The sequence below is a fragment of the Bufo gargarizans genome, chromosome 10 (genome assembly GCF_014858855.1).
Source record: "Bufo gargarizans isolate SCDJY-AF-19 chromosome 10, ASM1485885v1, whole genome shotgun sequence".
Taxonomy (NCBI): Eukaryota; Metazoa; Chordata; class Amphibia; order Anura; family Bufonidae; genus Bufo; species Bufo gargarizans.
The window spans coordinates 51,770,600-51,842,688 of record NC_058089.1 but is presented as its reverse complement, the minus strand read 5'-3'; the positions used below and the strand labels follow the sequence as shown (position 1 = coordinate 51,842,688).

Genomic DNA, 72,089 nt, shown 5'->3' with positions numbered 1-72,089 from the left:
GTTAAGGGGCGGGGTGCTGTAGAGATCACTGTTATAGTGGATACTGTCGATATCTTTTAACGACATACACAAACATTAAATAAAATAGATTAAATATACCCGCGTGAAGCCGGGTCCTTCAGCTAGTGTACAGGGAGTGCAGAATTATTAGGCAAGTTGTATTTTTGAGGATTAATTTTATTATTGAACAACAACCATGTTCTCAATGAACCCAAAAAACTCATTAATATCAAAGCTGAATATTTTTGGAAGTAGTTTTTAGTTTGTTTTTAGTTTTAGCTATTTTAGGGGGATATCTGTGTGTGCAGGTGACTATTACTGTACATAATTATTAGGCAACTTAACAAAAAACAAATATATACCCATTTCAATTATTTATTTTTACCAGTGAAACCAATATAACATCTCAACATTCACAAATATACATTTCTGACATTCAAAAACAAAACAAAAACAAATCAGTGACCAATATAGCCACCTTTCTTTGCAAGGACACTCAAAAGCCTGCCATCCATGGATTCTGTCAGTGTTTTGATCTGTTCACCATCAACATTGCGTGCAGCAGCAACCACAGCCTCCCAGACACTGTTCAGAGAGGTGTACTGTTTTCCCTCCTTGTAAATCTCACATTTGATGATGGACCACAGGTTCTCAATGGCGTTCAGATCAGGTGAACAAGGAAGCCATGTCATTAGATTTTCTTCTTTTATACCCTTTCTTGCCAGCCACGCTGTGGAGTACTTGGACGCGTGTGATGGAGCATTGTCCTGCATGAAAATCATGTTTTTCTTACCTTGCAGACTTCTTCCTGTACCACTGCTTGAAGAAGGTGTCTTCCAGAAACTGGCAGTAGGACTGGGAGTTGAGCTTGACTCCATCCTGAACCCAAAAAAGCCCCACAAGCTCATCTTTGATGATACCAGCCCAAACCAGTACTCCACCTCCACCTTGCTGGCGTCTGAGTCGGACTGGAGCTCCCTGCCCTTTACCAATCCAGCCATCTGGCCCATTAAGACTCACTCTCATTTCATCAGTCCATAAAACCTTAGAAAAATCAGTCTTGAGATATTTCTTGGCCCAGTCTTGACGTTTCAGCTTGTGTGTCTTGTTCAGTGGTGGTCGTCTTTCAGCCTTTCTTACCTTGGCCATGTCTCTGAGTATTGCACACCTTGTGCTTTTGGGCACTCCAGTGATGTTGCAGCTCTGAAATATGGCCAAACTGGTGGCAAGTGGCATCTTGGCAGCTGCACGCTTGACTTTTCTCAGTTCATGGGCAGTTATTTTGCGCCTTGGTTTTCCCACACGCTTCTTGTGACCCTGTTGACTATTTTGAATGAAATGCTTGATTGTTCGATGATCACGCTTCAGAAGCTTTGCAATTTTAAGAGTGCTGCATCCCTCTGCAAGATATCTCACTATTTTAGACTTTTCTGAGCCTGTCAAGTCCTTCTTTTGACCCATTTTGCCAAAGGAAAGGAAGTTGCCTAATAATTATGCACACCTGATATAGGGTGTTGATGTCATTAGACCACACCCCTTCTCATTACAGAGCTGCACATCACTTAATATGCTTAATTGGTAGTAGGCTTTCGAGCCTATACAGCTTGGAGTAAGACAACATGCATAAAGAGGATGATGTGGTCAAAATACTCATTTGCCTAATAATTCTGCACGTAGTGTATATATATGTTCATCTATGAATTTAGAAATAGGGATGAATGAATGAAATGTCTGGGCCACATCACTTGCTTTTCTCTATGAGATCACTACACCAGCACTGAAATAAGGAAGGTAGCAGGGAAGCTACTAAGCATGTGGGTCCACCAGAGAAAGTGGACTACAGTGTAAACAGCAGGGGGCGCTACCAGAGAAGAAAATTTAATGTACGTGAAAAATGTAACAATATTTTTATTGCAGGTATATTGCATTAATACTTAATTTGAAATGCCCCGTTCATTGCATAGTGATCCTTTTCCTGGGAAAACCCCTTTAATAAATTTGTCACTTCTCCGCCTGCACTAAAAATGCAAATGCCAGCTATGAGCTGGCACAGATTATAATAACTTTGTTAGCCCACTAGAGGCCACATCCCCTCCTTCTAAGCCCTGCCATTTGTGTTTATTTAAAAATTAAAAAATTTGGGTTGAAAAAAAATACTTGCACCAAAATTTTTTACTTTCTGAGGCTAGTTTTGTGTGGCAAAAACACAATGATTCTTGAGAATAATAATAATTCTATTTATAATTAGGGATGAGTGAATCGACTTCAGATGAAACATCCGAAGTTGATGCGCATAAAACTTTGTTCTAATACTATTAGTAATAGTAACAGAATGTATTGGCTCTGATGAGCCAAAGTTATTGCTTCGCGACTTCATAAATTAATTTGTACTGTAAAAAAACATTTCCCGAACTCGGGTTCGGTTCCATCCGAAGTCGATTCGCTATCCCTAATTCTAATTTCTAGGTTATAGGAGATTGGTCGTTGATCCAGAAAATAATTTTTGTTATCATGTTTGGAGTCAAGAAGGAATTTATTACCCAAAATTAGGAAAATTGGTTTCTACCTCATGGGGGGAGGGTGCCTTTCTGTGGCTCAAGATTGCAGGAAAACAGGCTAAACTAGAAGGACTGATGTAATTTTTTAATTGTAGAGTGTGTCCACATATGTCACCTCCAGCACTGGGATCTGTCAGAGCCTGAATGGGGGCTAATCACTTAAAGGGGTTAATGGGTTTCTGTCGTGAGAAATAACGTTATGTAGCTGACTGACATTAGCGATGTCAGCAGTACATCACAGTGTGCTTTATAACTCCCTGCCTGCCGCCGTTCTCTTAAAATAAAGACTTTAAAAATATGCTAATGAGCCTCTAGGTGCTATTAGGGCGTTGCTTTAGCACCTAGAGGCTCGGTCTACGCACCCTTTGGCACGCCCAGGTCCAGTTGATTGACTTTCGAGTTCTCCTCTGTGTCCCTTAAATCCCGCACCTGCGCCGTCCAGTTTAGTATTCGGCGCAGGCGCAGTGAGTGAAGGACGCTCTCCTGCTGCCGGCTTCCTTCCTTCTACATTTTTCAAACCAGCACCTGGATCTGAATACTTTTGTAATTACATGTAATTAAAAATTTTGCATAGCCACTAAGCTATTAAATAAAATGTATCTGTATAGCGCCACCTGCTGTTTGTTATTTTCCTTATTTCTCTGTCCACCTCACTTAAATGGTCGTATCCACTGAGTTTAAATCTTCAATTGTCACCAGCCATATCTTCTGTTAGAAGCTGTGGCAGTTATAGGGCAAGAACTACAACAGAAGGAACACACCCCCTGAGCTGTTAGAAGAAGAGAGCTGCAGCAGAAAAGACTCAACCTCCGAGAAAGGACACACCTCCTGACCTACCAGCCTGAAGACAATCTGAAACAATGAATGTGGAGATCTCCTGATCCATGTGAGGTACAGGGCTGGTTCTAGCTCTCTTAGAAAGAGATTGTCTTGTTCTGTAGGATTTTAATTTTTTACATCAATAATGGCATAACCCTTTTAAGACAGCAGCCATGCAACTTATATTGCAGCTGTTCTTTTCAACTCTACCGTATTTATGCAAGCACGCCCAAGCTCTCATGTTTTTAATGGAGGTAGGAGATTAGGTCTCTGGCTGGACTTCTCTGACAGCAACTTACATCCCACAAAGGAGTGGACATATTGAAGTCCAACATAAACAATCTTTCCCCCAACATCTACCATCAGTTGAGAGTCAGGAGACCCCCATGCATGTTGAAACGTTGGAGAACCCTGCTGAAATTGGCAGGTTCCAATGACATTTTGTACATGGGCATCACCATTCTTTGTCTACAAGCACTTTTTCATGCGTTGCTTTAAAGATCATCGCTTTCATTGGCATCTCCTTGTAAAATTTTAAGAAAGACACTTACTTGCCATCATTTGCTCTTAGTTTAGCGTGCCTAATCGCTTTAACTGTCCATTTAATTGCACAATTATCTAATGCACTTTTCACTTTCCCCCATAAAAGTCACGTCAGGGATCCAATTAGTGAACGTACTGCAGAACTTCTTTAAAAAAATCAGTAAACCCCCAACCTTAGTCAACTCGAAGAGTCTAGACACCAACTCAATAGAAAAATAAACCACCGCAGTCATTTCTCATTTTTCAAATGTACTACACATAAACAGGTGATAAAATGAAAAGAAATCCCCGGAGACTAGATCAGTAGAGAAGAAACACTGATTTGAGGATTTATAGACAGGCTGAAACCCAACTAAATAAACCATAGCAAATCCTGATAACAATGGTGAACACACCAGTCCTCTAAATAAAGAGGCCACTTCAATGCTTCTGTATATTATGAAGACATGGCTTTGTCTAAACCAGCCTTGACCTTTGACTTGTGAAGAGTATATTAACCATCTCCAAATCTTTTGTGTTCCTCTCTCCAGTCGAGGAAAGTTGTCTTGAGTTGGTTGACTCTGATGGATGGGTTTTCGAGAAACTTGAGTTATCCTTGACTGGATGCAGATGGCCCACTAAAAAAAATGATTCCTTCAAGCACACCCAGTCTTTATCAGTTCTTAGAGTTCATCTGGGACCACACTTCCTCGTCACTAGTCTGAGACAGCCAGCCTTCTGTTTCACCGCCATATCTCATATTGTCCTAATGAATTCTTCTCGCACGCTGGAGGCCAGATAAATTTGCTGATATTAATGCTTTTTGGCAGTGCTGCTCTGGTGCAGTGTTACACGAAGCTTAGCCTTTTTGCTCGAGGAGTTTGCACAGAGTAGAATTATTTTGAGGATTAAGTTACAGCATCATGGCCGGATTTTGTGTTTTATTCATGAGGAGGATCCAGATCCCTTCAAAAAGGGCCATAGATCAAACTGGAAAAACAGTTGTCTGTCATCGCTTAATATATAGTTTTGTACCATGTTTGAAATATCAAATCAATCTTCGTGTTTCCTTACTTTTATCTTTTTATACTTAAAGGGGTTGTCTCACCTTAGACATTGGGGGCATATTGCTAGGATATGCCCCCAATGTCTGATAGGTGCAGGTCCCATAGCAATGAATGGAAGGCGGGTGGGACCTGCACCTATCAGACATTTGTGGCATATTCTAGCTTTATGGCACAAATCTTAAGAATGGAAAACCACTTTAATAACCGAGGGTCCCATTCTAGAACCTCATCTACTGGCGAGATCGGAGAGCAGCTACAATGATCATCTCTCATTCTGGCTGACCTGGCATATTCATAGGTTACATGGATAGATTACAGTATGCACCTTGTAATGCTTCACTTCACCTGTGGGGGCACTGCAGGTAAACTGAATACTCTCTGCTGTGTTTTCTAATGATTACAGCTGATTTCTGGGGGTCTCCGCCACAGAACATGATGCAATTAGTTTACAGTTTTACAACAAAAAGGTAATGTCCAAATAGGCGAACACTTTTAACTTCTTGTATGTTGTTTTATGATGTTTTACATTGTATTTTTTTAATGGACTAGAGTCACTAGACTTTTTCCAAGTGTTTAAATCATGCTCTTTTAATATAATTGAGTCTATCACCCAGTGGCAGGGGCGTAACTAGAAGTGACTGGGCCCCACAGCAAATATTTGTAAGGGCCCCCCTCAGCGCGCTTCGCACCTCCCTCCTCCTGTGTAAACCCCACTCCTTTGGCACAGTGTAGCGGTATACTGTATATTGTGTGGCACAGTGTAGAGGTATACTATATATTGTGTGGCACAGTGTAGCGGTATACTGTATATTGTGTGGCACAGTGTAGCGGTATACTGTATATTGTGTGGCACAGTGTAGCGGTATACTGTATATTGTGTGGCACAGTGTAGCGGTATACTGTATATTGTGTGGCACAGTATAGAGGTATACTGTATATTGTGTGGCACAGTGTAGCGGTATACTGTATATTGTGTGGCACAGTATAGAGGTATACTGTATATTGTGTGGCACAGTGTAGCGGTATACTGTATATTGTGTGGCACAGTGTAGAGGTATATTGTGAGGCACAGTGTAGCGGTATACTGTATATTGTGTGGCACAGTGTTGAGGTATATTGTGAGGCACAGTGTAGCGGTATACTGTATATTGTGTGGCACAGTGTAGCGGTATATTGTGAGGCACAGTGTAGAGGTATACTGTATATTGTGTGGCACAGTGTAGCGGTATACTGTATATTGTGGGGCACAGTGTAGCGGTATACTGTACATTGTGAGGCACAGTATAGAGGTATACTGTATATTGTGTGGCACAGTGTAGCGGTATACTGTATATTGTGTGGCACAGTGTAGGCTATATGTGTATAACATAAACATACTCCACATGAACACTTACAGTTACATGGCTTGGTCCTTGGGGATCTCGGACGCCACTTCCACACTTTGGCCGGGGGCTCGGCGGAGCTGATGTTGTGTTTTATCCTAATGAGAAAGATTTTATAATAAGGATTTGGAGAAGGGGCAGAGGGATAGCAGAGCAGGGAGAGGCTGGTGCCGCTACTAGGGGGTCATACCATGGGGCAGTAATAAAACCCACCATAATGCCCCCCCCCCCCCCCAGTAGTAATAATTCTCCTTATAATGTGACAGTGCAAAAAATACCCCCTTGTAATGCCCCCAGTTGAGCTAATGTCCCCATAGTGCCCCAAAAAATGTGCCAGTATAAAATACCCCTATATAGTGCCCCCAGTAACTTCCCCCATAGTGCTCCTCTCCCCCCTTCCTGCTAGTGCCCCCCCAAAATGTACCAGTATAAAATGCCCCATATATAGTGCCCCAGTAGATGCCGCTCAGTGTCCGGCCTCTGATAGGCTGCCGGCCTAGTGTCCCCCATAATGCCCCCCAATAATGTGCCAGTAAGTGCCCCTATCATGTGCCAGTATCAAGTGCCTCTCCCCCCCCACATGTCCCAGTATCATAGTGCCATCTCCCCCCATGTGCCAGTATCAAGTGCCTCTCTCCTTCCCACCCCCCATGTGCCAGTATCAAGTGCCTCTCTCCTCCCCATGTCCCAGTATCATAGTGCCATCTCCCCCCCCCCACTAAAAAGTGCCAATATCAAGTGCCTCTCTCCCTCCCCCCTCCCTATGTGCCAGTATCAGGTGCCCCCCCCCCCATGTGCCAGTATCAAGTGCCAACCCCCCCTCTCCCCTCCAGGTGCCAGTATCAGGTGCCTCCCCCCCCCCCCCTATGTCCCAGTATCATAGTGCCATCTCCCCCCCCCCCCACCACCACCACAAAAAAAGTGCCAGTATCAAGTGCCTCTCTCCCTCCCCCCCCCCCCAATGCCAGTATCAGGTGCCTCTCTCCCTCCCCCCCCATGCCAGTATCAGGTGCCAACCCCACTCCCATGTGCCAGTATCAGGTGCCAACCCCCCCCCCCCAGGTGCCAGTATCAGGTGCCAACCCCCCTCCCCCCATGTGCCAGTATCAGGTGCCTTCCGCTCCCCCATGGCAGTAACAGTCGGGTATTAAAAAAAAAATAATAAACACTTCTACTTACCTCCATGTCAGCGATGCGATGCAGCCTCTTCCTGTGTCCCGCCTTGTATTCTGTCCCGCCCTGTATGCCCTTATATGGAGTCAGTGCTTGTATTTCAGAAAAGAGTCTGCTGGGATTCGAACCCAGGACCTTCTGCTTCAGAGGCAGAGCAGCTATCCACTAGACCATAAGAGCTGCCTTGAGGCTGAGTGAAAAAATATGAGACTTCTACTGTTATAGCTGGCTAAGTGTACATCTATACACATGGCAGCTGTTCATATATAGAGATGTAGCAGAGCTGAATGTGCAGGGACAGCTGTCATATACAGATATAGCAGTGCTAGGTGTGTTTGGGCAGCTGTCATGTGTATAGATGTATTTTTTTTTTTTTACAGTCAGTTGTAATGCAGCCTTTATGGCTGTGAGGGTAAATGCTTTGCCACTGATTCACTTATAGATTGGAGGTTGTGGGTTCGAATCCCAGACCAGGAGACTTTTAGCAGACAGTAAAATTAGATCACTCTAGCGGCTGTGAAGGGGCCCTGAACACGATATTTATCTAACTTGAAAATAAACTGTCACACACGCTGCTTGGGGCGCCGGGCCCCCTTGGCAGCCCGGGCCCCGAAGCAGCTGCTTCCCCTGCTTCCCCGGTAGTTACGCCACTGCCCAGTGGCTTGGTAGTCCCCGTCTTGTGGCACTCACCCTCTAATTTTTTTGCAATTTTAAATTGCATGGTTATCCCAGTGCAAAAGTAAAGGAGCTAATTCACATGGGGATAATTATGATCTGTATGTATATATATTTTTTATAGAAATGGGGGGTGAATACTATCAGTGACATGACACAATCAATTATTTTTTTCGTTTCACCTTCTGTTGGGATTTAATTCTGATTCAGGTCAAGGTCAGGAAGCGGTGGAAAGGACTTTGAATATTGAGTTGGTAAAATGACTGTGGATGTTTGGATATAGAAGTCAGTAATCTAAAAATGTCTACTAGTCCGGCATCTGGCTACCCTGTAAAAGTTGCATTGATCATGCACATGGGAGAAAGGATTTCCATTCCCCAGTTTTTGGGAATCCTATTCTTAGGATCAATGGCGATCGCAAGAAAAGGATCGATACGGGTTGAGGGGGAACCAGTGAGCTTTTAGGAAACCTTTTTCCGGCCTGGATTCAATGGGGCATATTTATTAAAGACCGACGTGTCATAATCCAGTCTTGGTAAGAAGCCCCCAAGAAGTTTATGAATGATTTGCCAGGAGTCTGCAACAGAGGTATACCTGGGTGTCCCTGCATAGTCTGGCATTGTCCAATCAGTGTTGACAATGTAAGATTGTGCAGGGAGACACCCCTTAACTGGTAACACCCAGCTGGACCGTTATTGCAGACTGCCGGTAATTCATTCAGAAATAACAGAGGAATGGCATAAAATTGAAGATTTCAAATTGCTATTACGTGGAGATAGCCACAGACATGTCAGGTCCTCTTTGAAGTTGATGGGGAAAAGCTGTCATGGCAGACACAAGAGTGGCGCTGTTCCTGGAATAAAAACAGACCGCTTTTTCTACAACCCCTTTACAATAAATCAGTAAGGGACTTAGTTCTGTACTGCCTATGTTGTAGTGTATATTTTTCCCTACTGTTTTTAGCTGGAGCATGGACATTATTTATGCAAAGTATTCAAAAGTCTCCAGACCACCTCACAGCGCACATGAAACGTAATTCCTTCCAGCACAAAGAGCCATGAATTTCTTGTTTCTGCTGCATTTCTGTGTCCACATTTGATGGATCTAATGAGAGCGCAGACACATATTTTCTAAGAGAGCATGCACTTCCCGGCTGTCATCCTCCATTGTATTTACTCACCATGAGGCCATAAATCCTGTGTTATTCCTGACCTCCTCGCTGAACGAGCATCTCAAGAAAATGCACAGCTTGACATTCTGCAAATATTTTCGGTCTTGTGTACTCTGAGCTTCTCCAGAGACCCCTGCCTCTCAGTGCTGTCTTGTACCTAGGCCTAAGGGCTCATTCACACGACCTTGCCGTGTTTTGCGGTCCGCAAATTGCATATCCGCAAAACACGGATGCCGCCCGTGTGCCTTCCGCAATTTACGGAACGGACGGCCCTTTATAGAAATGCCTATTCTTGTCTGCGAAACGGACAAGACTAGGACATGATCTATCATTTTTGCGGGGCCACGGAACGGAGCAACGGATGCGAACAGCACATTGAAAAATGCGGCCGGGATGCGGAACCAAACCACGGTCATGTGAATGAGCCCTAACACAATCCATGAAGCCTGATGCTGTGTTCATTAGGCTACGGCCACACGGTCAGTTTTCTGGATGCAGTTTTGGAGGCCAAAATCAGGAGTGAATTCAAAAAAAGGAAGAGAAAATATAAAGGACGATACAAATTCTCCTTTTTTGAATTTGCTCCTAATTTTGGCCTCCAGAACTGCATGCAGGAAGGTCCAAAGGTCCTGAAAGAAGACGATGCCGGCTGCGCGATCAAGTGGATGAGGTGAGTTTTTTATATTTTTTTTTATATAACCATGTTATAAGGGAAAATAATACAGTGAATAGACTTTAATGGGGTCCGGGGTTGCTCATCCCTATCATCTCCTAGCAACCATGCGTGAAAATCGCACCGCATCCGCACTTGCTTGCGGATGCTTGCGATTTTCAAGCAGCCCCATTCATTTCTATGGGGCCAGCGTTGCGTGAAAAACGCAGAATATAGAACATGTTGCAATTTTCACGCAACGCACATGTGATGCATGAAAACCGCCGCTCATCTGCACAGACCCATTAAAGTGAATGGGTCCAGATTCAGTGCGGGTGCAATGCGTTCACCTCACACATTGCACCCGCGCAGAAATCTCACCCATGTGAAAGGGGCCTAATAGTTTAGATTTTCTTGTTGGGATCAAAATTATTTTGCTTTTGCTTTTCCTTTTTCAACAGAGTAAAGACTGTATAAGGCAGATCAGCAAGCGATTGTCTTCCCTCCCGGCAATCGGCTGGCCGCTAGCAGAGGAGACTACTGCTATTACGTGCAGCGATCTCCTCCGCAGTACAGGGAGGAGCGATCACTATGCCATGGTTCGTCCCCATACTGTCTAGTGGTTTGCCGGCGGCAGATCGCTATTAGACAGCATGATCTGCTGCCGGCAAGCACTGAGTTTTAAGCATGCTTAAAAATCAGAATTGCCCGATGAACAGACGTTTGCTCGTTCATCGGATAATTGGCGGCAGTATTACACTGCCAGATGATCGCTAATGAGCATTCATGTGAACACTTGTTAGCAATTATCGGCCAAAATATTGGCTGGTGTAAAACGTCCTCCAGGCATCTCTGGCGGCAGCTTGTCTCCCCCCACAACAAAAGGATCAGACAGCCCAAACCTTAAAGGGTTTGTCTCACTTCAGCAAATAGCATTTATCATGTAGAGAACGTTAATACAAGGCACTTACTAATGTATTGTGATTGTCCATATTGCTTCCTTTGCTGGCTGGATTCATTTTTCCATCACATTATACACTGCTTGTTTCCATGGTTACGACCACCCAGCAATCCAGCAGCAGTGGCCATGCTTGCACACTATAGGAAAAAGCACGAGCCTATGTGCGCTCCCTAGAGAGGCCGTTGCTTTTTCCTATAGTGTAAAAGCACAGCCACTGCTGCTGGATCGCAGGGTGGTCGTAACCATGGATATGAGCAGTGTATAATGTGATGGAAAAATGAATCCAACCAGCAAAGGAAGCAATATGGACAATCACAATACATTAGTAAGTGCCTTGTATTAACTTTCTCTACGTGATTAATGCCATTTGATGAAGTGAGACATCCCCTTTAAGGCCAAGTTCACACTTCAGTCAGTTATTTTGATCAGTTATTGTAAGCCAACATCAGGTGCAGGTCAAAAACACAGGAAACAGGTGCAGATAAAATTATTACACCTGATCTCTGTGTAGGCTTCACTACTGGTTTTGGGTCATAATAAGGCCTCATGAAGACGATATAGATCGATTTGCTTCAATGGGGCTGCAAAAGATGCGGACAGCACTCCTATTCTTAACTGTCCTATTCTTGTCCATTTTGCAGACAAAAATAGGCAGTTCTATATTCCATTTTGCAAATTGCGGAACACATACGGGTGGCATTCATGTTTTGCCGATCCACAATTTGCAGACCGCAAAACACGGCGCGGTCATGTGCATGTAGCCTAACTGATGGAAATAACTGATTAAATAACAGAAGCGTGAACTAAAGTGTTCCCCAAACATCCGCCGTCGGGGGAATGCCTGGAGACCTCTATACTCCTTAGATGTTCAGCTGGTCCTATCGAATAAGTGAGTTCTGCCGCCATTACACTGGTAAACCAGGCAGGTAGGGCTAGCTCAGCTGAATGTAGTCATGCCTTTCACATGGTGATCTGTCATTTCATTCTGGAGAGAAACTCATTTTAATCCACATGCAAATGAGCAGTTAAGTGCACTGAGGGCCACTCTGTGCACCCTTGCCCCTTCTGCTTCCTTTACTATCCCCTCCCTCTCCTTTTGTTTTAAAGGGACAGGCGAGATTACTAAGCAGCCTGATTATGACCTGGCCCTGCTAAATCAAGAAGGACATCAAATGGATGACGTAAGTATGTTGCTTTATTTTTTACCGCCATTTTTGAGAAAAAAATGTATTCATTACCATGAAGCGCCAAGCAATATGGATTTGTGGTGAATTTAATTTTGCCTCAAATTTGGATCGAATTCCATTTCGTTAATGTAGATGCTCTCAAGACTAAACAGATCAGCCAGTTTCATAGGTACAAATCTGATGGCAGATGCCCTCTAAACAGCAAAGACGTAATTTTTTCATCGGAACGTGTGTTCAACCAAAAGTCTTGTCCCATCAGCAGCATAGAAAAGTATTGCTGTTGTGTCAACCTCATTTACTTCTCTTTCTTCCCAAAATTTTTGCATCTTGTTCAGAGCCCTCCTTTCAAATGTCTAGTGGCAAGAACATCCCTTCCCCATAAAAATGCCTGATGAACCCTGCGTGGTAAAAACACAAGAAAAAAGGAGTAAACGGGGGGAAAAAGGGAATATGGAAAAGGAGCGCCAAGGAACTACCAAAGAGTGATGGAGTAGGAGTGTGTAGTAGAGGCTACAAAGTCATTACAAGGCAGCACCCAAAGTTATCAACAGTGCGCAGAAGTGGACTGCGAAAATGTACCAACAAAGGAAAAAAAGAAAATCGTAACCCCCCCCCCCCCCTTGCTCGTGAAACCGGGAGGACAGTGGGGGCGCCAATGAGACGACAACTGAGTAGACTGGATTAGTTTGTTAGGCAATGCTAAATCATTTAACGGTGAAGACTAGAAAGGCACAAGTGGAGGCAAGATGTAATGAATAAGTATAAAAAAAATTTTTTATTGATTAAAGTCGGCAACTTACTTCACCAAGGAGGGAGGTATAGGATAAGCTCAATACACCTATACCTTTTCCTCCCCCGCCGAGGTTGCTTATCAGATATTGACAAGGCTTCCGTGTCCCCATAAAATGTTGCCAGGGCTCCAGAAATAGGTAGAAGTATTTTATTCAAATTACAGAGTTTGCCTAACAAACTAATCCATTCTACTAAATTGTCGTCTCATTGTCCTCCCGGTTTCACGCTGAAGGGGGGTTACGATTTTATTTTTTTCCTCTGTTGGAACCCATAACCATAAACTACTTCCTTCCGTCATTAACAAAGGACAGCACAACGATTCCGTTACTTCTCATAACACTTTAATACCATTTAAGCAGCATATTTACAACGATCGGCCACAAAACCAGTGCAGCCTTTACACTGTTCACCACCGGCAAACCGCGTTCCAGGAATTGAACATGACATTTTTAGTTTTCCTCTGAAATACATGACAAATGGACATTTAATCAGATGACGGCTCATAGGATGGGTGTTTTGGGTGTTGCAGTCATGGCATTCACCTTTTGCCCATCAGACAGGTAAGTGACTTTTTCCAGAGTAGATTCTAGTGCTATGGGAAAAGGTAGAAAGCGTGTTTGGTCCCTAAGCATGTTGATCGGCAGACTGCCCACTTCTAGCTGTAAAATAAATTAAAGTCTACAAAAAAATAATTCTTCAATGCACCATTTCATAATACAAATATAAAGACTCAGTCACTCACACTTACACACCCTTACAACAGTAATGTTTTGGACTCCTATATTGGCCCTTCAGAATCAGATTCACTCGTACTGGTTGAGGGAACAAAGTGGAAGTCGAAGCTCTTTCCATCATGGAGGCTTCAAGTTGCAATCTACTCAATGAGCGACTTGACTGTAGAGGAGGATCTTCATCTAACTCTAACTTTTCATTACACTTGCCATGATGGAAAGGTAGGAGTTCCATCAAAAAAAGATTGGAGATGATAAGTCTTGACGATGAGATGGAATAAGATATGGTCCTTGGGCAACCAACAAATGTCCTGTCCAGGGTGACTTTAGACATTTCATTTCTCCAAAGATGACACCTGATTGATGGAGGTCTCAGCAGCGAGACACCCTGTGATCAATTTATCTTTGTCCAACTTTCTAACAGAGACTGTGCACAGCACAAAACCCTTGTGCAACCAACATGAGTTGCCATTAAAGGTTTGCTAGATAGTCCCTAGAAGATAGCAGTACCTCCTGCCCATGTCTGTTTTTAAATTTCTGCTAACTTAAAGGGGTTATCCCCTAAAAAGTATCAGCTATCCTCTGGATAGAAAATATATCAGACTGCTGGGTTCCAACCACTTGGACCCTCCATGATCTTGAGGATGAGAGTCCCAAGTCTGAATGGAGAAGTTGTCCATATCAGTCCACACCTTCAGTCCCATGGGTGGACCAACATGCACTCTACACTCCATTCAGAAATAGGACTTGGAAACCTGTATTTTTGGGATCAGAGTTTGGTGATCAAATACTTATTACCTATCCAGTGGCTAGGTGATAAATAATTTTCATGGGATAGCCCTTAAGGTTTGGGGTAGGTCAGTTGATCTATTCGTCAAATAGCCAAAAGCGCTGAATCAAACGGAACCTCCTGCATTGCTACCTGCACACCACACTTAAAAATACATTTAATGGATTTTTAGGATTTTAAGGTGCCGGTAATATTATTGCATGAAGTAGAAGATCTGCAGAATAAACCATGAACAGGCATCAATGCTTTGTCCCCCTGAAGGGAAAATCAGTAGCTTTGACACCTCACCACACAACTTACACTACATCAATGTCACCATTATAGATTTGTAGTTCATGCTGCAGTCTGAATTGCATCCCTGCAAGTTAAATAAGTACAGTAAGGTCTATATACAGAATAAGTATAGCCATTCCATTGACCAGTGTTGTCCAAGGTGCCCCATGTGAAGAGCCACATTCAGTTTATCGGGCCAGACATTACTTTTATATAAAAGTCTATGGAGCATTCCAAGGAAGTGAGGAACCCTAAAAGGGTGTCCAAAGATCTGTAGTCCTCCAGCTTGATGGCCCTTAAAAAAATGAACACACCCGTTCCTGTAGTCAGGTCAACCGTCTGGAAACCCACTTCTCCATTAGACCTCTGCTGGTTGGATGTGCTGGAAGCTTTGTATATAATACAGTAGATATATAAGTCTTTTCGACCTCTTCGCCTATAGAGCCAGCTGAAGTTTGGTCATATTTCTTTGATGCATGTTGTGATGTCGGACCAACTCATCCGACCTTGCAAACTTCTTCTGACAGCTAGGCCATCTACAACTGAAAGGCTTCTCACCTGTTAACATAGAAATGTCCAGTTATCATGGAGATATCATTTAATATTGTTGTGAGAACTGGGGAAATTCTCATCTGTCATCCATAGGATATGCCATAAATGTTTGATAGAAGTGCATCCCACCTCTGGGACCAGCATCTATCTCTAGAATGGGATTATCCAACCTCATGAAAGATCTTCCTAAATAGCAAGGAGGCCCAATCTTATGGAAATTACTTAGTTAAATAACTTTGCAAATGCATTGCATTGCTTATTTGCACTTATGCTGAGTTATAGTCCAGAGCTGCATTCATAGTTCTGCTTGCTACTAAAACCAGATGACTGTTTGTCAACAAGCACACTCCTGTTGCTCCGCATTTTGGGTAAGTTTAGTGTTTAATATAGGAAATACACATTCCAGAACGCAAATCATCAAAGAAAACTATAAGCAGACACTGAACAAGCAGGAGATACAAGTAGATCTTAGCTTCGTAATCAGCAGAATTGTGACTGCAGCTTTGGGTGGGAATGGAATACAATATAGGATGTTACCATGGACAAAGTTTGGTCTTATCTATCCATAACGTTATGTAGATTGTTAAGACAGTACATGAATAGATAAATGTGAATAAAGGTTTACGCACTTGTTTTACCTGTATGAGTCCTGGTGTGCGTCTTCAGGTGGTCAGACCGGGAGAACTTTCTCTCACATGTTTTACATTGGAAGGGTTTGACACCTGAGGGGGCGAGAATGAACTTTTATAGCCAAGTTTGCTTCCCAGGTCACATTACTGTACAGCCATTTGTATGTACATAAGGTATATATGGGTCCTATTGTCCACATGGGGCATTATTATAGTAGGTCTAGTATAGACATTCAACTTAGGCTTCATGTGCATGGCAAAGCAAGTAACCTGATGGTCAAACCAATTCGCAAAATTATGGCCTCATTTTGATTTTTGCTATGGGGTCGACTCTCTTCTAGGCACTCCATATGCCTCCATATGGTCATTCTGCAGGGCACCACATTCTCTACTAAAAGCAATACTGAACAGGTAGCTATACCTCCTGAATGTGAACATGCCACAATTGAGAGCCATATGGAGGTACAATATGGGCCTATAGATTTCTATAGGTGCCATCTAACAGATTACGCACATATTTATAGCATAGCCGTGTGCATGGGGCATGTTTGTCAGGCTAAATGGGATGAAAAGCAACAGCTATTTTACTGATCCAAAATTGTACTCAAAGTAATTGTCACAGGAGGAATCAGGTCCTCATCCTAGTGTTTAGTGTCCGTCCCAAGGGTGAAGACCCCAAAAATCATGATGATAGTGGCGGAATTTCGGATATAAAAAGGTATACTAAACTTAATAAAAGTGTAGTACATTAGTCAAACCCTCAGCGAAGAACAGGAACCCTTTGTTTTCGGGGTTCTGTGGTTTTTGTATATGCTGCTGTATTAATATATATTTTACAATTCAAATTTGCTTCAAACAAGGTTGAACATATTGGACTAATTTCACACTTGCGGCAGAGCTATCCTGCAGAGAACAGCCTGACGATGTTCTCCAGATCTGGCATAGCCGGATAGTCCCATGTCCCCACTTAAACCCATTGACTATAATGGGATCCAGCTGCTTTATGGCATGAAAGCCAGGATTCGGGCAGACAAAAATCTCTGCAAGCAATGGTTTTTGTCTGGTCAAATCCCGGCATTTATGCCGAGAAGCATCTGGATCCCATTATAGTCATTGATGTACTATCCGGTTATGCCGGATCTGGAGAACACCAGCAGGTTGTTCTCTGTAAGAACAGCCTACCGGATAGCTTTTCCGCAAGTGTGAAGTTTGCCTAAGGTTCCAATATGGACCACAATTTGGGTGTCCCTCTTCTATTGAGTACGACATCTCGAGCCTGTCCTACAAGTCATCAGAATCATACATGTGCTGTTTACTGACCCGTGTGTCGTCTTTGGTGCCTTTTCAGTTGATCAGAACGAGAAAATCTCCTTTCGCAGTCTTTGAAGTCACATTGGTAGGGTTTCTCACCTTCAGAGAAAAGATAAGAGCACCTTGTATTGAATGACCCAGATAAAAAGCCAACCTCATGAGATGCGCATCACATTTTCAGAATGGTTCCTACTTTTGTCCCATGTCCTAGACATAGAGGAGCCTGTAGATTATATAGCCTATAGATTGTATTACCTGTGTGCTTTCTACTGTGCATCTGCAGGTGGGACAACTTGAAGTATCTCTTGTTGCACCCCGGATATGCGCACATGAAGGGTCGCTTTTCATTGGTTTCTGATGTCGACCTCACTATGGCTGGGGTCACTCCTGGAACACGTCTGACGTCCTATAACATCAAGATTCACCCGTTAGTTTGCTGTTGTTATGATTATCCTGACCCCAATACACCCCATCATCTAGACCATGGATGCCCAACCTGTGGCTCTCCAGCTGTTGCAAAACTACAACTCTCAACATGCACATATATGGGCCCAACACAACTTTGATAAAAAAAAAAATGCGCAAAGAGCTTCTAATTTTAATGCAGTAATTATAGCAGTGATGCAATTTTCATATAATTTTTCCAGTGTTTATTAATCTGAGATTGATGGGGGTCCGACTCCCCAAAAAAGGTGTGTTTTAGGTGCATACATGGTTTTCCTATCCTAAAAATAAGGTTGTCAATGTGTGATTTGTGGGTGTCTGATCGCACTCTGACACTTTACTGATCCATTGGGCTTGAGCGAATCGACCTTCGGATCATAGATCTGAAGTCGATACATTCAAATACTTTGATTTTAATGCTGTTTCCGTACAGCAGTAAAATATATTGGCTTTGTTGAGCAAAGTTCATTTCACCGGAAGTCGTGCGACACTTCGGGGAAATCCTACTGTACGCATACCTGCGTATTAAAAATAATTTTAAATAGCAATTCGAACTGGGCTTTGGTACCAAGGTACCAGCCAGTACCAAAGCACACTTCGGATTGCTATTTTACATTTTATATGCATAAGTAGGAATTAACAGAAGTCTCTTGCGACTTTGGGTGAAGCGAACTTTGGTTTCACGGAGCCAATACATTTTAATGCTGTACAGATACAGCATTAAAACTAAAGTATTTGAATGAATCGACTTCAGATCTATGATTCAGAGGTCGATTCGCTCAAGCCCAGTGATCACATATTAACATGAGATCTACAGCATGCTCCTTTTATTATTATTATTATTATTATTATTATTATTGTTATTATTTTTCATTAAAGTTTTTTTCTCTTTTACTCAAATTTTAATGATCAAATAAAGCATATCTTCTGTATGGAAAGAAAACCATACCATGTGAATTTCTATAGCAAGAAGGCCTGGAGTGAGTTTGGACATTTGTTATTTATATCACACGGTCGCGTGGCGTTACAATGTAACATCAGCTGTGACATTCCTGGCCCTGTTTGTTTGTGGGATTTCTTCTCAGCTGACCCATGACTGATACAATATTGCAGGTGATCATGTTTTGCACAGAGCAGATTGATGACAGCAGTGATTTTCCTGTAAACATCTCAGCCCTTTGTTCCTCTGATGAATGTAGCTTTGTGATCGGAGATAGATCACTTAGATATGTAACTGCGGAACCGAACCTGGGTCCCTGAATATTTATTTATTTATTTTATGCACTTATATAGCACTACTATATTCCACAGCGCTTTACAGACATTAGCATCCAACTGTCCCCAATGGGGCTCACAATCTAGGGTCCCTATCAGGATGTCTTTGGAGTGTGGGAGGAAACCGGAGAACCCGGAGACAAAGGGAGAACATACAAACTCCGTGCAGATGTTGTCCTTGGTCGGAGTCAAACCTAGGACCCCAGCGCTGCAAGGCACCAGTGCTAACCACTGAGCCGCCGTGCAATATTTTCCTGATCCACCAATACAAAGAAAAAGTCTTTAGTAATCTGGAAACTCATTCACTAAATATTCCCAAAACAGTGTTTAGTCTGAAATCGCCCCATACACTGGCACTTTGACAAGGCAAAAGCATTATGGAAGACAGAGATGGTTGCTGATAAGTGTGTGGCCGAAAGGACTGTCAAATCTCCCCGGACCACTGAAACTTGACCTGCTTTTGAATACCAAATACATAATAATTTTTGCTGTTGCCTGAAAATGTATCAAACTGGATGGAATCTGAATTTAACCCCTTCTCCCTGTATGCATTATGAGCCTTAGTTTCCAAGCATTTTTAAAAAATAAATTCAGTCGCATTCCAAGAGCTAAAACTTTGTTATTTTTACGTATCAGAGTTTGTTTTTTCTGGACAAGTTGTAGTTTTTTTTAAGGCACTATTTTGGGGTACACATAACTTACTGGTTAACTCTTTCTGGGGGATATGGGGAAAAAAAATCACAATTCCGCTGCTGAGTTTTTACATTGTAAACTTTGCAACGCTCACTTTGCGGCATAAATAACTATATATATTGCATTTTACTACTTTTACACAATAAAAACCCCTTTTTGCCAGTAATTCTGGCTTTTTATTTAAATAAATTACATAATAATTACATGATAATTGTGTAGCGTGGGTCATTACAGATATTTTGTGTGGTTATTGCTAGGCTGCAATTGTAAGGTATGCTGACTGTACCTGTCTTATGGATAGGTTGTTGGCTTGCACATACCCAGCTTTTGGCATACAGCTTTTGTGTGATTGTCTGTTACATGTAATGATTTATTTTAAAAATAGAATAATATAGGATCTATAAAAAAAACATTTCTAATAAAAATGTATTAATGATAGCTAAAATATTAACTATAAAAAAAGTATGGATGATAGTATAATACAGATAAAGAGAAGCTATATATAATAAGTAAAAGAAGATTATAGGTATATCTAGTGTTAAAAAAATCTTGAATATTTTAGATCTTTGTTAATTCTCGAAGTGCCGATATTTGCGATAAAAATTCGCGATTAGAATATTCGCGCTCAACACTACTCCTGAACAATATTAGCTGGTAACTTGTGACCTGAAAGTGGAGTCACAATTTACAAAGAACCTGTCACCTCTCCTGACATGTCTGTTTTAGTATGACTCTATGTTGTGCCATTCCTTTATAATTCCTGCTAACACTCAGCTGTACCTTTATTGTAGAGAGCTGGCAAAACATTCAGAAACTTCTAGCAGGAATAATAAAGGAACGGCACAACATAGAGTCATAGAAAAAGATGCTCCAGAATTGTTATTAAATGGGGGATACAAGTAGTTGCTAAAATAGACATGTCAGGAGAGGTGACAGGTCCTCTATCCAGTTTCTTTTATCTTTTCTGCCTCAATAAACATTTCTTACTTAATACATTCTTCATGTCTACACCTTTATTGATGGGATTATCAGCCATGTTTGTTTTCTTAGCAAATACTACTAAAGAGATATGGTTTTAACATTTGTCACCAGTCAGCAATTTTACATTTGTTTTCAACCACGTGTTGGACCATAGAAAATTCAAAGATATGGGATTATCACATTTTACAAAATAATAATAATTGATGAATTATGCTTATTTGCCATAGGATGTCAATATTCTGAGTATTTTTGTTTTTCAATTTAAAGAGGACCGGTCACCTCTCCTGACATGCCTGATTTAATAGATTCATGCATCCCCATGTAATAACAATTCTGGAGCCTCTATTCTTACGGCTCTATGTTGTGCCATTCCTTTATTATTTCTACTAGAAGTCATGAATGAATTGCTAGCAGTCTGCAGGGGGGGTAACCTGTTGGGGGGGGGGGGGTGTACCTGCAAAATTTGGTGGGTATTAAGCTGCTGTGAAACTACAACTCCCATCATGCACACTTACTCAACTGTTCTTGTAACTCCCATAGAAGTTAATGGAGGATTCTGGGAGCTGTAGTTTCAGAACAGCTAGAGTGCCGAAGGTTGCCAATGCCTGATCTAGGTAGATATTAGCTTACATGGATCATCCCAGATGCAAGAGGCTAAGGCTAGTTTCACATCTCCGATATTGTGATCTTGCAGCAATTTCCAGCAAAGAAAGCTGGGAATCGGCCAGTCACAAACTGCAGCGGTTTCTGTCCGGCCGATTTTTCAGTATATTTTTTTGCATTGAAGTTTAATGGGGCTGGCTGTGCATTCAAGTGGCATCAAGCATCCTGTTTTCTGCCAGAGGTGTGAAATTAGCCCAAGTTGGCCATACACATTAGATGTCAGTATGTCAGCTGAGCCTGTCTGGGATCAGTCAGTGTAAATAGGGACTTTGCAACACTTGGATGACAGAAGTCAGTGGAGAACATGGTCAGACATGTTGGATCAACATGCCTGATCCTTTTGTTCAGGATACAAGTTACTGCCAGTGGTGTCTTGCAGAAGAGTCCCCACTCCCTCATTCACAATGATGATCATCTTATGTCTATGGCAAAATTGTGAAAGATCTACATCTACTGTAAGTTCCTTCTTGACTTTGTAATGTGAAATGCTATGGGTTGTGCTCCGGGCACACTGTACCCCTTATTGTGGGATCTATGGCTGGTACTAGGGAATTGTGCCTAGTGGCTGGGGGCCCTATGGTTGAGTCTGTGAGATCTGGTTCATTTCCTGCAAGAACCTATCAAGAACCTGTTCCTCTTTTGTGTCCACCTCAGGTGACATCCCAGATGATCTATTTATGTCCTGGCAAGAACCAGGTTTGTACCTCCTGCTGTTGAGCGAGAGGTTCATGTGAGGGTTTGGCTGGAGGTCCACGAAGCAGACACTCCATCAAGAACATCCCGCAAATTATCTATAGGAGAACAAGAGGATCCAGAAGGATGATTTCAGTTTCCCATGCTTACTTGTAAGCCTCTGAACATTCCATGCGTGTGTATCCGGTACTGACCCCCACAGCTGTATAACATGGGGGTGCTGTGGCTGTCATTTTCATAAGTCGTCCCATGACTGAAAAAAGAAAAACAAGGGGAAAAAAAAGATTTATTTTTGTTTCAAAGCAGACAATAATATTAGTAACCAGTTCCATAAATTCTGTGCTCACATGGGTACAAAGTAACTTTCATTCAAGGATTGCTCAACCATTTTTAAAGAACAACATGCTGTTCTTGCATACTTTCTTGAGCAAAAAATAGAATAATATAAAGAATCTATTTTCTACAATGAGAGGATTCATCCCTTTAGGCCTCATGCACACGACTGTGCCGTTTTTTTCGGTCCGCAAACCGCGGATCTGCAAAATAAGGAAGCCGTCCGTGTGCCTTCCGCAATTTGCGGAACGGAACGGTCAGCCCATTGTAGACATGCCTATTCTTGTCCGCAAAACAGACAAGAATAGGACATGCTATATATTTTTTTTGCGGGGCCTCGGAACGGAGCAACGGATGCGGACAGCACACGGAGTGCTGTCCGCATCTTTTGCGGCCCCATTGAAGTGAATGGGTCTGCATCTGAGCCCCAAAAACTGCGGCTCGGATGCGGACCATAACTACGGTCGTGTGCATGAGGCCTTACTCTGGTTTTTCCACCACAGTAGGCTATTCATAATACAGTGGTTGTCGCTCAAGATTCAATGGCCTCAGGACACAATATTTCCAACACATAATGGTCTTTCCTGGACCATCATAAGTTGAAACCACTCTCAATATACAATGTCTTAAGGAGGATTTAGACGGGACAATTCTGCAGCTGGTTGTCGGGAAGGAAACGCTCCTTTGCGACACTCGGCTGCTTGTTCAGTAATCTCCTTCACTGTATGAGGACAAGGGATGACTATTGATATCCCTCATCCTCACACACAATCATTGTTTCTGGGCCGCTGGTCTCTATTTAGACCACACGATCTGCTTCCCAGAAACTATGATCGTTGGTCTCTACATGAACTACAGGATCACCCGATGAACGAATGCATTTACATTGGCAGATTGTCAGGAACGACTGTTCGTAGGAACGGTCGTTCCTGACAATCTGGACGATTATTGGCTCATGTAACTGCAGCTTTAGACTCAGATCCAACCAATCAATATGGCCATTACTCTGGTATTCTACCTACAATTATGGACTCGAGTTAGAATGGTTTCAACATAGAATGGTCTTTCCAGAACTAATTCATATTCTAACTTGAGGGACCGCTGTACTAGGATATACAGGAGCGTAGCTAGGGGGAACAACTGGCACATGTGCCTCAGATGCTGGTGGCTATGGGGAATGCACCAACAAGCCACTTTGCTTGGGCCAGCATGATGGCAGTGAACTGAACCTTTAGACCAGGTGAAGGAAAAACTAAATATGACTCTGGCCTCATGTATGAAAACTACAGCAACCAATGAAATATCAACTTTTATTCAAAGTGGGTCCTAAAATACAAGCTGCAATAAGCAACATGTCCTAGTGTTCCTACATAAGGTCAAATATGAACTGAAATAAAAACTGAGGATGAAAATGTCAAAGAATATATCCTGTCAGGACAAAACAAGGTAAAATCCACAGGACCCTCACAAATATCAAGCCTACATTCATAAAATAACCACACCACAAATTTCTGCATTTGGTCTAAAAACAATGTTTCTAGTACTTTACCTTTATCTCCAACACATTTGAACAGGATGGGATACTCCTTCTGCTACCTCTACGGCTGGAAACACACTTGCCCTTTTTGTGGCAGATTTAGAAGCAGTTTTTGAGCCAAAGCCAGAAGCTGATCTAACAGGAAGCGGTAGAAGTCCTTCCTTTATGTTTCCCATCCCCTTGGAATCCACCTTTGGCTTTGGCTCAAGAAAAAGTGCACCAAAAACTGCATGTGTGATTCCAACCTTGAGTGTAAATTCTGCTTCTATGGGATTAGCCTATATTGACAGGATCGGTACGGATAGGTTGGAGTAACAAACAGTTGTCTAAACTGGCAACCCTATATGCCAAAATGTACAAAATGACAATGCAATGTAGACGGAGAGCAGGTAAACAATGGGTAGAAGGCAACGCTCGTACCAGCACTACGGTTTCTTTAAACAGCTGATCGGTGAAGGATGTCGCTAATCTGATATTGATGACCTGTCCTGAGGATAGGCCATCAATATAGCAAAAGCAGACAACCCTTTAAGCTTTCCTGAGATGCTGTTTAATGTCCAAAATTTACCAACTGCTAAAGTAAGACTGAAGAACAAACAAAATAGCCATCATGAAAACACTTCCAGTATAAGAACTTGCAGCATTGTAGCGTCTTGTTCTCTTTACATCTTGAAAAGAAGAACGTAAACCCTTAAATGTTAGACATGAAAGGAGTGAGCCCAAGGAAGATGTTGTAAAGACTTCTGGTAAAGCTCCGATGCTGAACCATAAAAACAGAAGTCCCATCTCCATGGAGCCTGACCATGAGACATTCCCACCAGGAAACAAAAAGCTGCATTAGACCATAATTCTTTCTTGGTAACACAAGTTTTAGGGAATTCATTATCATCATGAGGACATCATTAGAAGTCATGATGTCTGATTCCCAGAGGCAGCTAAACATAAACAACCTGTCTCCAGAACACTTATCCATCCTGAGGAGCAGGTCCAGGATCTCCTAAATTCAGTTTTAGGACTTTGATAACCGCTGCTGTTCTAGCTCCCCACTATAGCATACTAAGAAGTCTAAACAAATCCACTATGATGAGAACAGAAAATACTAGATCACAACATGCTTCTGAAATGGTTAAATCTTGGTGGCACACAGCAAGACCAGTTTTCTGACATCATCTGTCCATGAGCAGATCAATAACATCTATGGTCAAAGTGGCATAAGACCCTCTGAAACATACCTTTCTCAACATAGATCAACAAAGAAACTCCTATGGCTGTGTTTGCTATAGTGTTTGCCTTTGAATTTTTGGCAGATGAGAGAGATCCTACAGCAATTTGCCAACATGACACAATGAGAAAATGGTGGGATAACAGGATTTCCAAAAAGAAAAGTCAATTAGCGACTCTGTGTCTTCTAAGAAACATATCCAGAGTCTTGGAATATCCAAGAGATCGTCCCTATCTACCAGACATGACAAAATCCAAGAAACTGATTATGACTTATAATTCTAGATATATTAGATAGCATTGTAGAACATACAGAAGAACTTTTATTGTAGAGCAAGGGATTGAACAGGTGAGCCAGGCTCATTTTTTTTTTTTTTTTACAACTTTCCTGACGATCATCAAATATCTGGAACACTTTCTGGAGTCCTACCAAGATCTCCCTTATAGTTACATAGATGGACATGCCTCCACTGGTCACGGGAGCTATCCATTGCCAGGTGGAATCCCCAAGGGTAAGAGTTGTGCCCTCAGCTACTTGGCTGCACTGTAAACCCAGGACCAAAAGTAACCACGTAACCCACCTCACGAGACCTTTATAAGAGAGGAGTCATTGAACATGCTGCGTGATCCATAATAAAAAAAAAAAGAAAAAAATATTCTAATTACATGTAGAGTAATCCAAAATATCATAAAGAAAGACTGTATAATGTAGTAAAAAAGAGGAAGGGGAATTTTGGAAAGTCTATATCACAGATGCATGAGGCTTATGTTTATGGCCTCTGATACCAGACGGTCTGAACGGTGCATTTTAACTCTCAGCCAAACAAAGACAGATAAAAATGTTGGCTCTATATCGTGAAGATGAGGCCATGTCTAGGGCTGATTTTCCACAGATTCTGTAGCTCTGGACTTAAAGAAAAGAACAAGAGCTTTCATCTTTTCCTGCAGGGCTGTACATCATCCATACAGATTCTTTTCCTTCAGCCCGAAAACATGCTCAGGTCAGATATTTTTGGTTGCTAATGGCCTGTGAACTTTCAGATGGGCTGTGTTTCATTAATTATAGAGCGGACGCTCTCTATTATTTCTATTGTGCTCTATGCATTAAGCCATTCCTTACAGATAGATTCCCATCTTCATCCTTTATGTCTAGAGTTCAGATATTGGTCAAGGTTGGTGCATTTCCTCCTTGAAGTCCTTAAGAAGAATTATTGAAAGTAAAACTGAATTTTTGCTGCTACCAAACATAGGAGTGGACACACTGCTGTATACCTGCCCATCACCGCTGCGGCCTTGTATACAAATAGTGGAGGAGGATCGGATCGGCAGTGCAGAGAACGGTGAACGGTTCTACAGCATTAATAGCATGGGCCAAATTTATAATTGGACAAACCCTTTAATGTCCCCATGTACCTCGCAGTAGGCACATTGTGGGTACTAATGGGAGATACATCATATTAATTACTATTATAGTGGGTTTATTCAATTTGTAAGCACATACAGTATACCTCACAATAATAGTATGTAACCATATGTGTCTCTCATTAGGATCCTTGTGGACCTCATTTTAACCCCATGTGCCTCATTAAAACCCTCATCTGTGTTTAGCTCGGACCTCCACCTAACGGTAGGCTAATAAAAGACATCTGTCCATCCAGTTCGGCCTGTCATCCTGCAAAGTTGATCTAGAAGAAGACAAAACCCCTCAAGAGGTAGAAGCCAATTTTCATCACTTTAGGGGGAAAAAATTCCTTCCCGACTCCAATCAGGCAATCAGAATAACTCCCTGGATCAACGACCCCTCTCTAGTAGCTATAGCCTGTAATATTATTACACTCCAGAAATACATCCAGGCCCCTCTTGGACTCTTTTAGTGAGTTCACCATCACCACCTCCTCAGGCAGAGAGTTCCATAGTCTCACTGCTCCTACCGTAAAGAACCCTCTTCTATGTTTGTGTACAAACCTGCTTTCCTCCAGACGCAGAGGATGTCCCCTCGTCACAGTCACAGTCCTGGGGATAAATAGCTGATGGGATAGATCTCTGTACTGACCCCTGATATATTTATACATAGTAATTAAATCTCCCCTCAGTCGTCTTTTTTCTAAAGTGAATAACCCTAATTTTGATAATCTTTCAGGGTACTGTAGTCCACACATTCCAGTTATTACTTTAGTTGCCCTCCTCTGTACCCTCTCCAGCTCTGCTATGTCTGCCTTGTTCACAGGAGCCCAGAACTGTACACAGTACTCCATGTGTGTTCTGACCAGTGATTTGTAAAGTGGTAGGACTATGTTCTCATCACGGGCATCTTTTGATGCACCCCATAATCTTATTGGCCTTGGCAGAAGCTGCCTGACACTGGTTTCTACAGCTTAGTTTGCTGTCCACTAAAATTCCTAGGTCCTTTTCCATGTCAGTGTTACCCAGTGTTTTACCATGTAGTATGTACGGGTGATGTGTATTTTCCTTTTCCTTACTGTTATCAATGTTAACCCTTATTTAAAGAGCTTAACTTTCTAAGCAAAGAAAACCTCTATTCTCAATATAGTAAGACTATAGTCTTTTCTTATGTGTTAAATGAAGGAGAGAAAATAAATATCTGAAGAAAAAAATTCTAGAATTCTGTCTCCTGGGATTTGAACCTGGGACATCTCCATGGTAAGGCTATAATAAGTACTGTATATGATAAGTAGATGTTTGGACACTGCTCCACCCTCAGCATGCTGATGGCTAGCCCTGGGGAAGTGCATAGAGCACAGAGGTGTTACAAAAGCAATGCTCCAAGTATTCAGCCCGGTCGCCTGGTGCTCCAATTGTTCATTTGCATATGAATAAAATAAATATATATCTCTGCAGCTGTATAACATACAGACAAAAGAAAGGCCTAGTTTTAATCAGCATGATCAACCCTACCAGGCAATATGCCTGGTTTAACAAAGTTGATCATGCTGACAAAGGCTCTTTAACACTTTTCTTTCTGGACCTTTACAAAATGTAGTTGAGTCCCCCTGCTCTAGATGCTACATGGGATTTGGCTCTGCTGGTTTCATAGTTCTGTACAGCTAGGCAAACTATTAGCTCTGTCTGGGTTTTCAGCCTCAGGATTTTTAGGTTTAATCTCATGACATGGCTGTATTTTTAGTTTTGTTAATTTAATTTGTTTTATTCATTTATATAGCACCAGCATACACCACAGCCCTGTACAAGAGACTGTCATCACACTAGTCCCTGTCCTCACCGGGTCTCTTATACTTTCATAGACAATGAGACCCCATTAAAAAAGAACATTGATGCCAAATGACTATCCTGACTATCCTGGGCACAGCACCACCCTTGTCCTTAGGCTGTGTTAGGTATTGCAGCTCAGTTGTTGGACAGGTTTCTACAATTTCTGCAAAGAGGGAAAAAACTATGAAGAGTCCTACCTCTTCAGTGATGTACCCAGGTTCATCTGATTCCATGTCATACATTCCAGCTGTGAGGTCATCTGGTATAGGTTATCACTGGAAAAACCCCAACACAAGAGACACTGGTTACTGTACAGACAAATAATATCCTGAGACATATTTGCTCCTTGTGTGTCCATCCACCCCCACTGGTGCCCACCAACTCCCTCTGTAACCCTGTCCATTCACTGAAAACTTGGACCTGTAAAGTGGGGAGCGTTAGGTAGGGTGATTGGATCCTTGGGTGCATGGTGGTATGTTGTTACTTGTGTGTTAGGTAGGGCAATTGGATCCTTGGGTGCATGGTGGCATGTTGTTACTTGTGTGTTAGGTAGAGCAAAGGATCCTTTGGTGCATGGTGGCATGTTGCTACTTGTGTATTAGGTAGAGCAAAGGATCCTTTGGTGCATGGTGGTATGTTGGTACTTGTGTATTAGGTAGGGCGAGGGATTCTTCGGTGCAGGGTGGTATGTTGTTACTTGTGTATTGGGTAGAGCTAAGGATCCTTTGGTGCATGGTGGCATGTTGGTACTTGTGTATTGGGTAGAGCTAAGGATCCTTTGGTGCATGGTGGCATGTTGGTACTTGTGTATTAGGTAGGGCGAGGGATTCTTCGGTGCAGGGTGGTATGTTGTTACTTGTGTATTGGGTAGAGCTAAGGATCCTTTGGTGCATGGTGGCATGTTGGTACTTGTGTATTAGGTAGGGCGAGGGATTCTTCGGTGCATGGTGGTATGTTGTTACTTGTGCCCCTAATTCCCACCAATCAAGAGAAAAAAGGGTCGGCTTTACTTACATCCATGTCGCTGTGTTTGGTACTGCAGCTCAGATCCATTCATTTGAATTGGGTTGAGCTAGCACTGAGCGGCAGTACCAAATATGGCCGCATGGACCGGATCTCTGTTGCATCAGGTATTCCATCAAACACTGCAGCCTCTTCTTCCTGTTGACTGGTGGGTGTACAGTGGCCCTGCCACAGATCACATACTGAGGGCCCATTCTAACAGCAGGTTATACAGCTACAAGCATTATTAAGATGCCATGTTACTATATTCCAAAAACTGCATAACAGGTAACTGATAATGTTAAATAGTCCTCCAATTTCAGAAGGAAGAAGCAACTCAATGTCTGGACCTTTAAAGGGGTTGTCCAGGTTCAGAGCTGAATCCGGACATACCCTTATTTTCACCCAGGCAGCCCCCCTGAGGTTAGCATCAGACCATCTCATGCTTCAATTCGCTCCTTTGCCCTGCGCTAGATCGCGCAGGGCACAGGCTCTTTTGTTTATCATAACACACTGCCGGGCAGAAGCTTCCGCCCAGCAGTGTGTTCGGTGATGTCACTGGCTCTGATGGGTGGGCTTTAGCGCTGCCCTAGCCGTTTTACTGGCTAGGGTAGCTCTAAATCCCGCCCATCAGTGTCGGTGATGTCACCGGGCTTCCTGGCAGCCCCATGGAGAGCCCGGTACATCACCGGATCTCCAAAAAATGCCTTTGCCCTGCGCAATTTAGCACAGGGCAAAGGAGAGCATCTGAGCATTACCTGCTCTGATGCTCAAGTCAGGGGGGCTGCCTGGGTGAAAATGGAGGAATGTCCGGGTTCAGCTCTGAACCCGGACAACCCCTTAAAAAAAAAAATAAAACTTGAATGAAGACTAAGATATTTGACCAAACCATCGTTAGTAGACAGCAGGGTGCTTTATGGCTGGGTAGGGCTCTTGGGTGGTACTGTTTCACCTTGAGGATGGTGCTGGATCTTTGTAAGGAAAATCAGTAACACCCTCCACCCTCCAAGAGCATCATTACCTTAAAGCAAGATATTCTGGAATCTCATAAAACCAGAAGCCGGAGCCAAAGCAGAGGCCCATTTGTGAGGCTCATCTTATACAAATTCAAAAAAAAATTGACTCTATGTTTGCGTGATTTGATTTGCTGATACTTGTTTGCTATATATTTTTTTTTATTATGGAAACACAAATATAATTTTTTATGTACTGGTCCACACAATGTATCATGTCTGTAAATATTTTACATTTTAGCCTTGATACATGTGTGATACTCTAAAAGTCAGTCTTTCATTATCATCAGTAGTTACATTGTTAATTTTTTTTTTATGTTTCATGCAGCTGGAAAATAAAAAGTATATAAATAAAATAATACATAGTAGTAAAGTAAAAGTAATAAATAAATATAAATAAATAAAAAGATGACCAGAAATGTTAACGTAGGTTTTTTTTTTCATCATCGGTATATTGAAGACATGAAATAATTCATTTAAAAAGCAGTAACAAGTTATGGACGTAACTTTGTGTTTATTTGAAAATTCTTGGAATTCCTTGTAGGATCTGTCTCCCCCTTTTCTCCAATTAATGACAAGAGAACTCACCGGTTATTTGGTTATTATTAAACAGACAGTGTAAATACATTACTTAAAATATTTTAACTCTGGAGGGAATCCATGGATCGTATACGTGTTTCAGACGGGAACTGAGTGTTTACACACTTGTGCATGGAATGGGTCACTGCAATGTGAATACCGGGCAACTACAAGAGTCATTATATAGGCTAGTAATGAGCCTGCTACCATGATATACCGTACTACTAACATTTGACTTGAAATATATCCTCGGCCTTCTGGTTTAGTAACATGCCTTGATATACCCATTATAGGCTATATATAGTGTGTTTGGCCAGCTTACACCACTCGGCCTGGCATTGAGCTCATACAATATCCTTCATATCAATTCTTAAATGAGCGGCTCTCCTGCAGTTTCCCCATCGTCTCGTGCTGGTCTGTACCATTACATTTAGCAATTCCACAAATTCTTCCTGTAGCAGAGTGTAATTAATATCTTCAAGACCAGTTTTTTTTATTAGAAATACCAGCTCAGGAGTTTCTTCTAAAACCCGCACCGGGCTGACATGTCATTATTAACTTGAAATGTTTCTTCTTTCTTCATGTTCTGCACTTTTCAACAAGTCATGTCATTTTTTTTCCAGTTTGTCATTAATCTATATGTGTCGCCTATCACTGTGTTATACTGGACGTGAACCACCAAAGTAGCACACACAGATTCTGCTTAATTGGTAATTGCCCTTTAAATAGGGGAAGGACCAGTAATGAGACATAAAGTTGGGCACGTAGCGGTTTTCACTGGTATTTCCATAGGGTACACTGGGACCACCAGAGGAGATTATACTGAGGGTCCTGTCATATAGAAGCTCTGCTGGTATCATTAAAAACACAGGTCCTATCACAATTTCTGATATAAGCCAAAAATGAATACACCCCAGTAACCCATTACAGCTGGGGCTCCCTATTGTGTTATAAATTGGGCCCCCATGAGGTGCGAGCCTGATCCCCCGAGAATGTCTGATTGCACCCACATATGCTAAGTGTAAATGGCACATCAGGGTGTCAGTGACAGGTGACAGGAGATCAGTGAGACTGGCAACACGTGGTTTGATCTGACATGTTTTCTGCTTGGATCAAATGACGTCGGTGTTGTTTCGGTGCTTGCCACATCTTCTATTCCCAACGTGTGGCTATTGCGGTCATTTAACCTTCTCTATTTATAGTTGTTTTTCCCCACTATGCTATGTGGTTTATAGCTTCAGTTTGAGTTGTGGATAGCTGGTGTGTGGATCTCGACTGAGTTCCTGATGCCGCCATAGCCACCTGAAGTTAAGTGTTTTCTTTCCCTTTTGTATTTTATTTGGGTTATTTTGTGTGCTGCATTTCCCTGTCATTTGTATTAAAGGGCTTCTGTAACCCCACTAAAGTCTTTTTTTTCTTTTGGCTACTTATAATCCCTATACTGCGATATATCAATCTATAATCCTATTACTCATTTTGGTTCAGTAGTTAATTCAAAAAACTGACTTTTATAATATGCAAATTACCTGTCTACCAGCATATAGGGCGGCTACTTGCTGGTAGCAGCCGCATCCTCCTTTCATAAAGACCCCCCTTCCTCATGTTGATTGACAGGGCCAGCGAACGCGCTCGTCCTCTGCTGGCTCTGTCTGCATTCAAAATCTGGCGCCTGCACCGTACCTGTCTTCAGTCGGCGCAGGCGCACTGAGAGGGGGACGCTCGCTCTATCCTCAATGCGCCTGCGCCGATGACGTCACATCTACACCCGGCGCAGGCGCACTGAGGAAGGAGCGGCCGAACAAGCGTCCTCCTCTCAGTGCGCCTGCGCCGACTGAAGACAGGTACGGTGCAGGCGCCAGATTTTGAATGCAGACAGAGCCAGCAGAGGACGAGCGCGTTCGCTGGCCCTGTCAATCAACATGAGGAGGGGGCGTCTTTATGAAAGGAGGATGCGGCTGCTACCAGCAAGTAGCCGCCCTACTTGCTGGTAGACAGGTAATTTGCATATTATAAAAGTCCGTTTTTTAAATTAACTACTGAACCAAAATGAGTAATAGCATTATAGATTGATATATCGCAGTATAGGGATTATAAGAAGCCAAAAAAAAAAAAAGACTTTAGTGGGGAATTCTGTCACCTGGTTTTAGGTTATAGAGCATGTCTGCAATATACTTGTCCTATACGGCTGTGTGCTTTTATTGTGCTTAAAAAATGATTTTATAGATATGTAAATGACCCTGGTAAGTAGCCCAAGGGCCTGCACTAACCTTCTTTGTGCCCAGCCACGCCCCCCTGTGAAGGAGCCCAGCGCCGCCTGCGTCCTCCGAATCTCCTCCAAGCTCACAGTTAGATCGCCGTAATCTCGCGCATGCGCAGTTCCTTCCCTGAGGCTGATGCCAGCACAGGGAAGGAACACAATACCGGCACTGCGCATGCGCGAGCTCTCGCATCAGGAGATTACGGCGATCTAACTGTGAGCTTGGAGGAGATTCGGAGGACGCAGTCGGCGCTGGGCTCCTTCACAGGGGGGCGGTGCTGGGCACCAAGAAGGTTAGTGCAGCCCCTTGGGCTCCTTACCAGGGTCATTTACATATATATAAAATCATTTTTTAAGCACAATAAAAGCACACAGCCCTATAGTACAGGTATATTGCGGACATGCTAGCGGCGATCTAGCCGTGCATGTCCGCATCTCTATAACCTAAAACGAGGTGACAGAATCCCTTTAAGGCGCGAGGAAGACTCCTGTTCATCCTTCCTTTTGGAGGAACAGGTTATCTCAATCCTGACATTAGTACCAGGGTCCTAGAGGGTGAGTTAGGACACTAGGTATTCCTGTGTATGAACTCACCTACCTCTAGAGTCTGTTCATACTGGTAGTTAGTCAGGACTTTGATTAGGGTTTTACTAGGAGGTGTCCATCTCCTTTCCCTAGTTTCCAGGCCGTATTCCCTGTTTCCCCCTTCCCTCCTATGTTCGGTGTGGTGTTTCCCTCCCACACCCGAACGTGACATAGGGTCAATGTAATTAACCATTTTGTGTCTGACCTGGATGCTTGGAGCTTTCATGACACAGGGGTTGAATACTTATGCAGCATTTTCACCGTTTTATTTAAGAAAATTTTCTGACAAATCATAAATTGTGAGTTTTATTTAAGAACATACTGGTTTGCATTAGAAGATAATGTCTAAAACCGTGATTGTAGGTGTCATTGGAAAGCCATACTAATGTGTTAAATTGGGGTTTGAATATTTTGCTAGTGATTGTAATGATAGAGTTAAAGGATGGATGGATAGATAGATAGATAGATAGATAGATAGATAGATAGATAGATAGATATTACAGGAGATAGGTAGATATAGATATATTTTAAAATATATTTTGAATGGCATGATACTATTTTATTCTGATACATAATAGAGATAGAATAGATGATAGATAGATAGATAGATAGATAGATAGATAGATAGATAGATAGATAGATAGATATAGAGAGATAGATAGATAGATAGATAGATAGATAGATAGATAGATTAGAACTGAAACAATAATTTTTTTATTTAGGGAAAATTATTGTTATTCTTCACATATGGTAGCTGGCTATACGATTGTGGAAATTAGGGAGCACATGGAGAGTTAATGTTTGGAATGTTCTGGGCTCCTGACAAGTGAAACCCTCCAGCAGTGTAAAGGTGACGACAGTTTTACTATACTGCCTGATATGAAATGGGAGATCTGGGCTACCCATTGTTAAACAGTACAATTATCTGGGATCATCTTGGAAAATAATAGACAGAAATAAATGAAGTGATTTGTGTTGTTCTGTAAATTTGGAACCAAATGATGACTCTGAATGGAACACGTATAAGTCAAAGCTGGAAGGGTGACTGCTATATAAACCTGCAGAAACCATTAGCATCTAAAGCTACACATTGCTGCCCATATTTCACTAATCTAGTGTCTTGTTAATAGTCTCATGGGTGGATGGATATGATAGACAAATAAATAAATTATTGATGATAGATAGATAGATAGATAGATAGATAGATTTTATACATGTATATGGCGTTGATGGTTCTCTGGAGCATCATGGTCATCCATTTTAATTAAAGCTTGATTCTAATAATTGGAACCATCTATGAGCGTTTGTGGAACAAAAAGTTAATTTCAAGAGATATAAACCTTTCTGGGTCAGATCTGCCCATGTAATTATGTAACTTATGTTCATGTACATGTTTTATTTTTTTATTTGGACTAATTTTCCCCATTTAAATCAATCCCTCTGGTTTGTTTCCATCATGTTTGTAGCACCTCCTGTTGCTGTATCCAACCAAACCCATGATGCACTTCTCCTTTCTCTGCCACAACTCCAGCACCGCCCCTAACCACGCCCAGCTAGATTTATAACTCCTCCCACCCAGCTAGTTACATAGACACTCCCCTATCACCACCCCTAACACCCAGCTAGTTCATAGCTCCTCCCACCCAGCTAGTTACATAGACACTCCCCTATCACTGCCCCTAACAACGTCCAACTAATCTATAACTCCTCCCACCCAGCTAGTTACATAGACACTCCCCTATCACCACCCCTAACACCCAGCTAGTTCATAGCTCCTCCCACCCAGCTAGTTACATAGACACTCCCCTATCACTGCCCCTAACAACACCCAGCTAATCTATAACTCCTCCCACTCAGCTAGTTACATAGACACTCCCCTATCACCACCCCTAACACCCAGCTAGCTCATAGCTCCTCCCACCCAGCTAGTTACATAGACACTCCCTTATCACTGCCCATAACAACGTCCAGATGGTTTATAGCTCCTTCCACCCAGCTATTTACATAGAATGACTGCCCCGGCCATGGACATGACATCACAGGCAATAATAAGGAGCTGCATGGACAGAACAGAAGATAGATGCAATAAAGGTAAATTAAATACTTTACAAAATTCCAGCTCCCTTTATGAAGTCAAAAACAATAGGGGGTGCTCCCTTGTGAAATACCAGAAGTGAGGTAATCGACTACAGGAGCTCCCTTTATGAATGATTAGTTTAAAGGATATTGATGCAAACAAAAAAAATCTTAAAAGTCCTACACACCCTCCGCCATTACCTTGTATAGTATCAATATTGTAGGATTTTCATACAATAGACATTTATTGTATATCCACAAAGCATGACATAAATATAAGACAGGTGTTCCACCTTGGGGACCCCACCTCTTGTGAGAATGGGTGTCCACTGTCCTCCTGTAGATATGCTGTGCATGTCTAGACATCTAAGGTGGTGGAGTACAAGTCCTGTTTGACCTCTATGATCTAGCCTTGAAGGCACCTTGTACCCATCCTCAATGGGATGTTTGAGGACAATCAGTAGGAACATGGTGAGGACTCATTGGAGAATCTGTACATAATTGAGGTGGTTAACAATAACCCAAATTCAGACACAGCCATGGGCTCATGGAGGGCTCCACCCCACGGTCGAACTGGCCTACCAGAGTACCAGAGGTTCCTCCACTGGGCCCAAGCTCTGACAGTAATGGACCCGTAACAAATCAGTGCCCTTAAGGTCCTGTATACACAGAGGGTGGGCCCTCAGAATCATTTCCTCTCGTGGGCCCAAGGGACCCAGCCAATGCTCCAGCCAATGACACTGGTAACCCAAGATCAACTATCAGTCTTCTTCCTTCCACATCTTACTACTTTATGTTATTGTATTAAAAAAAATAGTTTCCATTCAGCGCTGTCTAAAAATAATCTTATATCAGACCATTGGAAGTACATTTCTTCTCTACCGCTAAATGCGTCGAAAGATTGAATTGGATTGATGCACTTTGGAGACAAATAAAAGGAAACCAAGTCCAAGTGAAAAAGAGGAACTTTAAAGGAACTCAGTAGTAGATCATTCTGAGTTTGTCTTGGCCAGCAGGGTAAGGATGACGAGTTCTTGACCCCTGCAGTGGATGAAGCTTTAATCTACACTGCGACTCCCCCATTCTGCAAGCCCTGGAAGTGTGACTCATGTAGCTGGGATGGCTTGTTCGCTGCCAGAGGGGCCTGCGATGGGCTAGGTTCAACAGCTGCAAGCTAAGGGTATAGATAGCGCAACACTTGGCCAAAAAAAGTCCTACTACTAATCATAAGTAATTAATTCATGAATTAATAATCTAATGATATATAAAGTAATAACGACAGGACAAATAAACGTTAGTGACTAATATCTATAACACATTTGTCAAATTTTGCTACAATGTTCTACTCAATATTCTCCTTCCTATGAAAGTATTGTAAACACAGTTACTGAAATCAGCGGTTTAATGCCAGCCTTAAAGGGGGTTTCCACTTTTATGAAGGAAGTTGTAATTTTGTAATGTATTTATTTTACCTTTATTGCTCCTATCTTCTGCTCTGGGCTGTGGTCACATGTCCATGCAGCTCTTATTTCCTGTGATATTATGTCGATGGGCAGGGCAGTGACTGTCTATGTAACTAGCTGGGTGGGAGGAGCTATAAACTAGCTGGGTGTTGTTAGGGGCAGTGATAGGGGAGTGTCTATGTAACAAGCTGAGTGGGAGGAGCTATAAACTAGCTGGGTGTTGTTAGAGGCTGTGATAGGGGAGTGTCTATGTAACTAGCTGGGTGGGAGGAGCTCTAAACTAGCTGGGTGTTGTTAGGGGCAGTGATAGGGGAGTGTCTATGTAACTAGCTGGGTGGGAGGAGCTATAAACTAGCTGGGCGTTGTTAGGGGCTGTGATAGTGGAGTGTCTATGTAACTAGATGGGTGGGAGAAGCTATAAACTAGCTGGGTGTTGTTAGGGGCTGTGATAGGGGAGTGTCTATGTAACTAGCTGGGTGGGAGGAGCTATAAACTAGCTGGGTGTTGTTAGGGGCAGTGATAGGGGAGTGTCTATGTAACTAGCTGGGTGGGAGGAGCTATATACTAGCTGGGCATTGTAAGGGGCAGTGATAGGGGAGTGTCTATGTAACTAGCTGGGTGGGAGGAGCTATATACTAGCTGGGCGTTGTTAAGGGCAGTAATAGGGGAGTGTCTATGTAACTAGCTGGGTGGGAGGAGCTATAAAATAGCTGGGCGTTGTTAGGGGCAGTGATAGGGGAGTGTCTATGTAACTAGCTGGGCGTTGTTAGGGGCGGAGCTGGAGCTGTGGCAGAGGAAGGAGAAGTGCATCATGGGTTTGGTTGGAAGTGCTACATACAGGAGGGAAGCAGACCAGAGGAATTGGTTTACATGGTGAAAACGGGTCAGGAGAGTCCAGATTTAAAAAGAAAGCATGGGGAAGAAGTACATGAGGAAGCAACTGCGTGAGCCTATCTGTCATAGTAATCCTGAAAACCCCTTGGTATCAGATGTACCACAAGGGGAGGCGCTAGTGTAATTGCTGAAAAATGCGCTAGGGGTGCCTACGCCCTACCCATACCACCCACTCCTGCCCACTTATTTAAAAAGTGAGAAATATGGTACAAACCCTTTAAAAGGTGCCAGTTTTTGAGCAAGTGTAGCTCACACCAAAATATGCTACTTTTTTTATGCCAGAAAACTGGCATGGGGGTCTGGTAAACATGCCCCATAATGTAGTGAAGGGATTCTGTGAGTAATGTGCACCCAGCAAAACTGCAGACAGCGCTATACAGATGACAGGGAGAGCATTGAAAGCTGGGGAGATGGTCGTGCGGCTTGGACCTACCGGGAACTTGTAGTCTGGGTGCTAGGGGGATTAAAAGAAGGAAAGAAGCCGCAGGGCCGTTGCCTCTGATATGTTATGCTGCTCACACATCAGCTATTGTATATAGCGCCATCAGTTTTCAGAGGTAAGAACTTCTGACAGATTCCCTTTAAGCCAGTGTTGTAGTTTGGCTGTTTTCAGCCTCCATAGTTTCATGTGCCCCATATTATTATTGGTACCCAGTACAGGCAGTACCAAGGGATCCTGTGGATATGCTATAAATCTGTTTTGTAAGAAAACCCCTCAAAGACATCTACTCATGTTTACAGACCACCATTTCCTCCAGTGAGCACTGGTACTATGATAACATATGTAATCCCTGACATTACTTTAAGTGGATGTTTTAATTTATCTGTGCATCCACTTGAAGTAATAGGTCTGGAATTACCTCGGAAATAAAGTCTGCTCAACATTTTTGAAACATATGGAATCGATGAAGGTTTTTAATAAATGGCTGTGTGGTTTAGGCAACGGCTGTTCCTATGGGCTATTAGGACATACGGAGGTAATATGGGGGTGCCCCTTATCAGGACCACCTCAATTAGCCAGAGTGGAGAGCCAATGGAAAGAATGGGTCTTACTCTGGAGGACCACATGCATCCATCATAGGCATAGCTACCTGGGATATGGCATCTAGTATGGGGCACAGGAGCTGAGAGGACCCTGATCTGTTTTTAAGGGAGTCTAAGAGGTGAGGGAGGAGGCGGTAAATATAGGGAGGCAAGAAAGTCCTCAAATAAGGATCTCCAACTTTTTTAGAAACGAATAAAACAATGACCACTGACGATGATGATCTTAAACTTTACATCTAGTCACAGCTGATGGTGGTCCTTGGTGAACACACAAAGTTTACTGTGGTACCACATGGGTGCTAAGGGTTATTTGTCCAACTCCTGGCACCCATGTGATACTTAAGATGCCCAGTGGTCTCAATGGGCACCATGTAATGCTTTTCTTTATAGTTTTTACCCAATGAACTTCTATAATTAAAGGGGTTTTGCAAGTTCCTGATATTGATGTATTATCTGTATGTTGTGTTTTATCTCTTCTGTATTTATGATTGTATCATAGAACTTAAAAAATACATTAAAGAAGATTTTAAAAATAAAAGAACATGACCCTTCTGTCCTGGGCTTAGGTGGAGCACCAGTGATTGACTGAGAGGGTGCTTCCAGACATTTCCTATGTGTCAAATCAGGAGCCCAAAGTAGAGAGCAGCGAGGACCCTGGCATGGCAATGGCATTGGATCGATAGAACACCCCTTTAAGAAAGCAGCCGAATGAGCCAGATTTTGTACTAAAGCTAGTTGTCACCTCCCTGCCCCCACTGTTTTTAGCAGGTCATATAAGATGCACCAAACACCAGAGATCAGCAAAGAGCACAGAAGAATGTTTCCAAGAATCTGAAATATTTTGTCCATTCTAAGGCATAATGGAAGTGAAATTATTGAAAAAAGAAATTAGCAAATGCTATTTCCTTCTAGGTGTTAGAGCTACTAAAGAGAAAACATATAGGAACAGATTCCATGCCAAGGTAGAACGCATCAATATTTATTGGATCTGGAGTCATCCTAGGGGAAATATGACTTCATTTTCCCCACTGGTTCTACGGTGCAGTTTGTACCAGTCACCAGACAAGTCTTATCAGAGTGATACAGGACTGTATCCAAGTTCACCCAGAGTTGAGAAATGATTTCCTATTCACTGCCGAAAATGTTAGGAAAGGGAATGTGATACTTTAAGTGTGTCTTGAACCTGCACTATATCTTTTTCTGCACTTACAAGAAAAGGTGGAAATTCTTCAAGGTTAATTATGATGAAAAGCTTTTTAATAATATCTGGTGAAACTGAAATTGACCAGCAAACATAGCAAAGTCCTCTACAGTCCAAGTGGACAATTAAAAATTGTGGATTACCGTACGTGAGGAAGGCACAGACATGTGACAACTATCGCCGTTAGAAAAAGCCGCTCCTCTTTAATTATTATGGTTTTTACATTGGAAAAAATCCATTGAAGTAGATGGAATTTCTAGTAATTGTTTTTGTTTAGTTTTTTTGTTTTTTATGGACCATGCTAGGGTTATCTCATGGATATTGTACGTTGTACTGAATATGAAGGGGAATAAGGGCAATTGAAAAGAATTGTTAAATTTTTAGATAGAAATCATCATTCTGAGATAAAAAGTTAGAATCCCGACTTTATATCTTTTTTTCTTGTTTTTTTGACTCCTTATTTTAGAATTTTACTTTCAGTCTGAGAATTCTACCTTTTTTTCAGCATTTTGACTTTTTTATTTTAGAATTAAAACTTTCTACCTCAGAATCTTTTTACATAAGATTCCTGGAGCCGAGTTAAGAAAAAAACGAAAATGACAAATTCTGTCAGAATTGTACATTAAAGAGGGTTTCCTTAAATGTCTGTTTTAGTAATTTCTTGCATTCTCCATGTAATAATTCTGGAGCATCTATTCTTATGACTCTTACGCTGCTGCTGCTGCTGCTGCTGCTGTTGTGTCATTCCTTTATTATTCCTGCCAGAAGTGTATAAATGAATTGCCAGCAGTCTGCAATAAAAGTCCATCTGGGTGTTACCAGTTGGGGGTGTCAGCACTGATTGGACAGTGTCAGACTGTACGCCTTCAGCTGGTAACACCCATCTGGACATTTTAGTGCAAACTGCTAGCAATTCATTCTAGACTAATAGAAGAACAGCATATCAAAGAATCATAAAAATAGAGGCTGCAGAATTGTAATTATACAGGGAATTAAAGCAGTTATTAAAGCAGACACGTCGGGGGAGGTGATGGGTCCACTTTAAGTCACTTTTTTTTTAGTAAACTTTGAGTAAAAAAAAGTCCAAAAGTTAAAATTCCGACTTTTTGTCTCAGAATTGTGTAATTATGTTTGTTTGGTTTTTTTCATGGCTCCACGACTCATATTTTAAATCCATTGACTTAAGTGGGGGGGGAATTACAACTGCAATTACAATCACAAGCAAGAGTTCTGGGAACTGAGCCTATGGGAAGAACTTTTCTACTTAGCGAGGTGAGGACTGTAACGTACTGTAACTCCACTATGGTCACAACCTCACGTTTCATCATCATGTTATGAGTATAGAATATTATCCTCTATAACTGAGAGAGGGACAGCCCTGGGAGCACAATGACAAGTGGTCAAGAGTCAACAGGACTTACTACTGCAGCAAAATTATTTACTTTCAGCGCTACAACCAGACGTGGGCCCAGCCAAAGGACTTTATTATGTTAAAGCGGATCACCTTCCGACCACTTTAACCTATTACAATATAGTCATCACCTGCAACTTTCTTACACGTATTCAGGCTCATTCACCATATTCATCTCCTTTCCAGATATCTAGCTATATTGTTGTTGATGACACAATCTGCACATGCGATGCGTGTTGTGAACAGACAGCGTCCAGACTGAATCCTGATCCATTCATTTCAAAGGTTCTGTGCACATGAGCGTCATTGTACATGCATCATCTTTGTGTTTAGGGAAAAAAACGCAGCATGTTCTATATTGTGAGTTTTTCACGCTGTTCTGGACCCAAAGAGGTGAATGGGGCTCGCATGAACAACGGAAGATGCATTTTTCACTGATGGTTGCTGGGAAATGAAGATTGTTATTCTTCAGTTTTTATTCACATGCGTCCGGATAAAATCACTGAAGAAAAAAACGATTGAACTTGTCTGCAAAACCATCAGTTTTTACCTGAACAGATCCTGACACAATCCGTATTGCTCATGTGAGATCTAACTATCCTATAATTATAGGTTGTTCCTACTGTCACTGACGACTACAGAGGCAGCAGCACCACGGCCAATGCTAGTCTCTAAAAACACCTGAGGCACCTTAGTCCTCATACTGGAAGAGTCTAGCTACAGCAATCTCTTATTTAACATATTGAAATACATTTCACAGCAGTGTGAACAAGCGTTATTGCATCAGAAAATATTTTACATGAATGCATTATTAAATCCTGAAACATTGTATTTGAAATGTGCACTGTATTTACAAATAGTTGTATCATTAGTACCCGCCTCTAAAACCATCCAGAACAACGCTATACACCTTCCATTTGTGCCGGTGATGTCACCAGGCTCCCGTCTAGGCAGAAGTGTCCGCCTAGCATACTCATGTGAAGCCGGGTACGTCACTGGCTCACAACAAACACCCCCTGCCCTGCGCGATGCAGCGCAAGGCAAGGGGAGCATCGGAGCAAGGAAATGCTCCGATGCTCCGCCCGTACCTGATAATGGAGCGAAGGGGAGCTTACATCCGGGTTGAGCCCTAAATCCGGACACCCTTCTTTCACCATAATCATAAAACCAGGCATACTGCCCAGTAGGGTTGATCATGGGGACTAAAATGAGCAATCAGTATTACTGATGAAGAGAGATTCTTATTTTTAGTAAATTAGGTTCTAGCAGCACCAAGGGGCTGGCCTAGCCGCTCGGAGCACTGCTTTACTACTACCTCTCCCCATTGTCACCTGCTCTCCCAGTGAGATTGACAAAGCCATGCCTAGCCCTAAAATCTCACGCATTCACCTGTTGCAGTACCGTCGGCCTGAGTACAATGAAGATCTTAGGATGGGGACAAAGGCAAGAGGTCTTTACAGTGCCAGTGCATGCGAGAGATTTCAGGGTCAGGCATTGGCACAGCAAGGAGGCCTGGCCTTATCAATCTCCTAGAAGGAGTGGTGACAGGGAGAGGCAGAGGCAAAGCAATGCTCCGAGGAGCTAGGCCAGCTCCTCAGTGCTCTGAGCACCTACAACAAAAAAACTGAATTTCTTAGCAACAGTAATGCTGATTTCAGAGAGAAAGGGCTTGTTGTAGTCATCCTTATTAAACCTACAAGGCTCTATGACTGGTTTAATAAGGTTAATCATGCTGATGGATGCTCTTTAAGATGAGCCACTATGTTCCAAAATTTTGAGACAAAATTCTTTGCAAAGTAAGCCAACTAATAGGTTCTACAAAGTTAGACAAAAGTGTCTAGCCGCACACCAACTTTATCCTCCAGCCTGTGATATATTTGCTGCCTCTTTAGACTGCTAGTCTAAGTTTATGCCATCTATATTATACACATTACTAGTAAATCTGCCCCAATGTGTTCACCGTCAAAATCCTCCTGTATTTGAGACACGTTCTGTATGAAATGTCTTGTAAAACATCAATGGATTTACTTTCAATGCAAGACCCATTTTTTATTTTTTTTTGCAAGAGATTCGAAACAGCGCCCCTTTTGTCTATAGACTAAGTCTAGTATTGGAGCTTCTATTTTTTTCATTTATAGTAGGTATAATACCACTTTATATTAGAATAATCCCTATTTCCCAGTTTTATTGTTTGTATGTGAGATGTTGTGCCGCCGTACCTTTTTTTGTTTGCTTTTTGCATCCTAGCTTTATGGATGTGCATCCGCGACTATAAATGTATGAATGTGCTTGTCTAAATTTTCTTGTAGTATTGTGGCTTAGTCCTATCCAAGTAAATGAGACTGAACTGCAATACCAGGCACAGCCTGTAAACAAGGGTGGCGTAGTTTTGAAAATAAATTATTCTTTCCTAATCTTGTGCAACCACTTTAGGTGGGGTTACTATGCCATAAAATATGGTGAACTGTTCACCTGCCATCATTATCCATGCATTACTCCATATTCTCTCCAATACCAAAAATCCCAAAGTCCATGCTGACGTATGCGTGAACACATGTACTGTCGCTTACATGCACAGTGGCTAGAGCTGTCATACATATAGAGGACTCTCCAATGACATGTTCATCAATATTGTAATAATTCAGAGACTTTAGTATTAAACATGCTTCATACAATCATTACTGATACATGACCCCAGTCATCAGACATCTGACAACCTACCTGTTGTATGGAGATCTGAGCAGGAGGGCCTGGCTGCCCGTGCAGCTGTCAGTAGGGGTATGGCAGCCATACACTGGAGGAGGCACTGAGTACTGCTGGTCTCCTGCAGGGAAATCACATCCAATCAGCAAACATCACCCCGACATGTCGCCCATCATCATCTACATCCATTACCCCTCTGTCTTCTTACAAAATCCACATGTAAACCTGATTGCCTTTTGTTTGCATCTTAGAGAACTATCTACAAAAGATTAGAACATCTCTCTATAAACAGAATTTGGAGGATACTACATCTCCTTATGCCCAGTCGGTGTGAGGAGACTTAAAGGGAACCTGTCATGTGGATATTTGATTATAATCTAACTAATTACATACAATCATTAACTACTAAAAAGTACCTTAGATGTATTCACTTACTGGTGCGACAGATGGTTACCTCATAATATACACACAAAGATACCACATGCCACATGCTAATGAGATGATTTGAGTCCAGCGTGATGTCAGTGAGTTCAGCGTTTTTATAATTCAGAGCTATAGCCACTCCCCCGCCCACCTGCTGCTGATTCATATGGAAAAAAAATGTCAATCAGCAGCAGGTGGGCGGGGAGACTCAGGAGCTCATGAATATTCATGACTCATCATTATCAGCTGGAGCTTTTCAATACAAGATGTTGGCAGATTGACTGGGTAAATTAAAGAAAGTGACCCAGCATTTTGCTAAGATAATCAGTCACTTATTTATGTTGCCCTTAGTTAGGACACAATAAAACTGGTGACAGGTTCCCTTTAATTAAAGGCTGTACATGCCCCTCTGGAATTCTGGGAAGAAAGGGATACATAGGAGCTCTTGGCAAAGTCCCCATGCCACCAGATGTAAGGCAGCTACCCTATAAGTCAATGGTGGACCTAGGTCGAATTAGATCACACAGTAGCTATCCTACATCTGGTGGCTTTAGAGGCAGAGCTTGCTAAAAACTCATTTGCATCATCTCTTCCTATAAACATGAACTCATCTTACTTTCTTGATAGATTAGATAAATAGATAGATGATAGATAGATAAATAGATAGATGATAGATAGATGATAGATAGATAGATACATGGACATATATAGAGAATACATAGACATACTATACAGTAGATAACTGACATTCTGCACTACCATACTGAGAATAAAGTGTCAATTTTACAGAATATTAGAAAGCCATATTGAGGAAAGGAGGAAAAAGAAAGAAAGAAAGTTAGGAGAGGGAGGGAGAAGAGGGAGGAAGGTTTTAGCGTATTGATTGATTTATAGGTCATTATAGATCAATGAGTTTGATAATTGACGGACACATAAACAGATAGATCATCCCAATTTTCTATTTATTGTTGGGTAGGTGATGGATATCTGTTTAGATGTAAGATAATGTTAGAGAGATATTACATGGAAAATGTATATACTATAGGTGACTGGCATTGGTAACATTGGCAGCTAACTCACTTATCTGCCTCATCAAGTTGAAAATGGAGTGCGGTGGATTGTTAAGAGAAAAAACAAAAGAGAGAGAGAACAAAAGAATAAAAAAAGAAAAATTGACCCCCCCCCCCCCTTTTTGTGTCTTTGTTCTTGTCGTTACCCTTGTCCTGTTATTATTCAGTGGTCCTATAATGGACTAATTAAAGATAGACGCAGTATTTTTTTTTTTTTTTTCATCTGTGCGCTTTATTGATATATTAATGATTGACATTCCTCTTTAACTTGTGGAATATTACTGAATGTTATTACTGCCTAGGTTACTGTGAATTTGGTGCTTCGTATGTTGTGCCTCATGTCTTGTACTAATGTGCATAGATCTGTTGTGAATATGCTTTGTCTTTTCTTCATTCTTTAATACATATACAATTATAAAAAAAAAAAGAAAAATTGAAAGAAAGAAAGAGAGACATGGTAGTAAGGTACTTTAAGAAAATAAAACATGATTGCTTGATTATTGAATGGATGAGTTTGATAGTTGATTAATTGTAGGCATAAATATTAGATAGATAGATATAGAAAGATAGATATTAGATCAGGGATGGCCAACCTGCGGCTCTCCAGCTGTTGCAAAACTACAACTCCCAGCATGCCCAGACTACCTACAGCTATCAGTCTACAGCAGAGCATGGTGGGAGTTGTATTAGATAGATAGATAGATAGATAGATAGATAGATAGATAGATAGATAGATAGATACAAAGGGCGGCATAACATTGCAGATGATAAGTGGTAACAAGTAGATGAAATGCAAAGATATAAATAGAAGAAAGATTCTGTAAATGATTAATAGGTTGTGTTTTATGTAAACTCCTGTCGGCAGCTGAAGGGCCACATGCCGGCTGCTGGGATATTACACAAAGCTGTGGACATCACTGTGTGTATTCAGACAAGCTTGGCTTAGCAGAGATTCTCGGCCGTGTATTGTGCTGTCTCCCCTATCTCACATACCATCATTCAGCGAAGATGCATCTGTTATTCTGCCCAACTAGGGGAGAAGTCGCATTTGTTACCTGTGATTTAAACGATGGCTGCAGGAATGACTACTGCACACAGAAAGCCATACATATGCACAATGACACTGTCCCTAATCAGAAAGTGACACATTTAGCTCTGCTACATCTGTACAAGGGTCAGTTCTGGGAACATCTATAAATTACAGTGTAATAACAAGAATATATAGAAAGGAATAAATGTACTGCTAATTGCTGTAATATGGTAACACAATGACACATTACACTATGCACAGATATATACAAGGCACTTACCTAGGGAGGTTTGTTGGCTGATGGGGTCTTCATGTTTGAATGAGTGGTTAGTGAATTGTGGCGTATGGTGAGATGGAGTATGACCGTAACTTGGGGTGCCATCAAAAGCCACTGTACTGTAACCTGCAACATAAAGACATTACCGATGTAACATGAGTAAGTTAGGAGATGATGGTGATATGGTGACAGCTGTTATCCAGGTTGGGGCTAATGTTTCTCATTGCAGAGACCGAGCAGGTGTATGGAGACCTCTGGGCCTGACCCCCCCAGGCTTCCTCTAAGCCATATCAACCAGCAAACCAGCCCCCTGCCCTGCACTGACACAGGGCAAGAACCCCAAAACAGCCGTCTACAGGTGGAGGAAGTTTGGGTTTGGCTGACATGATGCATTATGTTTTCCTATGAAGCACTGACTTGAAAGAAAGGATAAAGGATAAGTCCATACATCGTATATTTGTTCTAGAATCTTATTTGCCAAATCTGCATTGAAATTCCACAACAATGTTAACGAATGGGGTTTAACAAAACATATACAATAGATAGATAGATAGATAGATAGATAGATAGATAGATAGATCATAAATTACGGTGGCTCAGTGGTTAGCTTGGGTCCTAGGTTCGAATACGGCCAAGGACAACATCTGCATGGAGTTTGTATGTTCTCCCTGTGTTTGCATGGGTTTCCTCCGGGTTCTCCGGTTTCCTCCCACACTCCAAAGACATACTGATAGGGACCTTAGATTGTGAGACCCGTTGGGGACAGTTGGATGTCTGTAAAGCGCTGCGGAATATAGCAGCGCTATATAAGTGCATAAAATAGATAAATATGGGATAGATAGATAGATAGATAGATAGATAGATAGATAGGTCATAGATATGAGGTAGATAGAAAGTTGAAATGAATGATAGATAGATGATATATAAATACATAGATATGAGATAGATAAAGAGATATAGAGCAGGAATGAATGATAGACAAGATAGACGGAGTTCACATCATTTGTTGGACCCCTCACAGCCCCTTAGATGGAGGTGGCTAAATATATACATCAGTTCAGTCAGGGTCTGTTTTGTACATCACCCAAAAGCTTTGCATCTGGTAAATACAATCAAGTCTCAAAAACGGAATAAAAATCGGACAGAGAAATTATTTTATACATTGATTTCCAAACATGAAAATAAAACTAAATATTCAGTGGGATAAATCAGCCGTATTAACACCATGTAACGGTTTATCCGTCTCTTCTATGTGGCAGTAACTACAGTTCAGTTCACTTCCAGTCAGTCAATATCTGATTGAAAAAACGGATACCACCTCCCACTATAGAGCTCGATTCACACATGCAGTTTTCCTATAAATTGTTTTTTTTTAAGCCAAGCCAAGAGTGGATCCAAAGTAATGAGGAAGAGATATGTCTTTCCTTCCTACTTTTCCTTCCTTTTCCATCCGTCTGACTTGGACTAAAATAGAAATAAACTGCATCTAAATGTTTTATTTTCTGCAGCATGTGCATGGGTTTCTGCAAGCCCTATTCGAATCAATAGGATATGTCCAACAAATCTGCCCTGTGTGAACATACATTTATTTACTGAAATATTGTGCTCGAATCCCCAGGGTTTGGCTAAGGGGGCGATAGGCGTCACTAGGGTTGCCAATCAGAATTTTTATTTTTTCTGGACAACTTATCTCAAAATCACGGACAGCCAACCATTTTTTATGGACAAATTGGAAAACTATAATGAATGGTAAAGATTATGGAAGAAAAGAATTGCATGTCTATAGCTCAATATACTGATAAAAACTCTATAAAAGCTGTAAAATGATGGTAATTACCATCAAAAAATCTAGTCCAGAACCACCAGCCTCATAAAAATCACGGACACATCAATTTTTTTTCATGGACATAGGAAAAAAAGTCACCTATTTTTACGGACTGACCAGAAATTTCTGGACGGATGGCAACCCTGTGCGTCATGCGATAAGAAGGTTGAAGGACATTTTATGCAATGCGACACTTGACACGGTGTGACTACAATAGGACAGTCACAAAAAAATCCAGACATGCCGGATTTTGTGTCGCAAGTTGCGCACAACTTTGCCTCCATTGATTTTAATGGAAGTCGCGCGCAGCAAGAGACTCGCCTGCGACTTTGCCTGTAACGTGCCCGTGTTCTCACAGCCAAATCACAGCTCTAAAATAGTCTTAGGACAGCAAGTTGCAGACAAGCCGCACACATTTTTATATCACGCGACTTTTCTGCTGTACGTTTACTGTAACCTTGTGATATAGTCACAAATAGAAAAATTAAACCAACCCACACTGGCCCCATACCAAAACTACAACTCCTAGCATACTGGGAGTAGTAGTTTAAAAACAGCTGCCAAGCCGCAATACTGGTCTGTAGGAAATCATATAGGGGACCTTTTTAGGGGTATTTTGCTTTATAGACTTTGGTAGATTTTTTGTGTGTCTTCAAAGAAAAACATAAAAATGAATATGCAAAAAAAAACTTATTTTCATTTTTATGCAGTTTTACAGACAGAAAAAAGCAAAAAATAAATAAAATAAAATACGAAACCATTATGATGTTCCTATGTTTTCTGAATTAAATATTGACAACAGAGATCAGTTACTGACTATACATTTGTTCTGTTACATTTATCTGAATGAATTTTGCAGAAATCCATGTAAATGCTGCAGAAACAACCCATTCATTCACGTATATCTTTTCAATGGCAGAAATTCTATGAATATAGCCTAATACTCCAAAAGGTCTGTGGTTATCATATTATTAATAATTATTAGCCATTATGAAAGCAGGAAAACACTTTATATTACATAGGGAAACATATCATCATGTCCATCTAAAAAGTAAATTTATTTTAATGTACCATATTTATAATTTTTGGGAACATTACATAGCATATACATGATCTGTAATATGTGAGGCATTAATAGGCTTGTTAGTTGAAAATAATAATAAAAATTACAATAAATACATTATTAATAATGATAAATATAATAATACTAATAATAATCAAATAATAATAGTATTAATAGTAATAATAATGATAAATATAATAATACTAATAATAATCAAATAATAGTATTACTAATAATCATAAATGTAATAATACTAATAATAATAGTAATAATAATCATAAATATAATAATACTAATAATAATAATCATACAAATAATAATAATTTAGCTATATCTATTATTATGGAAATGTATATTATAAAAATAGTAACATCTTTACATTTTTTCGAATTTTAAATCTAGACAATATCTCAATTTTCCACTGATGAAGGAAAAAATTTCACTAGTAACAATTGTTGCATCCTGTGAGTTAATGAGATTTTTTTTAATTTTGTTTTGTTTTGTGATATTTTTTTTTAAGAAATACAGTTATAAATAGCATTAATCCCAGTGAATGGAAAATTACTTGACAAAAAAAAAACAGCCTCCCAATATGTACAGCAAACAAATAGAGTCAGCCCTTTCTTCAGCCCTGGGGTCATCCATCACCCCTGGAACAGGCACTTTCATTAATTACATGGGGCAGTTTAGTGCAATAATACAATGTGCCAATAGAAAGTAAACATAGTAATTACAATATAATTTTTTTTTACCCCCCTCCCCCACACTTTTTCCCTTATCCTTTTTCCCGCAAATATAGAAAAATAGTGAAACTTTACAATGTGCACATTAACTAGAAGATGTAGTAAGAAGAAGAATAACACCGACAGCCAGAATAATGGACTATTCTAATATCCAGATGATTTTTTACTTTTTATTTTCTAATTGTCTATTTTGTAATATGGTTTAAACCAGATAAATTGAAACGTTTTCCTGTAAAACCCCCATTAACGACTGAATTAATAACTATTATAGTATTGTATAGAACTAAAATAGAGGTGTGTGTACTGGCCCATACACACTCGGATAGATAGATTAGATTGATAGATAGATAGATAGATAGATAGATATGAGATAGATAGATAGATAGATAGAAGATAGTGTGTGTCATTTTATATTCAATAAATATTTTATCCTATTGTATTATGTATTTCATTTATTTTTATTTCTTACTATTGTTTATTTAAACAAAGATATACATAGATAATTTGATATCTTTTTATTTTTACTATTTTATTTATTTATTTTAAAAATATATATATTTGTTTTCACTTAATTACCAGTTTTGACCATTACCCACTTAGTTCTACTGAATAAGTGACAGCACAGGGGATGCAGCTTCTTGTCTTCACTCCCCCATAAAACTAGGCTGGCTGTCCCTGAACAATGCACAGACACTGCTGTGGTGCTCGTTACAATGTATCAATATGTCTCATCTGTGACCTTGACAAATCCATCTGAAAGGCAGAATGATGTTTTTGGTCACATTTCCTGGTCCTGCCTGACCCAAAACTTCAGGAATTTGATAAGGGACTGTGGCTCAGAGCAAATCCTCTGCTGATACCAAGTTCTAGGTAATTAGAGTCTTATCACACCAGGGCTGATTGCAGGGTGCTGAAAACCAGAATGCTCCCCAGCTGGAGGCAAGGAGAGAGGATGAAAGAGGGAACAAAGACTGGAGGAGATGGTCACAGTGCAACTCTACAAGGCTGGGCAAAATGGGACATTGTTCCATCAAGGTAACATCTTTCTCACGAAGTAGACCAAGCATCATGGTTCTAGCCTTGACCAGATCCGGTCTGACACCATTATTATCTGCTAGATGTATTTCATGGGTCTTATTATACCAAATATTCAGAAAAGCTACTGGGAATGTAGAGTAATAATTCTAGTGGATATATGAACAAGAATTAGACATTGTAGGTTCCTATTCTTATAGATAGATAGATTTGCAAAGTATGTTATCCCTCTGCATAGCAGAGATTCTCACTAGATGCTCATCTATCTATCTATCTATATCTATTTATTTGTGTCTCTGTCTATCTCTTTTTCATATTTATCTACTTTTTAATATCTATCTCTACAAGCATAGGAACCTACAACTTCTAATTCTTGTTCGTGTATCCATCTACAATCTCAGATCTAATATCTATCTATCTATCTATCGAATCTATCTATTATCTATCTATGCATGTGTGTCTCTTACATATATGTAGTATATTCATGATGTGTGTGTATATATATATATATATATATATATATATAATATGTTTGTTTTTTTCTCTTTTTCCACCTTCCTTTCGTTCACTCTGGTATTTTCCTCTGTATATACAGAATCTGCAGTGTCTATATGAATAGTATTCCTCAGAGGTAGGATTACTGCTTGGTATAGGCTCAGAGTTGTCTCCAGGAATGCAGGCACTGCTGTGATCTTGTAGGTGAGTGCACTGAGATTACACAGGGGCTGCTCCTAATCCCCTGTCCACTCCTGGGCGCTCTCATTATGTAACAGCAATGATGTCTGTCTGAACTTGAACCTGAAGAACCGTCACCTGCATTTACTCAGACTGGACCAGGAACCAGAACCTTCTATAGATTGTATCATAGGCAATATTTAGCGATACACCGAGACACATATCATATAACATAGATAAATTATATACAGATATAAAATATCTAGATAAATAGAAGAAAGATAGATAAATAGATGATAGATAGATAATAGATAGAAGTGATAGATAGATAGATAGATAGATAGATAGATAGATAGATAGATAGATAATTTTGAGCATATCAGTAGTCTGTTCAGCATGGTAGAACATTTGCTAAAAAGTGGTCAAATATTGGAATATATAGTAATCATCTAATGCTGGTAAATATTGGCCCATACATGTTAACATTTTAATCCATATAACTTTAAATAATAAAAACATTTACAGGCACTGAAACTACTCAAGTTAATTCTGATATGATCCCTAAATTTTTACATGACCCCCACGAGTAATGTATGTGCTATACCGTGCTTTATATAGATAGATAGATAGATAGATAGATAGATAGATAGATAGATAGATAGAATATAGAAGATAGATAACAGATCGATAGTTAGATAGATAGATATATGATAGATAGATAGATAGATAGATAGATAGATAGATAGATAGATAGATAGATAGATATGAGATATATAAACAGATAGATAGATAATGATAGTAGATAGATAGATAATGATAGATAGATAGATAGATAGATAGATAGATAGATAGATAATGATAGTATATATATACATAGATAGATAGATAAATAAATAGATAGATAGATAGATAGATAATGTGGCATATGTACTAGGTGCTAGACTGACATGAGAGAGGCAGATGGACTATATCTGCAGGTCACTGTCCTGCTGGCAGCCATGGACCTACCTTGGTTCCTGATGCTTTGCTGGTTCTCCAGGCAGTTGGACAGGTAGGGGGCATTAGTGAACATCCTCGGCTGCCCGGTGGTCGCCTGGCTGGCAGGGGGTGCACTGAATGGCCCATACCTGCAGGCTCCGGCGGCTGTGCCCGTGAACTGCCCAGAGAAGTGGACGGTGAAGGCGCTGAGACACTGATCCTCATGGAGATCCGGGTTCCAGCTGGGCTCTTGCTTGATAAAAGAGTGGGGAGTGAGGGAAGAGTATGGGGCCCCTGGTGGGAAGTCCAGGACTGGTGCCCACTGCCCACTGCTGCTGACTGGCATGTTACAGCTACTGTTCCCGGAGAGAGAAGACACAGGGGGCAGCAGGGTGTTCATGTCCCTCACATCAGACCCCATCTGAATGCTGGAGGGACTGATGCTGGACTTCAGGGTGAGGTGTTGGGGTCCACTCAATAGTCCTGCTCCACAGCAATGGATATAGTTCCTGGGTGTGGGTGCTGTGACCAGGAGTCCTGCAGGAGCTGTGCGGTGTGGGAGCTGCCTCTCCTAGTGTCTCCTACTGGCCAGGACCCTAATGCTCTAATAGGGGCTTCTCCTCACTGGGAGGTGGAGTCCCAGCCCCATCTCCATTCATACACAGCCCTTCTATCACTGCTCTCCTGAGCCAGACCCCAGCCACAGAGGGGAGGGGGTGACCATTTACCCCAATTATAAAAAATGCAAGTGAAGCATGGGCGTCAGAGACCAGCCACAAAAATAACAGGACTGGGCTGAGCAGCAACAACTGGGAGCAACTGGGAACCGTGAGAATTTTGTGAGAATGGGAGAAAATATGAACTTTTCTCAAATGAGACATTAGTAGATAGATGATAGATAGATAGATAGATAGATAGATAGATAGATAGATAGATAGATAGATAATAGATAGGAGTCGGTATTTTATGAATATCCAGAGGGAATACTGGAGTAATGGTAATTACAGGTAATGATCGGCTCATGTAGTGGTCGCTTTGCTTCTGCATAAACAGATTAAATAAATAGATAATAGATAGATAGATATTGATTGATTGATTGATTGATTGATTGATAGATAGATAGATAGATACAGATTGATTGATTGATTGATAAATTGATAGATATGAGTCGGTAGTCTATGAATATCTAGAAGGAATACTGGAGTAATGGGCATTACAGGTAATGATCGGCTCATGTAGTGATCGCTTTGCTTCTGCATAAACAGATGATCCCAGGAGATAGGAATCTGCCAGGGATCAATTAGTCGGAGTGGCATGTCCTTAATTTCACATTACACGATAATGAACTTTCACCTTCCCTCTATTACTCCTCGTGTCACTTGTTGCTGCTCTTTCACACGCTCCTGGGGGGGTCAGCACCTAGTGATCCGGCAGCAGCCGCCAGTATCTCTGGATCATCAGCAAGTACTAATGGGACAGGACCAGGCACCCAACAAGTACCGGCCGTGAGCCCTGCGAGATCAAGGGATTGTTTATGAATGAATTTATCAAACACCTCATTAAATTATCTACGACAAAATTAGTATCAAATCATGTTATTTACGTGTATGGTGACTGGTATTCTCCTGTGTCCTCCTCACCTGTACCATCTCCTGTGTCCTCCTCACCTGTACCATCTCCTGTGTCCTCCTCACCTGTACCATCTCCTGTGTCCTCCTCACCTGTACCATCTCCTGTGTCCTCCTCACCTGTACCATCTCCTGTGTCCTCCTCACCTGTACCATCTTCTGTGTCCTCCTCACCTGTACCATCACTGCCGCGGACTGTGCGTAAACCGAGCGGAAAGGCGAAAAGTACAGTCAATGTTTCTTCTTATTAGCGGTAAATTATCGACACAAATAATGTTCTTGTTTATAGAATTAAATACATATATATAAAATATAGATTTTATAATTTTTAACAATATATATTTTTATGTATATTTCGCTTTTATGATGCCTTAAACCCCAACATTTCAAATACACAATTAGGCAGTTTTAGAACCATTAGCAGAATATAAAATGTATCTTTGCATTCACATTATCTTTGATGATTTCAGTTTTTCTTAACATAATATTTATTTATTTATTTATCTATTTATCTTTTTATTGATATCGTCTTTTTTCACAAAATACGCAGAATCTGTTATATTACACTAAACACATCAAATAATTTCAATCTTATTTTATCAAAACTCTTTACTTTGTGAGTATTGAAATTATTTTTCTGTGTGTATTGTCTCAAGCCCTGGGATACTGGAATATTAATTTTATAATATAGCTATTATCTATCTGTATCTATCTATCTATTTGTCTATCTATCTAGCTATCTATCTATCTATCTATCTATCTATATCTATTTGTCTGTCTGTCTATCTACTTATCATCTCTTAATTAAACCATCTATCATATATATTCTACATATCTATTATCTATCTTATAAAACCTCTCTGTATTATATATCTACCTAGTTAATATGAGCTCATCTCTCATCTCTATTAACCTTCTATCATATAGAAGTGTCTTGTATTATCGCTCTAATATAATCTTCTTCTATTATCTATCTGTCTCATATTTATCTATCATATATCGATTAATCATATGAGTTCTGCCTCTATCTATTAATCTCTATCTCTATTATCTATTATATATAATAATCTCATATCTAATCGACTCCATCTATCTAATATCGAATCTATTTATCTCATATCTATCTATCTATCTATCTAATATCTATCTATCTATCTATCTATCTATCTATCTCTCTATCCACCCACACCTCCTGCATCTTCCACATGCTGTAATTAGTGGCAGCTCTGGCTGTGTACTGGGGTGGGTTTCTCTCTGTGCCCCCCACATATAATTCCAGGAGGCCTGTGGTCAGTAATCAATGAATGGTGTCATAAAGGATTGCCGTGGAGTCAATTTGCCGGTCAATTAAGCAGCTCCTGCCATTGGGAAGCCGGGGCATTGATTTAATATCCAGCAGGGAATGATTGCCGCCCGGTGTTAATTGGCAGACACCTTTGCCTCCATTTCCTCTTATTGAAAAGCTCCACAAGGTTACAGGCCCAGGAATAGAGCAGAGACTGCAGCCCGGCTATTGTCTGTCCGGCCCTGGGGTCAAGGTCGGGGGGCTCCAGTATGGGGGTCACTGGCGAAGAGGAGCAAGAAGGAGAAGTACAATGTCCCGACCACAGCACAGACTGTGCGACCTATGGAGTGAAAATATCTTATATATGTCCTGTATACAGTATATTATATATAGCATGCCCTGTATACAGTATATTATATATAGCGTGTCCTGTATACAGTATATTATATATAGCGTGTCCTGTATACAGTATATTATATATAGTGTGTCCTGTATACAGTATATTATATACAGTGTGTCCTGTATACAGTATATTATATATAGTGTGCCCTGTATACAGTATATTATATACAGCGTGCCCTGTATACAGTATATTATATACAGCGTGCCCTGTATACAGTATATTATATACAGCATGTCCTGTATACAGTATATTATATATAGCATGTCCTGTATACAGTATATTATATACAGCGTGCCCTGTATACAGAATATTATATACAGCGTGTCCTGTATACAGTATATTATATATAGCGTGCCCTGTATACAGTATATTATATATAGCGTGTCCTGTATACAGTATATTATATATAGCGTGCCCTGTATACAGTATATTATATATAGCGTGTCCTGTATACAGTATATTATATATAGTATGCCCTGTATACAGTATATTATATTTAGCATGTCCTGTATACAGCATATTATATATAGCATGTCCTGTATACAGTATATTATATACAGTGTGTCCTGTATACAGTATATTATATACAGCATGTCCTGTATACAGTATATTATATACAGTGTGTCCTGTATACAGTATATTATATACAGTGTGTCCTGTATGCAGTATATTATATATAGCATGTCCTGTATACAGTATATTATATACAGCATGTCCTGTATACAGTATATTATATACAGCGTGCCCTGTATACAGTATATTATATACAGTGTGCCCTGTATACAGTATATTATATACGGAGTGTCCTGTATACAGTATATTATATACAGTGTGCCCTGTATACAGTATATTATATACAGAGTGTCCTGTATACAGTATATTATATACGGAGTGTCCTGTATACAGTATATTATATATAGCATGTCCTGTATACAGTATATTATATACAGAGTGCCCTGTATACAGTATATTATATACAGCATGCCCTGTATACAGTATATTATATACAATGTGCCCTGTATACAGTATATTATATACGGAGTGTCCTGTATACAGTATATTATATACAGCATGTCCTGTATACAGTATATTATATACAGCATGCCCTGTATACAGTACAATATATACAGCGTGCCCTGTATACAGTATATTATATATAGCATGTCCTGTATACAGTATATTATATATAGTATGCCCTGTATACAGTATATTATATATAGCATGTCCTGTATACAGTATATTATATATAGCATTTCCTGCATACAGTATATTATATACAGCATGTCCTGTATACCGTATATTATATATAGTATGCCCTGTATACAGTATATTATATATAGCATGTCCTGTATACAGTATATTATATATAGCATTTCCTGCATACAGTATATTATATACAGCATGTCCTGTATACCGTATATTATATATAGTATGCCCTGTATACAGTATATTATATACTGTGAGCCCTGTGTACAGTATATTATATATAGCATGTCCTGTATACAGTATATTATATACAGCGTGCCCTGTATACAGTATATTATATATAGCATGTCCTGTATACAGTATATTATATACAGCATGTCCTGTATACAGTATATTATATATAGCATGTCCTGTATACAGTATATTATATACAGTGTGTCCTGTATGCAGTGTATTATATATAGCATGTCTCGTATACAGTATATTATATACAGCATGTCCTGTATACAGTATATTATATACAGCGCGTCCTGTATACAGTATATTATATATAGCATGTCATGTATACAGTATATTTTATATAACATGTCCTGTATACAGCATATTATATACAGTGTGCCCTTTATACAGTATATTATATACAGCATGCACTGTATACAGTATATTATATACAGAGTGCCCTGTATACAGTATATTATATATAGCATGCCCTGTATACAGTATATTATATACAGCGTGCCCTGTATACAGTATATTATATATAGCATGTCCTGTATACAGTATATTATATATAGCATGCCCTGTATACAGTATATTATATACATTGTGCGTTGTATACAGTACATTATATACAGCATGTCTTGTATACAGTATATTATATACAGCATATCCTGTATACAGTGTATTATATACAGCACGTCCTGTATACAGTATATTATATATAGCATGTCCTGTTTACAGTATATTATATACAATGTGTCCTGTATACAGTACACTATATACAGCGTGCCCTGTATACAGTATATTATATATAGCATGTCCTGTATGCAGTGTATTATATATAGCATGTCTCGTATACAGTATATTATATACAGCATATCCTGTATACAGTGTATTATATACAGCGCGTCCTGTATACAGTATATTATATATAGCATGTCATGTATACAGTATATTTTATATAACATGTCCTGTATACAGCATATTATATACAGTGTGCCCTTTATACAGTATATTATATACAGCATGCACTGTATACAGTATATTATATATAGCATGCCCTGTATACAGTATATTATATACAGCGTGCCCTGTATACAGTATATTATATATAGCATGTCCTGTATACAGTATATTATATATAGCATGTCCTGTATACAGTATATTATATATAGCATGCACTGTACACAGTATATTATATATAGCATGTCCTGTTTACAGTATATTATATACAATGTGTCCTGTATACAGTACACTATATACAGCGTGCCCTGTATACAGTATATTATATATAGCATGTCCTGTATGCAGTGTATTATATATAGCATGTCTCGTATACAGTATATTATATACAGCATGTCCTGTATACAGTGTATTATATACAGCATGTCCTGTATACAGTATATTATAGATAGCATGTCCTGCATACAGTATATTATATATAGCATGTCCTGTATACAGTATATTATATACGGTGTGCCCTGTATACAGTATATTATATACGGAGTGCCCTGTATACAGTATATTATATACGGAGTGCCCTGTATACAGTATATTATATATATAGCATGTCCTATATGCAATATATTATATATAGCATGCCCTGTATACAGGACATTATATACAGTGTGCCCTGCATACAGTATATTATATATAGCATGTCCTGTATACAGTATATTATATATAGTATGCCCTGTATACAGTATATTATATATAGCATGTCCTGTATACAGTATATTATATATAGTATGCCCTGTATACAGTATATTATATATAGCATGTCCTGTATACAGTATATTATCTATAGTATGCCCTGTATACAGTATATTATATATAGCGTGTCCTGTATACAGTATATTATCTATAGTATGCCCTGTGTACAGTATATTATATATAGCATGTCCTGTATACAGTATATTATATACAGCGTGCCATGTATACAGTATATTATATATAGCATGTCCTGCACACAGTATATTATATACAGCATGTCCTGCATACAGTATATTATATATAGCATGTCCTGTATACAGTATATTATATATAGCATGTCCTGCATACAGTATATTATATATAGCATGTCCTGTATACAGTATATTATATACAGCATGTCCTGCATACAGTATATTATATATAGCGTGCCCTGTATGCAGTGTATTATATATAGCATGTCTCGTATACAGTATATTATATACAGTGTGCCCTTTATACAGTATATTATATACAGCATGCACTGTATACAGTATATTATATATAGTATGCCCTGTATACAGTATATTATATACTGAGTGCCCTGTATTCAGTATATTATATACAGCATGCACTGTATACAGTATATTATATACAGCATGCCCTGTATACAGTATATTATATTATATACAGCGTGCCCTGTATACAGTATATTATATATAGCATGCCCTGTATACAGTATATTATATACAGTGTGCTCTGTATACAGTATATTATATACAGCATGTCTTGTATACAGTATATTATATATAGCATGTGTCGTATACAGTATATTATATACAGCATATCCTGTATACAGTGTATTATATACAGCACGTCCTGTATACAGTATATTATATACGGCGTGCCCTGTATACAGTATATTATATACGGAGTGCCCTGTATACAGTATATTATATACAGCGTGCCCTGTATACAGTATATTATATACGGAGTGCCCTGTATACAGTATATTATATACGGAGTGCCCTGTGTACAGTATATTATATACGGAGTGCCCTGTGTACAGTATATTATATACAGCGTGCCCTGTATACAGTATATTATATACAGCGCGCCCTGTATACAGTATATTATATACAGCGTGCCCTGTATACAGTATATTATATACAGCGTGCCCTGTATACAGTATATTATATACAGTGTGCCCCGTATACAGTATATTATATACAGCATGCCCTGTATACAGTATATTATATACAGCGCGCCCTGTATACAGTATATTATATACAGCGTGCCCTGTATACAGCATATTATATACAGCGTGTCCTGTATACAGTATATTATATACAGCGCGCCCTGTATACAGTATATTATATACAGCGTGCCCTGTATACAGTATATTATATACAGCGCGCCCTGTATACAGTATATTATATACAGCGTGCCCTGTATACAGCATATTATATACAGCGTGTCCTGTATACAGTATATTATATACAGAGTGCCCTGTATACAGTATATTATATACAGCATGCCCTGTATACAGTATATTATATACAGCATGTCCTGTATACAGTATATTATATATAGCATGTCCTGTATACAGTATATTATATACAGTGTGTCCTGTATACAGTATATTATATACAGCGTGCCCTGTATACAGTATATTATATACAGCGCGCCCTGTATACAGTATATTATATACAGCGTGCCCTGTATACAGCATATTATATACAGCGTGTCCTGTATACAGTATATTATATACAGAGTGCCCTGTATACAGTATATTATATATAGCATGTCCTGTATACAGTATATTATATACAGCGTGCCCTGTATACAGTATATTATATACAGAGTGCCCTGTATACAGTATATTATATACGGAGTGCCCTGTATACAGTATATTATATACAGCATGTCCTGTATACAGTATATTATATACAGTGTGTCCTGTATACAGTATATTATATACAGCGTGCCCTGTATACAGTATATTATATACGGAGTGCCCTGTATACAGGTCCCAGGTTCTGTGGGACAATACCTACAAATCTAATACTTCGCTCTCGCTGTCACAGATCACCTTGGTTACTTCTCCTGTTTAATCGAAATCTGTCACCAAAAACGTATCTGCCGGTTAAAACCCAGATAGCCTCACATGTCCTTTTTTCTTATCTGTTTTTATTGTTTGATTGCACATTTTTTATTCTATTTCCTGAACATGATTATGGGGGCGGCCATCTCGCCAGAGATGTTCTTAACAGCGTTTAGAAAGCATTAAGAAAATTGCTTTACGGCAGCCCCATGGTCCATAGACACAATGGTCAGGAGGCGACCCCATTGACTTCTATGGGAGAGTTTTCTAGGCATGCTCTGTGACCTGTGCAGAGGTCATTGTACAGAGAGGGAGCAGATAAGCTTTTACAATCACCTACTGTGAATGGTGGATCCCATCTTATCAATACACAAAGGTGGTATCTGTCGTTCTAATCCTGCCTGTAATAATAAGATAACTACAGTAAAGTGATCTGTACTGACCAAGACGTGGCGCCTATTACTCAGCGCACAAACTGCAAGATTTTATGGTTTTTGTTTAAATATAGATAATGACATGGAAAAAGAAAAAAACCACAAAAAATTCTTTTAAAATATGTTAAACATGAAAACATGATTTAAACAATAGGTGATTTTCTGATGATACATTCCCTTTAATGACATGCACTGCTAACAATCTTCATAGATAAAGAGGCTCTTCAGCAGCTGCAGTTATACAATGAGAAGCCACAGACACCTGAACCCCTGCAGTGTTTCATATCAGCCAATCAATGGCACAAGGCAAGCTTTCCCTTAAAGGGCTTCTGTCACCCCACTAAACCGTTTTTTGTTTTTTTTTGTTTACTTATAACCCCTATAGTGCGATTTCTGTATACAAAAGCTAAATAATCATTTCGGTTCAGTAGAATTTGTTAAAAACATAATTTTAAAATATGCAAATTACCTTGCTACCAGTAAGTAGGGCGGCTACTTGCTGGTAGCAGCCACATCCTCTGATCCTAAAGACGCCCCCTCCTCATGTTGATTGCCAGGGAACGGGATCGTCCTCTGCTGGCCCTGTCTGCTATCAAGATCTCGCACCGTAACGGTATTCAGTCGGCGCAGGCGCACTGAGAGGCGGCCGCTCCATCCTCAATGCGCCTGCGCCAGGTGTAGATGTGACGTCATCGGCGCAGGAGCATTGAGGATGGAGTGGCCGCCTCTCAGTGCGCCTGCGCCGACTGAATACCGTTACGGTGCGAGATCTTGATAGCAGACAGGGCCAGCAGAGGACGATCCCGTTCCCTGGCAATCAACATGAGGAGGGGGCGTCTTTAGGATCGGAGGATGCGGCTGCTACCAGCAAGTAGCCGCCCTACTTACTGGTAGCAAGGTAATTTGCATATTTTAAAATTAAGTTTTTAACAAATTCTACTGAACCTAAATTATTATTTAGCTTATGTATAGGGAGATCGCACTATAGGGGTTATAAGTAAACAAAAAAAAAAAAAAAACGGTTTAGTGGGGTGACAGAAGCCCTTTAAAGGGGTTATCCAACCCCTATAATGCCCGGGCCCCTCATACTGGTTATACTTACCCCATTCCCTGGCACCTACATTGCTCTGATGCCCACACGGCCGCCTCTGCATCTCCCCGTCGCGCGGATCAAAACATCCGGCGATGTGGGGGCAGCCAATAGCAGGCCGTGGCGGGAACGAGCCTCCCTAGCATCGCAGATCTTTTTAACCCGCCATACACTTTACATAGCTGTCGATGGAACACTCAGCTATCTCTCCCGATCCCCCATACATATATTTACTAGGAAGAGGGTTCGGGGAGAAGGAAAATGTCGGCTTATCTGCTTGAGAACAAAAGGAATGGGCATGTTGTAATCCAGCTGCCTGATACTCCCCCCCCCCCCCCGCACACATTAGATGGTTTTTGGATCAGGCTTGGACAGGCCTACAGGGGTACAGGGGAATCCCCTGGTGGGCCCCCCCTGGGCAAAGTGGGCCCCTATTCTCCCACCCCCGGCACATAACACATTAGACTTACTGCACTACATACATATATTCAATGTACAGCACCTCCACCAGCCCATGTTCATATAAAACACTTTTTAGATTATTTATTATATTTGAATGTATCCGTACGGTGGGCCCCCAAAATAAATGGTACCCCAGTCCGACACTGTTTCCGATCCTACCATAATCTGTGAGTTTGACCTATGTTCATCTAATGTATACGGCCATGTTTGCTCTTCACACAGGGCAGGATTTATAGATAGTGGGGCAAAGTAGGGCCGCACTTTTTCGAGTGGTCTGACATACACGGGGGAAACAAATAAAGCCTTTTTTTTCTAATTATTTTTTTGTTAAAATGCATTAAATAAAAAGATCAAAACACCAGTGAAAAACACCTTAAATAAAAAATTTTAAAGGCCAAAAAGTATTGGTGAAAGAAGGCTTACAAATAGTTTTTTGTGTTTTTGTGACATTTTGCTTTTTTATGTGTGTGTGTTTCTTTGCAGTGTTTTTAAGGCAAAATAACCACTTCCATATGTTTGCTTTCTGGAAATAATGAAACGCCTTACAAACATATTTTAAACATTTTTTAGTGGCATTATTTTTCCTTATTTTTTTGGTTCAATGTGTCAATGTTTGTTGTTTTTTTTTTCTTCATTTTCTTGCATTCATTTTGTCCCATTGGTTTATTTTGGCCAGCTTGAAACGTGTCAATGTATGTGGCGTTTTTTTAATGGTGTTTTTTAATAGTATTTTTTTAACCATGGCTTTTTTTTCCAGAGGAAGTGACATCAGAGGAGTACATACTTTCAAAATGTCAAAAATGTCAAAAAAAATGTATGTGCTAAAACACACTAATTAAAAAAAGGCATAAAAATTTGCCCAAAAATGCAAAACAAAAAAACCCAAAACACAACAAACAGCAAAATGCAGTCTAGCCGTAGCCTATGGCTAAATGCACACGATCAGGATTGCGTGCGGATTTTCCACGCGGATTTGCGTGCGGAAAATCCGCACTGTAGGTCATGTACATTGTATTCTATGAGAATTTGAAATTCTCAGTGCACACAATGCGGATTTTGACCTGCGGTGCGGATTTTAAAATCCGCAGCATATCAATTTATTTTATTTTTCCTGACCGGATTTTCTTCATTCACTTAGTAAAATCCGCATCGAAACCACAGCAAATCCGCACGCAAATCCGCATGCAAATCTGCACCTATTGATGCGGATTGACCGCACAGATTTGCCTGCGAACACCTGCGGATTTCAGTGCGGATGCTCTGTGCATGTACCCTTAGGGCTGTGCAATTTGCGGTCCCCAATACATGGGCAACATCCATGAGTAGTGTTGAGCGAACTTGTCTTTTAAGTTCGGCGTCTAAAGTTCGGGTTATGGAAGAATCCCGTTATGAATTCTAAATTCCGTTATGGTCCGTAGTAGCGGAATCCATAACGCGATTCTCCGATAACCCGAACTTTAGACGCCAAACTTAAAACACAAGTTCGCTCAACACTATCCATGAGGTTTCCGCAGACGGATGCAGACCTATTCAACTTGAATGGGTACGTGATCTGTCCACACTGCCCAAAAAAATAGAACATGTTCTATTTTTTTTGCGGTGTGGAGGCACGGAGAGAAACGCCACGGAGGCACTCCGTGGGGTTCCGTGCTTCCGTTCCGCACCTTCTGGATTTCAGACCCATTCAAGTGTTTGCGGGCCGCAATACGGGCATGGCCGGGGAGTGTCCGTCTGCATGAGCCCTTAGACAGTTGCTCCAGACCTCAGGGGCCCCTTTGAAAGGGGAGCCCACGATATTGTCCACCTCTCTGAAAGTACCTCTGCTGAAATAAATAGACCTTGATTTCTGATATTATATATTATATACTATTATTTGATATATATACTTAGAATGTACAGTATACATAAATATATTTCCATCTTCTAAAAAAAATTCCATGACAGCGGGGTAGGCACCATTACAGGTGTTTGGGAGCCAGGCCTGCTCTGCCATTACTGATGCTGTTAGTTCTATCAGGGCGGCTGTCTATTAATCATGGAGGAAATAGACTGGAGGGATTTGTGTTTCCTTTCACAATTGGTGCCGCACTTCTGCCTGCAATCAGCTCTATAAATCTTACAGGCACCTATAGATATCTGTTCACACTGATAAGTCATAACACAGGGGATCTGTCTCCTCTCAAGTCCATGTGAGGGATACTCTTCTAGTACTCACACTAGTATATATCATTCTGCCTCGCAGGACATTAACTGTGGCTGTGCACTGCAATGGGTGATATACACTGGCTTCTATAGACCCCAGTGGAGTCACATTATTATGACCACCTCCTACTTTCAGCATCGGCAGTGCATAGCTCATGAAGGAAGTAACGTGTGGTGAGCTGGCTTGGTGGGCTTATAAGGTGTTTTGGGGCAGTATCAGAATTGGACCTCCGATGACTGGTAAAGGGTTGCCTCCTCCGAAGAATCATGTCAAGATTGGATGGATGTTGGTGTGTCAGGTGAAAAACGCCAGAGAACACCCTGCAACCATTGCTGGTGGTGGCTGCATTATGGTCTGAGGTATGATCCGTATGGAAGGCACTCTCAACCAATTTGGGTATGAACCCATCCTTGCAGATCACGTACACCCATACATGCTGATTGTCTTTCCTGGGGTGGAAGGGATCTTCCAGCAAGACAATGAGACATGTCACATGGCTAGAAATGTCCAATATTGGTTGGAAGAGCATGACCAAGACTTCCAAGTACTACCTCAAACCTGAACCCAATTGAGCATCTGCAGGACCACCTTGATGGTCGTGTTTGCTCTATGGATCCTCCAGCAGCTGAGGGATGCACTTCAGTCATCATGGCTCCAGATACCGGTGACAACCGACCAGGACCTTACTGAGTCACTCCCAGCCCGTTTAGCTGCTGTCCATGCTGTACATGGCGATTACTCTGGATATTGGCTGGTGGTCGTAATAACGTAAATTGAGAATGTCAATTCTGATTCATTTTTAGCAAAAACAAATGAAATAAACAAATTATATATATACACCTGACCATAAGACGCCCCTCAGGTTTAGACAACAGGAAATTAAAAATAAATATTTTATACTAATTTAATTTAAATTTAAATTTATTTATTTATTATTTTATGCATTTTATATAGCGCTACTATATTCCGCAGCGCTTTACAGACATTATCATCCAACTGTCCCCAATGGGGCTCACAATCTAAGGTCCCTATCAGTATGTCTTTGGAGTATTCAATGAACAAGAGGGGTCAATGTCTAGAGTAGAGGGGTTAATAGCTTACGGTCAGCTCCTCTTATTCCTAGTGTCATCTTTTGACCATTGAAACAAACAGCAGTGGCGCATGTGGACACATGATAGGAGTATTAACATCAGAAGTTACAGTACACAGTACAATATAGCACCCACTGTGTAGTCCTCTTCTTACTGGTCTGACCCGTCTCACTGATGACATCATCAAAGGATCTACGCTAAATGAGAGCTTTCATGTGTCTCCCTGCTGGCTGGGGAACTTCAGCATGAGGAGGGTTATGTTTCTCACCGTCTTCTCCATGTGCTGAACAATCTTCCTCTCCTGCCTACACTGATTACACAGGTCGGTGTCGGGCAGAGAGAGAGAGGAGTGTCCAAAAGCACACCTCTCTCACTAATCCAGCAAAACACTATGAGAGCGCTGCCGGATCTTTAAAGGGCATCTGTCAGCAGTTTTGTACCTATGACACTGGCTGACCTGTTACATGTGCGCTTGGCAGCTGAAGGCATCTGTGTTGGTCCCATGTTCATATGTGCTTGGGTATAAAGGCAACTCCCCTTGTTCTAGGTGCAATGTTCTGCTCTTTCTACAACATCTGTGCCCTCTCCACTTTGAATGACAAGGGCAAGCAGTTTAAAAGTGATCACATCAGCCCGGCCCTGTCAATCAAAATGGAGAGGGTGCAGCAGTTGCAGAGAGAGCTGAGCCTCTAGATGTAATGGCAACGCCCCCGTTGCTCCTAGAGGCTCATTTGTATATATTTAAAACATAATTTTTCTGAGCAATGCGGGCACATATGAACATGGGACTTACACAGCTGCCAAGGGCACATGTAACTGGTCAGCCAGTGTCATAGATACAAAGCTGCTGACAGATGCACTTTAAGGAAGCAGTCCGGGGCTTCTGGCACTGCTGGAGCACCCTGACTGCAGACTATATCATGCAGGCACTTTTATCCTATTTCATTCTGTGATACTTTATATAGTACATAGTAAAGCATTATATTATAATATCCCTAATATAGTAGTATAATGGCCATAGAATAATATAATGTTTATTGTATTATATGTCCATAGTGTTACTATATATTTTCTTAATATAGTATTAAAGTATGTTTCCATAGTATATTGTTATAGGCTGGGAGCTGGACACAACTGATATATATATATATATATATATATATATATATATATATACTTCACAATGCACAGATTTGGGGTCTATATACTGATAGCGCCAGACAGGAAAACACTTCATGCAGCATTTTTCTGTCTGGCGCTATTTGACATCTAGCATCATCAGTGATGCACCAGATGAATATGAACGATCCCATAGAAAACTATGGGATCAGTTCTAGCTTCAGTTCTCCTCCGGTGTTTTCTGCACCTCACTGGAGGGGAACTATACTGAACTGCTGGATATATGTGAAGTTGGTCTTACTGTACCATATGATATTATATTATTACATAGTAGTAACATATTATAATGTCCATAGTATAGTATTACAATTTTTTTTATGGTATAGTAGTGTTATATTCCCATATAGTATAATATTATGTGATATTTTCATAGCATAGTTATCACATTATAATTTCCATAGTCTAGTGTTAGATTGCATTTTCATAGTGTAGCATTATATTTTATTTTCATAGTATTTTTTTTACCCATAGTACATCATTATATTTTATTTTCATGGTATTATTATATTATTTGAAAATAAAATAAATAAAATAATAAAATAAATAAATAAATAATACATTTTATTTTCATAGTATTATCTATTTTTTTCATAGCATAGAAAAAAGTTATACTTCCATAGCACAGTATTATAATGCCATAGCCGGTTTACCCTAATTTGCTTGAATTAGAAAATAATGAGAGTATTAACAAAGAATCATCTTCCTGTAAACACGTTACACAGAAATATTGTGATGCATCTGGTGCAGATTGATATTTCCCTTTTTATTGTGTCCAGCAATACATCGTATACTTGTAGCAGAGGATACAATTATATCTGGACAGAAGAATGTGGCTCAGTTCATTACATAAAAACGAAAGCGTTTCTTGTACAGTTAAAGGTAATGAATCTGTTGTTCTCTGCTATCAGCCATTACAGACTGGAAATAGGCTGACTATACACTTCAACAGGAAGACCTACAAAAATTTAAGGATAAATTCCTGTCCCCATGATCACTAGTTTATCTCCTATTTTGTCAGTTTTACAATTTGTTTGGTCTTGAGTCACACATCTATTTCTTCTCCATTCACACTCAAAGTTGAAAGAAAAAAAATCCACTAGTTCCTTCATGAAATCTGTATGTGATTAGTCTTCTGTCTGCAGACACTGACATGACTTAAAGGGGTATTCAGTCCTTAAAGGGGTTATCCCATGACTAATGTAAAAAGTGAAAATCTGAGATAACATAGTACATGACAACCTCCTTCTAATAAAGATAGAACCAGCCCTGTACCTCACATGGATCCAGAGATCTCCATATTCATTGCTCAGATAGTTTTTTATCAAGCTGACAGCTCAGGGGGCGTGTCTCAGCTCTCCCTATCACAGCTCAGGGGGCGTGTCTCAGCTCTACCTATCACAGCTAAGGAGGCGTGTCTCAGCTCTCCCTATCACAGCTCAGGGGGCGTGTCTCAGCTCTACCTATCACAGCTCAGGGGCCATGTCTCAGCTCTCCCTATCACAGCTCAGGGGGCGTGTCTCAGCTCTACCTATCACATCTCAGGGGGCAGCTGAAGGATGAAACTGAGCATGTGCGACCTTTTCAGTGAGCAGGACAAAGAAATAAGAAAAAGAAAAAACAGCAGGTGGCGCTATACAGATACATTTCACTAAATAACTCACTGGCTATACTACATTTTTAATTACATGCAATTACAAAGGTATTCAGATCCAGGTGCTGGTTTAAATACTGTAGAATATTTTTGAGATACAATTCCTTTATATATTTATGGAATTTCCACAGGATATGCCATAAGTGTCTCATAGATGTGGGTCCACCTCTGGGATATGCGCTTATCTAGATTTGTTCTCTAATTGGATGTGCCAGTCACCTCACTAGATGGGGCGGGGATCAGGGGAGCCTTGTTCTGCAGGTGATTCTTGTTACTTTTGATCATTGTCCCAAAATTCATAACACGTAGGTTGTCCAGTATTAAGTTTAAAGGGCATCTGTCGGCAGATTTGCAGCTATGACACTGGTTGACCTGCTCCATGTGTGCGCTAAAGGCATCTGTGTTGGTCCCATGTTCATATGTGCCCGCATTGCTGAGAAAAATGATGCTTTAATATATGTAAATGAGCCCCTAGGTGCAATGGGGGTGTTGCCGTTACTCTTAGGCCTCTTTCACACGGGCAAGATTTCCGCGCGGGTGCAATGCGTGAGTTGAATGCATTGCACCTGCACTGAATCCTGACCCATTCATTTCTATGGGGCTGTGCACATGAGCAGTGATTTTCACGCATCACTTGTGCGTTGCGTGAAAATCGCAACATTCTCTATTTTGTGCGTTTTTCACGCAACGCAAGCTCCGTAGAAATGAATGGGGCTGCATGAAAATCGCAAGCATCCACAAGCAAGTGCGGATGCGGTGCGATTTTCATGCACGGTTGCTAGTTGACAATCGGGATGGGGACTCGATCATTATTATTTTCCCTTATCACATGGTTATAAGGGAAAATAATAGCATTCTTAATACAGAATGCTTAGTGAAATAGGGCTGGAGGGGTTAAAAAATAAATAAATAATAATTTAACTCACCTTAATCCACTTGTTCGCGCAGCCCGGCTTATCTTCTGTCTTCTTCTTTGCTGTGCAGGAGGAAAAGGACCTGTGGTGATGTCACTGCGCTCACCACATGGTCCGTCACATGATCTTTTTTTACCATGGCGATGGATCATGTGATGGACCATGTGATGAGCGCAGTGATGTCATCAAAGGTCCTTTACCCAGGTCCTGAAGAAAGAAGAGAAGCCGGGCTGCGCGAACAAGTGGATTAAGGTGAGTTAATAATTTTTTATTTATTTTTTAACCCCTCCAGCCCTATTGTACTAAGCATTCTGTATTAAGAATGCTATTATTTTCCCCCATAACCATGTTATAAGGGAAAATAATACAATCTACACAACATCTAACCCAAACCCAAACTTCTGTGAAGAAGTCCGGGTTTGGGTTTGGGTACCAAACATGCAGATTTTTCTCACAAAAAAACCTCATTAAAATGTTTTGCACTCGTGCTGAAATTTTCCCGCGACGCTCCCGCATCTCATCCAGCCCAAAATCATAACGCCCGTGTGAAAAAGGCCTTAGGCCCCTTTCACACGGGAGTTGCGGGAAAATGTGCGGTTGCGTTACGGGAACACCCGCGATTTTTCTGCGCGAGTGCAAAACATTGTAATGCGTTTTGCACTCACGTGAAAAAAATCGCGCATGTTTGGTACCCAAACCCAAACTTCTTCAAAGAAGTTCGGGCTTGGGATCGGTGTTCTGTAGATTGTATTATAGCATTCTGCAGCGCTATTGTACTATGCATTCTGTATTCAGAATGCTATTATTTTCCCTTATAACCATGTTATAAGGCAAAATAATAATGATCGGGTCCCCATCCTGATCGTCA

The 72,089-nt window shown here is 40.6% G+C and overlaps 1 protein-coding gene across 3 annotated transcripts; it reads right to left on the bottom strand.

Moving 5' to 3' along the window:
• Positions 1–13,284: 13,284 nt before the first annotated feature.
• Positions 13,285–54,297, bottom strand: WT1 (WT1 transcription factor). 3 transcript variants are annotated; one of them, XM_044270892.1, is made up of 9 exons: positions 53,694–54,297; positions 47,348–47,470; positions 44,563–44,665; positions 28,514–28,591; positions 22,145–22,247; positions 17,501–17,651; positions 17,255–17,344; positions 15,935–16,027; positions 13,285–15,311 (listed from the first exon to the last, which is right to left on the bottom strand). In XM_044270892.1, the coding sequence occupies exons 1-9, from the start codon at positions 54,082–54,084 to the stop codon at positions 15,190–15,192; spliced, it is 1,254 nt and encodes a 417-aa protein (XP_044126827.1). In that variant the 5' UTR covers positions 54,085–54,297; the 3' UTR covers positions 13,285–15,189. The 3 variants fall into 3 exon arrangements, with proteins under 3 accessions (XP_044126827.1, XP_044126828.1, XP_044126829.1); XM_044270893.1 differs by having other exon boundaries at positions 15,944–16,027; XM_044270894.1 differs by lacking the exon at positions 28,514–28,591 and having other exon boundaries at positions 53,694–54,296.
• Between the last annotated feature and the right edge of the window lie 17,792 nt (positions 54,298–72,089).

Bases quoted from the DNA above. Each gene is read 5' to 3' on its own strand.
- WT1 (XM_044270892.1), bottom strand. From the start codon at position 54,084: ATGGGGTCTGATGTGAGGGACATGAACACCCTGCTGCCCCCTGTGTCT. The intron at 28,592-44,562 runs GTAGGTTGTCAG...GGGTTTTTCCAG, and splicing joins CTCAGATCTCCATACAACAG to TGATAACCTATACCAGATGA. The intron at 22,248-28,513 runs GTAGGACTCTTC...TTCTTTTTTCAG, and splicing joins CTGGGTACATCACTGAAGAG to TCATGGGACGACTTATGAAA.